Raw genomic sequence first — 62,718 nt, forward strand, 5'->3', positions numbered from 1 at the left:
CTCCTTCGCCTGCGCCCCAGAGAAGGCACATGAAAGGGTAAACCCAGAAACAGCCACCTTTATTTCCACTGAGCGGGAAAATCCCGCACACGGAGGCGGAAGGGAACGGGGTTTAAACCCCTAGGGCTCTCTTACAGAAAGGAAAAAGCAAGAGCTGTTCTCAAAGGGACCTGCCGGGCCCAGTCCACGGTGGTCTCTCATCGCTTAGCCAAGGACCACCCGCCCTGCTACACGGCCGCGCATCCGGCGCCCACCACCACCACGCGTGTGCGCGGTCGTGTATTCCCCGCGAAGATTTCGGCTCAGGCCCGAATGCGGGACGGCTGCCGGGGAGCGGTTCTGGTAGCCCGACTGCTTCTGCATATATAGTTGGGCAGTACTTCTAATATCGTTATCCGTGATTTTCACGGTCACGCAACAAAATCCTCTGTGTTTGAAGGATTGAACAGAAACTGCGGCTGATCTCGGCCTGGCCCCACGCACGAGGGAAGCTTCACGCCCTATGAAGCCCGCCGACATTTTGTCTTCTAATTGTTCGCCTCGATTCCCGTGGCAGTGGTCCCGAGATTAGTTACTGGGTCTCTTCCTAAAAAAGTCTTCTCCTGGAAAAGAGGGAGGCTGCGCCTATTCTGCCGAGCCTGGCTTGGCTTCCAAAACTTGCCCGAAAAAGAGGAGGCCAGTGAGCTCATGTGAATAACCTGCTCTTTTCTCCAGCGCCCCAGACAAAACCAACCTAACCAAGCGATCAGAGCTGGGCGGTTTTGGTTTTGTTGGGGGGTTTTTTTGTTGGATTTTTTTTTTTTTTTTCGTTTCCAATTTGACGGTGCCAACTTCAACCGGTGGCCAGCTGGGTCTCTGTGTAGCGGCAAATTGACTGGAAAGCCTCGGTCGGGCTGCAGTCAGCTGGAAAAGGGGACAGCGTGCGTCGGGGCTAGCGGTGCTCATGGCGGCCCGGGGGCACACGGGAGGGTCGGTCCCACCGTGTATTTATTTATTTCTCATGGCCCCGCCAAACCCGCGGGGAAATCGTAACGGCGAGAGACGGCAGATACGTGTGGGAGCCCTGGAAAGCGCCCGCCCTTTTCCTGCCTGCTTTTGCAACTCGCCGGGAAAGATACGGGGAGGGGCGGGGGTCGGTGGGCAGCGATGAGCAGCCCGGTCCGGGAGAGCCCGGGCAGCTGCGCCGGGACTCGCTCCCTCCTCCCGGACCCAGCTATTTTCTAAACCGAAAGCGGAATAAAATCCTGCTCTGCTTTTTTGTTTTTGCTTTTCTTCTTCCTTTTTTTTTTTTCCAATGGAGAAAATTATTCACAAATTGGTGGACGAATACTTTTTATTTATTTGTTTATTTTACCCCAGATTTGATGGCCCCTTTCTCTCTCACGTCGGCACTTGTGTTTGCTCTGCCGCACCCGGGGAAAAAAAACGATTGTTTCTGGTCTGTTTAGATATGGAAATGATCGCGTCCAGATGATGAGTTTCAATTTAACCTAGCTGTTTCGGTATTGGGTCTAACTACCACTCTAGACCCTTAGCCGGGATTTTATTTTATTCGCCGTTTGCTTCTCGGAAAGCAGTTGGTTTTCCATAATAACGGTAACACACTGTCCTCGATAACAGCTTCTGTTGCTCACCGCTTAAAAAGTTAATATAGCCTAATCTAGGCTGAGGCGAACCGCTCCGAGGCCCGAGTGGAAAAGCTGCCTGCCCACTCACAGAGGGACCGCCAAGGGCAGGAGCCTCCAGCCCTGTCTCCAAACAAGCCGCTGCTTATTTTATTTTTATCCTTCTCCAACCCCCACAACAAAGTAAACAACTTCCATATATTTTAAAATAATAATAATAATTTAAAACTATAAACCAAATTAAAAACTCACTATTGAAACTGAACAAGAGATTGAACTTTTTTTTCTTCCTGTTCCGTCGGTTTCATTATTTAATCTCTGATGGGATCGGATTATCTCTACCCTTTAGTGAAGGCAGCAGACGTCTTTAGACTGGTTTAATTGATTTATCGTTTGTTTTGTTTTTGTTTTTAACAGAAAGTGCATTACATTTAACTGGTCTTGCAAAGGACTTTTCTTCTCTTTACAAACCGAATTATTTTAATATAAATTAATAAATGTTAAGATGCTATATCACGATATATCATCGTTATTAGCTTAAAAAAAAAAAGAAAAACATTTACATTCTATAGTAGTCCTTATGATACAAAAGAAAACACACTTTAAATTCAATTACAGCAACTAAATGAATTTTATATTTTGACTGAAAGTGGTTGTGACAATTCTCACCAGCTACTTTTTCAACACGCGGTTGATCGGAAACGGTGTAAGTGAGAGCAAACTCTGTCCCTTCGTCCTCTCCCCCCTCCCTCTGCACGACATCGGAACAGAAAGTGTTTCAAAAATACTAATAAATAGCACGCGGGCCCACTGCAGTTTCGGCCCGAGGGAGGAGCCGGTGGCAGCCACAGCGGCTTTTTTTCTGGGCGGCCCCGTTGCCGCCCGTTTCGGGGCTCCGGGGGTGCCCCCGGTGCCGCCCGGCCGCGGCGGCGAGCGCGGAGCAGGGGGGCGGCGCCCCCAGGCCCCACTGTACAAAAAAAAAGAAGGTATTTTACATTTTAAATATTCACAGTAAGGAACGCCTATGGTCGCGGGTGACTCACGGTTTATTTACAAAGAGCCGGCAACAGGCGGCCGCCGCACTGCCGGGAGCGGGACCCGAGCCGGGGCAGCCCCCGCCGCTCTCCGCCGCCTGCGACCCTACAATGACACGTGGCGCCGGGGGACGAGCGCGCTCGCCGGGGCCCCGCTCCGCCGCAGTCCTCTCTGCTCCCTCTCCGGCTTCTCCTCCTTCTCCCGGGCGCGTAGAGTCTAGAAAAATAGATCTGTACATGTCCGAAAGCGGCGGCGGGCGGAGCGGGCTAGGCGGAGGTCTCCCCTTCGGGGGGGTGCAGCAGCAGCCCGCCGCCCCCCGGCTTGTGTTTCTTCAGTAGCTGCGTGATCTTTTCGTCGTCTGAGTTGGGGTCCAGGGGCTTGTTGTAGTCGTCGTCCTCCTCCTCGTTCTCCGAGGCGCCCTTCAGCCGCTCCGTCTCTGAGTCCTGTTTCTTTTTCGCCGTCGCCATCTCCGCCGCGTGCTTCTTCCGCCACTTGGTCCGTCGGTTCTGGAACCAGACCTGTCCCCACCGGCACCGTCACCATCACCGCCACCCTCACCACCCGCGGCCGCTCGCCTCGGGCCGCCTCCGCCCCGCTGCCCCGTGCGGTAGTGACTCCCGCTTCGACAGCGAGGAGACGATTTCCCCGTCAACGAAAAGCAGACGAAGCCGGTGGCACCACGCTGCCCGCAGCCTGAGTCACCCGTTCCGGCACGGGTGCCCCCCCAGCGCGGGCGAACAGCCGCCCCTACCTTCCCCGAGGTCCGCAGCGAGCCGGGGCGTTCCCTCCCCTCACGCCCGGAGGTGAAAACACACATTTCAGGCTGATCCTTCCCAACCTACCCCTGCCCTACCAGATGGATTTCTTCTCTAGCAGGGGCCTGTGAGGGGAGGGGGTTATTTTCATTGTGGGGACTACAATAATTTATTCTCAGCCGTTGGGACATTTGCAGTGACAAAGGAGAGTCTCTAGATCAGTCTGAAAGCGTGAGGACCACCGAGAGGCCTCTCTGGCCGAAACCGCTATGTATCCCTGCAAATGCCTCTCCGGTTGTCCCCAGAGGGCTCAGCCCGTGTTCCCAGTTCCTCACACCTCCGCTTTGCCCACAGGTCCGAGTTTAACTAAAACGGAGAGTTTGGGGTGAGACAATACGAGCGAGGTGCATGGTCTCGGCCAGGCGGTTTTGTGTGAGATGCGTCCAGAGACGCATCCTGACCCCAAACTTCCCATCGTTTTCCCAGCCCGGCGGCCACCCCCGTGGCGTTCAGGCTGAACGCATCGGGCTTCTCAGTATTTCTTGGGTTTCTAAATAAGATACGCTTTAAAATATCCTTCTCAGTCCCGCCAGTAAGGTAATGAACGGTAAGTTGCCCGTAACTGCCGAGGAAGCCCTCGCCGTGTGCCTGCGGGTCTGCCGCTCCGGCCCTGCAGCAGCTCGGGCCGCCCGAGACGAGCCCAGTTCCCGCGGCCCTTTGGTGGGAGCCGGTCGCGCTCCCCCGGCCCCGCACTGCTCCGTGCGTCATCCGCTCCTCTCACCTTGACTTGGCTCTCCGTCATTCCCAGCGAATAGGCCAGCCGGGCTCGCTCCGGGCCAGCCAGGTATTTCGTCTGCTCGAAAGTCTTTTCCAGGGCGAAAATCTGCTGGCCAGAAAAAGTGGGTCTGGTATGTTTTCTCTTTCCGTCCTTATCCAGCAAAATTGAGCCTTGATCTGGCAGGTGAGGGAGAGAGAGGGAAGGCACGGAATGACACGTTAATTTACGGATTTGGGAAAGCGCTTCGCGCTTAAGCGACCCTGGCAGACGCGGTGGGGGGTTCTCTCCAAGGGAGAGTCTGTAACAAAACTGCTGCCTGGACAAGGCGGCGGCGCCAGCCTCCCGGCTCCCACTGGTTATTTTTTCCTTTAAGAATCGAAAATCTGATATCATTTTGCAGAAAAACTGCAGTCGGCATAAGCCGGCGGTAACGGAAAGTCCCTCTCAGGGAAAGTTTGTGCGCGCCCCTAGAACCAGCCCCGGCCCAGAGGCTCCCCAGCGGGGACGGTGAAAGTAGCTGCAGCGCGACCGCCTTCCTCACAGAGGGCTCTTTCTGCCAGCAATAACCGACATTTTACAGGATTTCGCGCTGACCGAAAGGGAGGGATAAAAGCAAAGCACGTTTAATACATTTTAATTTTTTTTTTTTTAAGTGAAGCCAAGCCAGCGCTCTCGGTGGCTGCCGGACCTGGAGGAGATGGAGGCCGGGAGGGTCTGGCCGCGATGCAGGGGCGCTGAGACTCCCCAGCACCGCGACCGGACTCCCGGCGAGGATCCCCGTGCCTGCTCCCCCGCGATACTGGATACTCACGGGGGGCGCAGGCGAGGCGGGCGTCCCTCCAGGGCGGGCTCTGCATCACCCCTGGCCAGAAGATGGGTGTCCGGCCGGGCAGCTCTGCCAGCGGCTTGGGGTAGCGTCCGGCGGCCACGGCAGCGGCGGCAGCTGCTGCGCCAGGGCTGAAGTAGAGGGCGGGCGGCGGCGGCGGCGGGGGACTGAGGCTGCCGAAGCGGGGCAGACCGGCCAGCAACCCGGCGGGCGCCGCCGAGGAGGCGGAGGGCGAGGCGGAGGCGAGCGCGGCGCCCGGCAGGGGCATGGAGGGCCGGCTGAGGATGTCGTTGATGCCGTGCGGGGTGGCGGCCGACAACTGCGGCGGGGCCGAGCCCAGCGTCGAGAGTCCGCCCGTGGCCGCGGCAGCGGGCGCCTTGAGGCCGGGAGAACCGAGTGGCGGCGAGGGCGAAGCGGAGGCGGGCGAGGCGGAGGCAGAGGAGGAGGAGGCGGGCCCGGCGGGCAGGGGGTACGCGGGGTACAGCGGCGCCTTCATCTCGGCCATGCTGTGCAGGGCGGCCAGCGGCGGGCTGCCCAACAGGAAGGCGCCCTGCCGGGGCGCGCCGTCCATCTGCCCCAGCGCCAGCATCCCCGCACCGCCGCCGCCGGGCCGGGGCGGTGGGCCTGGCCAGCCCCTAGCGCCGGGGGTCCCCGGCGGCCGGCCGGGGGGTGCCGCCTGCACCGGCGCCGCGCATCCAGCCCGAGGGGGGCGCCGCCTCTAGCGGGGTCCTGCGCGCCCGAGTGGCGGCTCCGCCGCCCCGCCGGGCATCGGGGCTATGCCTTGGCGGCCGCTCCCGGGGAAAAAAGCGATGCTGCTGTCGGTGGATCTATATATATGTGTATAAGCGCAGAGTCCGTGCGTATACACGTATATATCTCCTCTCTCTGTATCTGCGAGGAGCTGGGGGCTCACAGCGGGTTGGGGGCCGTGCTCACCACCCCTGTCTCCTCCCCGGCGCCTCGCATCCCTCCCGGCGGGGCTCCCGCTGGCTGCCGGCGCGGCTGTCGGGGCTGAGGGCTCGGGCGAGGCTTGGGGCGCACTGTCGCGCTGCCCCGCTCCCTGCCTCCTTTAGCGGGGGCTCGGCCGGCAGCGGGCGCGGCGGCGGCGGCGGCGGACGGGGGCGGGGCGGCGGCCGGCCCTGCCCACCCGGGCCGCGCCCGCTTTACCGCCAACTTCGGTCTTGTCTTGCACTCCGCTTCTCTTCTTTGCTCTTCTTTTAGTTTCTCCTTTCCTTTCCTTTCCTTTCCTTTCCTTTCCTTTCCTTTCCTTTCCTTTCCTTTCCTTTCCTTTCCTTTCCTTTCCTTTCCTTTCCTTTCCTTTCCTTTCCTTTCCTTTCCTTTCCTTTCCTTTCCTTTCCTTTCCTTTCCTTTCCTTTCCCTTTCCTTTCCTTTCCGTCTTCTTTTTCCTTTGCTTTTTCTTCCCCCTTTCTTCTTCCCTTTCAGGCCTTTTTCTTTTTTCTTTCTTTCTTTCTTTCTCTTTCTTTCTTTCTTTCTTTCTTTCTTTCTTTCTTTCTTTCTTTCTTTCTTTCTTTCTCCCTCTCTTTCTCTCTCTCTCTCTTTCCCTCTTTCCCTCTTTCTTTCTCTCTTTCTCTCTTTCTTTCTCTCTCTCTTTCTCTCTTTATTTCTCTCTCTCTTTCTCTTTCTCTTCCTTTCTTTCTCTCTCTCTCTTTCTCTATTTCCCTTTTATCTTTCTTTTAATTCTCCATTTTTCTCTCTCTTTTCCTTTTTTCTCTATTTCTTTCTCTTTTTGTCCTTCTGTTCTCTTTATATATTTCTTATTCCCTCCCTTCCTTCCTTCCTTCCTTCCTTCCTTCCTTCCTTCCTTCCTTCCTTCCTTCCTTCCTTCCTTCCTTCCTTCCTTCCTTCCTTCCTTCCTTCCTTCCTTCCCTCTTCTCTTTTTTCTCTCTTTCTTCCTCTCTTTCTTCCTCTCTTTCTTCCTCTCCCCCTCCCCTTTCTGCCTCCCTCCCTTATCTTTCTGTCTTTCCCTCCCTCTCTCCCTCCCTCCTTCCTTCTGTCTCTGCCCCGGGAACGACTCGAGTGGAGCTACTCTAGCCTCAGCCGGGCCTGTCCCCGGCGCCGCCTCCCTGCCGCCGCGGTTCCGAAGCCGTCGGGACCCCTCTGCAGCGGTGCCGACCCTGCCCGCCGCTGGGTCTGCGTGGGTGCTCTGTACCCGCTGCAGGTCGGAACCGCATGTTCGTCCCGCCGGGCCCTCTCGCCAGCCCCACAGGGCGCCCGGCCACCTTCCGGTGTCACACACCCGCGATAACGAGGCCCCGGCGATACTCATCCCCAGCGCCTGGGGCTGGAATGGAAAAAATCCCACGTGGCCCCTAAAGAGCGTCCCACGGAGAAAAAAAGCCCTGCAAAAATCACCCTAAACAACTTGTACCCTGTGCCCAAGTTTGGGTCCCTACAGGGAGCTCTGTTTCCTCGAGCGTGAAAAAAGGGGCTGGTGTGGACTTTCGATTTTTTTTAATTACGGATCTGAGATAAAGCGGAAACATGTTAGTCCTCGACCTCCGTCGGTGCTTCCGTGTATTTCTCAATATCTCCTGTTGCTCGGAATTGTTTTAGTTTAATTTACAAAGCCTAAAAAAAAATCATTTGAAGAAACGGTGCGTAGAGCAGGATCTTGCATCGCCGTAACTTTTGTATAGCCACACAAACTGGCATCCGAGAAGCTCACATTTAAGTTTCTGGGTTTGGTGTTTCGGGTTTTTTCTTTTGATTTTGGTTTCTCTGTTTTTGTGGGGGTTTGGTTTTGGTTTTTTTTTCCCTTGGATCTCTTCTTAAATATTGAAAAAAAAAAAAGTATTTTCCTGTGCTCGGCCGCGGCACCCTCGGGCGCGCCGAAGCTCGGCTCGGGCAGCGGACGTGAGGAGGGGGGAGCCTGTCCACCGATTTGCATTTTAATTCAGGGTAGAAAAATTAACCGGGGTTTGGAAGCGTAGAGGCAGGCGCGGGACGGCCCCGCTGTGTGTCCAGCACCCAGGGGAGCTGCAGAGCAGACGGAGCAGGACCGGGGTTTGCACCGGTGTGACTCGGGAGGGGGAGGCCAGGGACTCCTCCCGCCGCCCCAGACCCGCTTTCACCCTCCTCGTAACGCCCCGAGGGAGCTCCGACGGGGGCGGCCAGCGGCAGCGGCGGCAGCTTGAGCCGCGCTCCGCGCTGATAGCGGCGGTAACCGGGGCCTGAGGGACGGATCCAGCCGCCCCGTGCCTTCTTCAGTGCGGTCCTGCCAGCCCCGACGCCTGCTCACTTTCTGCCCGGAGCTCCTGTTCCGCCCGGGTCTGCCGTCCCGCCGGAGCTGCCGCGGGCAGCGGGCGGTGCCGGCGCAGCGCTCAGCCTCCACCGCCCGCCGGCTCCGGGCAGCGGTACCGGCTGTTTTCGCTCGTTCCGCTTTTCTTTACCCGGCCATGGCGGGAGTTCATCGCCCAACACCTCTCTGGACTTGTTTTCTAAGGAAAACAAATCAAACCAATCCCTCCCTCACAAACCGCTTCTCCTTCCTTCTTTCTATACTGAACGAATGGCATCTTGTAAAAGAGTGTTTATTTGCGGGGCACCTCATGCAACTCTTTTCCTAAAAATAACATCACAAGTGACATGGCGCCAATAGGGCTGACCCGTCCTTGAGAAATAGTTCGCATTCAAAAGCAGCCGTCAGCATTAGCTCTCTTGTGCGTCTTTAATAACTGTCACCCAGAAATATTTGAAAACATTTAGTTGCTTTCCCGTACTCAGTTTTTGTTTTCCATGAGCCGAGGGCAGGCAAAGTCACCGAGACGGCAGCCGAGGACTGTGCTGTCCCCCTCGGCAGCTGAGCAGCGGGAGTAAAATGCACCCGAATAACAAACTTCACAAATGGGGTGAACAAACCGCAGCCCCAAAACGCCCCGGCCAATACCGAATGGATTCACTGCAGCCTGTTCGTTCATCCCTGGCCGCATTTCACTCATTTCACTAGATCTGATCTATAAGCACTCCACCGCCTTGTTGCAGATAAAGCAACTACCAAGTTAAATAACAAAAGACAGAGGAGCCGCCGAGGGAGCCAGGGGGTCAGGGCAGCTCCCGCGGAAACCCCGCTGGGCCTCGGGGAGGGGGGCTGAGTTGCGATGGAGACCCCAGTCAGACAGAGCGGGTGAGAAGAAGAAACGTGAATTAAGAAGAAGCGTTGTTGGAAAAAGCTGCTGTTATTTGCTTGCTCGTCCGAGGCGTAGGAAGCAGTGCTGGAGCAGCTGTGCCTCTGAAATTCACGTTGGCTGGAATGGTCACAGCATATCTGAAAGGAAAACAAACTAACTAACTAACAAGCACATTTTAGTGAGCTTTGAATTAAAAGGTCCACAGTGCTCTGGCGGAGTAGAGGCAGATATTCTTCAAGCTGGTGAGACGGGTACCTGAACTGCAGCTCCCTGCGCGCTTCCAGCTGCAGTGTCCGGCCGTACCCGGGGTGGTGGCTCTGAGGAAGGGCTGGCTCTGCCCTGTCCAGAGCCCTCTCAGCCGTCCAGCAATGGGGACAGATGCCGGGGACCCCACCTTGGCCAGCTTTTGCCCTGAGAAGTCATCATGAGCAGGAGAGGGCTCTGGCTGGCTGTGGGCAGGGAAAGGAGGTACAGGAACAAGAGCAGATCTGCTACCCTCTGTTTTTGTTTGTTTGTTTGTTTGGTTGGTTGGTTGGTTTTTGTTGTTGTTGTTGTTCTGTTTTGTTTTTTATGACTGTTCATCACAAGCGAGGAGTGGTTGAGTGTTTGGTGATTTACTGACAGTACAGGACAACACCTTCCCACAGAAGGTCTGGGGCTGAGGAAATAAGGGTGGGACTACTAGAGGAAATACTGGAAAGAACCTAAATCAAGTAATCACTTTATTTAGCAAATAAAATGCCTTGCCATTACCATATGTTCTTTATTGCCAGCAAGCAGTCAGTTACTTTCTTAAAGTGATGGATAGGCATTTAGACACCTTTTTGTTGTAGCAAAACTGTAAAGCCACTGAATAATTTCTTGTCTGCTCTACATGGTGGAAAAGAACTGAGCCAGGAAATCCTAATGCTCTTCTGGGTGCTAATTCCAACTCTAAATCAAGATCTGATTACCAAAAAGGAAGACAAAGCATAAAAATGCTATAAAGATTTTAAAATTTTCACTCTTGTCCATAATTCAGGCACAAATATGTCCATTATGGCATTCAATCTAGCAGGCAAATAGTGATGTTGTTGCAAGATTCCATACAGCAGGGCCCCTGCCAATGGTGATGAATAATCTCGGTCCATATGCTAGCTCTGTATAGCTCTATAGCACTAGCATGCACTCATTCTCTTTCTGCTTCCTCAAAAACACAGAATATCTGCAGAACAGTAAAAGCTAATTAAAAATAGTTAATAGGTTAATCACACTCGGTCTTATATTTATCTAATGCAGAACACTGATTCTTTAGTGATGTAGCTTTGAAGCATTACCACCAGCCAAGAAAATGAATCAGACATTTAATGGAGATGTGGAAACGGAAATTTCTTGTAAGACTACAAAATCGCAAGCCAATAATACACTAAAATATAATAAAGTTATCATTAAAATTCCACGCATGAAATGCCATCCTCTGTGTCCTCTCTTGCTAGGTGATAAACCAAGGCAAAGCTGGCCAGAAAATTTTTTGTGAGCCAGGCCTTTGGATACATCTCACTTGCTCTTTAGCATTCTTGTCCCAGAGTGTCTGCCTGCAGACCTCTGGTGACAGCCAAAGGCAGAGGCATCGCTTTGTGGGCCCCACTGCGGTCACTCTGGGTTGCTCTTCAGAGTGCCAAAGGCCATGAAACACTGTCTGCTCTACCTGAGGGTTTTACCAGGGACATCAGCCTAGGACTGATATCACTTTGTGTTATTTATTTGGTCTGACCACACAGGAATGCTTTCTGTGGGTAACAGCTTTCCCTTTGCAGCCGGTGGCGGATGCTGTAAGCTGGGCCTTCCTGTCACTTCTGAGGACATGCTCATGTCACTTTGCTGCTGTAAGTCTGCAGTCCCCACATCCTGGTCAAATTTCTGTATCTAGAATAACTGGGAACAGAGGCTGAGGCTGTAATAAGTGGAAACAGGACCTGGTCATCATCTCCTTGAAACAGCTGCAAGGAAAAGGAGGGTGTTGCAGGTTGCTGCTTACAGTCACCTCTTTTGCTGTTTCAGTATTTGTTTTTCTTTTCTTAAATAAGATGTTCAAATATTTTCTGTATATGCAGTAAGGTGAAATATTTTTCTCCTTTCTGGAGCATTTGCTGGAGCAGAATAATATTTTTTTTAGTTTTGATTTGTGATTGTTGGTCCAGCCTGACCCCTGCTGGGAGAAAGCCAGGAGGAGAGGATTACAAGAGCAGAGCATCCATCTGGCCGGCATCCACAGGTTCACCAGAGACCATTCCTGACACAGTCTCACTCCCCATTCCTCTCCCACCCCAGGCCTGTGCCCTGCTCAGGCTCTGCCCTCACTGCATGTTTCCCTCTCAGCAGTACAAGTCTCACCTGAAGTCTGCCCAGCTTACATTTTCAAAGGCAGCCCACCATCTCCATTATGCTCCAGTGTTGAAGTGCTATATATTTATTTAATGTGGCCACAGGGGCACACTGCAGGTGCACTCAGCACTCTGCTAGCATCCTGGTTCCTCTCCAATGCCACATAGGTAGCTTGTTAAAACCAATGTTAATTTTTGGGAGACTTCAGATGCTTGGGCCTTGCCCACTCTGTCACCAAAGCCCTGCTAGCAGCAGCTGCATGGCATTACTGATTACTGGGGCTTCATTTATCCTAAGTAATTAGCACATAACATATTTCTCAATGTCATAATGTTAGTTTATTCCTGCATGGTGATACCAAAAGCTGTAGCTAGCACAGATGTGCCCATGATGGAAACAGGACCAGCAGCACTGAGGACTGCAGCTGCCTGTGCCCACCTCAGCCTGCAGCATGGGTACTTTTACGTGGCCTGCTCTATTTCCAGGCGGGCTTGGGGAAGCCCATGAAGACCAGACACGTGTGGCTGAGCAGACACAGATGAGAAAGCTATTTTGAAAACCTGCTATTAACCATTATGCCGAAAGGTACCTGTTGTAGGCCGGATGTGTGACAGCAGGGACAAGGAGCACTGGTGCTCCATCTCCCTTATTTGCCTTTGCCTAAGGGCTGTGAAGGTGCCACCCTTCCAAAGTTACCTTCTTTTTTCCTGCCATTGCAAAGTGCTGCACAGAACTTTCCCACTGTGCAGTGTATGTGCATGTGAGGTATAGATAAATGTCTCAATTTAGACCAAGCAGTCACCCATCATCCCCAGGCTCCCACTGGCCAGTCTGGCCACCCAAGAGTGCGTACAGCAGCGAGTGTCCCCACGGCTGCAGGTGCTGGGTGTGGGTCTGAGTGCTACCCTGGCACTCACATGTATTTTTTCTCAATGTGGACAACCAGGTACACTGTCAGGCTAAAACTAATGTCTGGCTTTACTTAGGGTTCACGTTAACAGCAAAAGTGTATGGAAATTTAACTGGCATGGTTGGAGCTTTTATACAGTTTCTTTCACTCTGTGAGACAAATATATGTATGGTAGGCTATCGCTGGCCATCGATCTTGAAGCAGCCCCCCATGGAAATCAGCAAAGAGAGCTTTGCTTAGAAATTGTTGGCACAGGGTGGTCCAATGTCAGGGAACTGGAAATCGTTAAATTGATGATCTAAATGGGGATGGGAGGGAGAGAGTGGCAGCTCTAGCTATCATGTACATATTTTTATGATTTTTGGAAAATCGTATTTCAGCATTTTCCATCACATCGAAGGCTGACGGGGCTGCATTGATTAGGAGATTGAGACTAAATCACAGAGAAAATTACTGACAGCAGCATACTGCCTAACGTGACTTCGTTAAGAAAAGATCTTGCTTGCTTGAGTTTCCGTGTAGCACGACGCCGAGGGGCAGAAGCGGAGTGCGGGGCTGGGTGTCCCGGGCGGCCTCCGGCGGTTCCCCGGGAGCCAGCGGGTTCCCGGGACTGCGGCCGGTCCCGGCGCGGTGCTCGCTCCGGCAGCTCCACCTAGCGAGGAGCTCTCTCTCGGCGGCGGCTCTGGCTCTTCCCCGCTGGAAACCACGGCCTCACTTGTCTTCCCTCTCCAGTCCCAGTCCTGGTCCCAGCAACCCCGGCCAGGGGTCCGGTGGGGGCAAGTTCTCCTGCAGCCCCGCAGTGGCAAGGACCATCTCAAACACCCGGCCCTCCTGGCCAAGCCTCCCGGGGAGGAAGGCTGGGTGAGAGAAGTTCTTCTCAGGGACAGGAAAGAGAGATGAGGGGGAAGCTTGATGCTTCTTGCACCCATCTTAGCTGGTCTACAGGGGGGTTGTCTCAATAATGAGCTTTACCTGAACTGCCACCTCTAAGGTCTTCACTTGTGAATCACTGTAACACACCCAGGTTACACTGAGCTTCTCTTTCTCCAAGACCCTTGCCTCCCTTCCTCTCTGAGTCTACAGGGGCTCAGCAAGGCTCTGCTGTCTTGGCCGTGCCAATTCTGGCCTGGCAAAACCACTGACAAGAGGCCAAGCAGCTGGTTAGTCTCAGTGACTGGCAAATACCAAGGGGAGTCACTGTGCTGCCAGGGCCAGACCCTTTGCCCCAGCAGAACAGACCCTGTGCTCTCCTTCCCACCACCATAAAACCTGACTGTGTCACATCGTGCACAGAGACTGGCTGCTTGCTTTGTAACTTTGTTAGAATATAAGGGAAGATACAAACCCATTTGTGTAATCCTGTGTAATATGATGCTTCTGCCCGCGCTGTGTCAGCAGGGGCTGCTGTGCCATAAGGGAAGGGACAAGAGCATCTGCTCCGGGATGGAGCCATGGCTGTCAGCAGCACCATCACTTTAGGTGTGCATCCTTGGGATTTGCTGAAGCAAAATCAGTGGTTGAAGAGCAGGAAGGAGTTATTTCTCTTCCACCCATTGATGTGTGACACCATCCAGCCCTGCAAATCGCAGATCACCTTACTGGCCCTGACAACTGTGTGGGTTTTTGTTACAGGGGCTGCAAGAGCTGTGGCATCGAGGGCAGAGCAGCACCTTCAGAAGCCTCAGGGGCCATGGTGACTTCTGCCAGGCTCATCCCCATTCTCCAGGGAAGAGGATGAAGTGCCTCATGCAACAGAGGCAGCAGTGGAAAGTGGGCAGAATACTGTGGAGCCTGCGAACTGCCATGGGAAGCAGGAAGACTGATGGTCTGATTTTTCTGTAATAAGCTGAATACTTAGGAGCGAAGGGTTGTTCAGGGCTTTGTTGTGTTTTGTTGTTGGATTTTTTGTTTGTTTGTTTGTTTGTTTCTTGTGCTTTCCCCTCTTTAGAGAAGGATAGGAGATGAAGACTGCTAAAAAGCCTGCACCCAGAAGGGCCAATTTCCTACTGTGAGAGTTTGAATCCAACTTCCCGCCTCAGTTTGCAGTGGCATTGCCAAACAATCCTGGGGTAAAGCATGCCGGCATTTCTTGCCCCACAGAGAAAACTCTCGTTTTTCTACAGGTTTCTCAGTTATCTCTTCCAGCTCCTGCCCCTGGTCACATTCATGCTTTCCTTCTCATCTGTCGTAACCAGTAATGTCAATAGGAGTCATGTTCTGCCACTTGCATGAGCTTCTAGTGGTACTTGAGACAGGGCAGCAGAGAATGCTGGACTGCTGTAAGGTACCCAGCTTTTTTGTCTCTTCTGCTTCCAGATGTTTTACTGATGATTTGCTATTTTGAAATAACTTCTGCCAGTACCGGCTTTGGTTAGCTGTCATGGTGGCATGAAGGGTGCTGTTCAGAAAGTACCTTCCGAGCATGTGGATAGAGCAGCTGGCTGATGGTCCATCTTCTTGCATTGGCAAGTGGAGAAATTCTGTAGTTTGCAATTGCATGAAGAAAACCTGGATCGGAGAGAGAGTGAGCCTAAAGATACAGTTCAGGACTTCTTTCTCTTGTTTTGGCTTTGCACTGCAGGCTTCAGATAAGCAGGCAGCCACCTGGTTCAACAGAAGTAGTGGTGGAAAGCCACTTGCTGTGGTTGCTCTCCATTCCCATTTTGGCTCTTGCTTTTCCAGTTGTACATGGCTGAGGGCCAACCAGTTTGGTCAGAGCCCCAGAGGGAGCTAAAAAGGCTGAAAGGTAGAACTGACACCTCTTTTGGGCAGCCGGTACCCAATCCTTCTGCTATTGTGGATCCCTCCTTCATCATGATCTCAGCATGAGACAAGCAGCCAGCTGAGGGCTTTGTGGGACAGGTAACAGGCTGATTGACCCCAGCTTCCCCAGCCTATTTGGCACACAGAGTATGTCTCTAGAAGAAGCTGTCTGTTGAGGATGAAGTGCTTTTCCCACAAATCTGGCACCTCCAGGTAAGAAAAAGAGGCAAAAGAACCACTTGCCGACAGCTACCCACGTGTGCTGGCAACTAGGAATGAGACCAGGCACAGGAGTGCTGTGGCCTACATCCAAAAGTCACTAGCCAAGATTTGCTGAGGAGCTTTCAACTACATTCCTAAAAACTTAAAAAAAAAAAAAAAAAAAGAGAGAGAGAGAGAGAAGAAGCCTTGAGTCTCTGTCTTTTCTAGCTTGCATTTTCTTGGCTCTTTTTAGGGGAAGACACCTCGACCCGTATGCGTCTTACTAGTAAAGACCTCAGGGTCTGTTGTAACACAGTTCCAGCTCACAGGTTTGGAGAAAGATGGCAAAGACACCGAAGGTATAACTGGTTGATAATTTCTAATGTATTTTTATGATTGCATCACTAGAAGACAACTCCCAGAGAATTCACCAAAGTGAATATGTAGAAGCACGTTTGTAAAGCACAAGATGTACTTCAGTCTGAAGACAACCACAACAGAATGGCAGCAAACCAGGACTCTACAGGACAAAATTTCCAGATCGTGACTGTAATACTTGGCCTAATTGCATCCTGCTGACTGCTTGCCACTTAAAAAATATACTCTGAGCCTGCCATAATGCTCTGCCTGTCTCTTAAGATAAGATAGTAAGATGGTATTGCTGGCAAAACACAGTAATATTTCATAAACTTCTAAAAATCAATGGTGATATGCCTACTCATACCTTAGATGCACTTTTCTTATGAACTGGAGAGTAATAGGGTGGGTAACACTAGAGTTTGATTAAATTAAATGACATAAGACTCCTTGAAAGCAGTATAAAAAAGAGGGGGGCAAATTCAGTGACAGAAAGCAGAGAGAAGTGCAAGCCGTGCTCCGTGGATCACAAATCAAGTAAATAGTAAATACGTCACTTAGAAGCATTATTCTGACTTGAGGATGGGAAAAGATGTTGCTGAAACTGCAGAATGGCTTTTGCCTTGGAGGGAGAAGATGGCAAAATGCCCACTGATGGAACAGGGGCTTGTCTTCACATCTGGCATGTGGAGGAGCACATGTCTGTTGCAATGGGATGTAATAGGGAATTGCTGGTTGTGCAGTAGCATGGCCCTTCCCTGAGACTGCAGCAGACAGGGAGCTTTGTGGTCTGCCCAGTTACTTAGAAAGAACCAGAATGGCCTGAGACTGAGAAAATAAAGCTTGAGTACTAGCACGGTCCCCTTGAGATCATGCAGAAGGGATTATCTCTTGCAGATGAAGATAGCTGGCAGCTAGAGGCAAGTGCTTGTGGTATTAAAGCTGGTGCCACTCATGTTTAACATGGACGGTCTCTGCGTCCAGTGAAATTGCTGAGAAGTGCTCTGGGTGCAAGAAGTTTACTTGGCCAAGTTTCTCCTGTCAAGGTGGTTTCGCCAAACAGAGTGTTGGGGCTGTGTAGGAGGCAACAGGTCTTCTCTTCCTCCCTTCTGCCCTGCCTGCTGCAGGCGGGGGTTTTGGGTTCCCCACCTTGTCTTGTGAGGACCAGGTGTACCTGCACCCCGAGTGTTTGCCAGGCTTGTAGCACTCTGAAGGTGCTTGTGAACTGCCATGTGGAAGCCTCAACTGGCGGGTTGCCTGAAAGAGCTGTTCTGTATTTAGTGAGGCCTTTTTCAAAGTATCTTATGAAACTTGATGGAGAGTGGTTTGCTCTTCAGTCCTGTCCAAAACCAGGCTTCTTGCCGCTTTTTTCCATGCCCACAAGCTCCTTGCAAAAAGTAGCCCTGCCAGCAGTGAAGAGTTGCAAACTGATAAATTGTGGTATTCTAAACAGAGATTTGCATTAAAAGAAAGGATTTGCATGGATAATCTAACATAGAGTGTGTGTGAAATAGCACAAGAAGGGTGTGTTCCAGATTCATGGCATGTTCAGACAGCTGCAACAAGCAAGTTCAAGAACTAATTTCACATCTCACATGAAAACAGTGGCCAAACACCCACCACGTATGAACCATTTTTTGGGGAAAAAGCAAGAGCATGCCAGGGATTATGGTAGGGAGGAAGGATCAAGAATAACTCAGTAGGTGTGCAATACTAAGCCACCTGGACCAAACAGAAGGTGACAGCTGCCTGGGGCAAAGATTTCTGCAGCCAGACCTTTCGGAATGGTCACTAGATTATGTTCCTCAGACTTTGGTACTTAATTTGGAAATAATGAGGCCAGTTTGTTTTGTTGTTTTGAGGGTTTTTTCTGGCATATGAGTGGCCTACTTTATAAAGTTCAAGCGTGCAAGTACTAAGCAAATAATTCTCGACTACAAATACCAGGGACTATGATGTTTTTATGCCAGAGCAGCACATGTAAACAGATTACTTGACATGTTAACTACACACAGAATAACAATTCAGCACTGTCAGTGAACTTAAATTAATAAAATATAGATATTTATGCTTTATTCAGGATGTCTTGACAAAGCATCATTAGCTTTTGACTCAGGTTAAACCCTGCAAGACAGTGTTAGAGCTAATGCTGCATCCATTTAGAGGGGGAAAAGCAGCCTCTCAGTTGACTTTACCCTCCTTATATTCCAGTAGGGCTTTCATTTTTTTTTTTTTTTTTTTTTTTGCACCTGGGTCTACTGCTCAGAGCTGGAGGAGAATTCATCACAGAGTGCACTGACTGTTTAATAACAAGCTTCTGACCTGGAATTTCAGCTTCAAGCATATCCTGAGCACCTGGGTTCCCGCACCCCGCTCCCATGCGCAGTCTCAAGGCAGTGAGTGCCAGACAGTGCTTTGCAGCTCTCAGTTTTGTCAGGGGAGTGCAGGGTATTAATAATTTGCCTTGTGCTTTGGAAAAAAAACACTCAACATGATCTGAGGCTGATGTATTGCTGTTCTTTCTACTTCTTTCTGGCTCGGGGTTATCCTCTTTATAATAATCTAGGGATGCAAAAAATTTATAAATAGATTAAATGCAGCACATTAAAATATTTTTCATAATTAATATTATCTGAGGGGATACTGAGCCATTGTTGACATCGTTGGACATTGTTGTCTGTGCTGACCAGTAGGTATCGACATTTTCCACTTGTCTCACTTGTTATGTGCATAAGTAGGAATCAATTTAAAAAACCCCTAAGCTGCAAACAACTTCTGTTTCCAAGACGGCCAACAAATAGGGCTCCTCAGTGCTGTGTCTGCAGACATGCTGTTCTTTCCAGGACGTGTTTTGAGTTGGGTACCCTCTGTTCCTCAACTTCAGAGTGAACAAGGGACCATTCCTTCCATTTGCTCTTGCTGCCGCAGCAATGAAGCAGCCCCGCTCTGTTTCTCTCCTGCAAAAGGGGCTTTTTGTTGCTCAGCAGAGAGAGCAGCAGCCCCCAGCCGGCTGGCCGTCTGTCAGGAGGCTGTATGCAGCTTGTGTAAGTGCTTTAACACAGGGCTTATATAACGTCAGGGCTTTAATTTTGCATCTGCCAGCAGAGAACTCCCACTTCTGTAGGTAGGTCGAGGCAGACGGAGGGCAGGCAGCTTCTGGCTAACCAGGCAATGCAGATCTGCCTGCTGCGGGTACCTGCAGTGCGCCTTAGCTCTGAGCACTGGGACGAAGGGCAGGGATGTGCTTCTTAGGAGCTTCTCCATGCTGCAGAAAACATTGAGCCTGGTCACCAAGGTCTGGTTTGTTTGCTGGCAGCTTTGGGCTATTAAATACATGTGGGAATACAAGGAGAAGGCAAACGGTAAGCCAGAGCAACAAAAGCCTCTGAGGCCTTACAGATCAGGATACTGCACCTGTATACAAGAGAGGTGATAATACTAATACTTGCATGTCAGAAAAGTCGGTGGCTGACATGCTAATACCTTTGTGTGCAGAGAACATGGAGGTTTCCGTAACACATTGTGAAACCACGCAGGGTCACGGAGTTGGGAAAAGTGATGTTACGTTCCAGCCAGCATAGTTACTTACCCCAAAGGAACCTGAGTAACAGGGTGTCGACTCGGAAAATTCCCATCCGACCAGTCTAACCAGCTGCGACTCAGGAGACACGCTGGGCTCCAATGACTGCAAGGGGCTGCAACGAAGAAGTAGGACAGCCTGCTCTCATGCTCTGCCTGTTCTCTAAGCCCCCTGCCACTTAGATCTTCTGGGCTGGAGAGGCCTGAAACACTTTGCTGTGCTACAGCTGTTTCTCCGGCCCTTCTCACATTCCTGTGGGTGAAAAAGTGTGTGGCAGCAGCAAGAGCACCCAGCTGGGAGAGAGAAGGCGAGCAAGGCCAGGGCTGGGTTCCCACCTGATCCTGTCAAAGCCTGGTCCTTGTTTTTCATTCTCTCTCTCCTGGTGGCCCTGCCCAGAAGATTTCTCATTCTGTCACCCCACTGTCACCAGTCATCCACTGCTTGCTTTCTTATTCCCAAAATGCAGTGACTCGTTTTCTTGTGCTTCTCTCTGCTTATTAATACGTTTCAAGTAACTTCACCTTTTCCTCCTTTGCCATTATTGTTAATTTCTCCCATCACACCATTTGCTGAACAAATATTTTTTCCTCCAAGTTTTTCTAAGTGAATTCTTTTCCCCTTCACTATTTAGGTTAAGGAGTGAAGATGTAGGAGAAATGGCAGGTCTTTCTCCTCTGCCAGACAGGACATAAAGATCTGCTTAATGATCTTTATGCAGGTATTGAAGCATTGTCTCTGTCTTGTCGACGACAGAAGGGCTTTTTCTGTGGCAGAAGGGCAGCATCTAGTCCTTCTCAGACCTGCATTTGTTATGTCTGGTTTACCAGGAAGGACTATATACTTCTTTAGCTAGATCCAGCTGCTTTGTGGCGGCTGTAGAGTAGTTGGTGTCCACCCTGCCTGGGGCTGCTGACTCCCATGTGGTATCTGCATGCCAGGGGAAACAGCCTGGATATCTGCTCCATGGGTGGCAAAGCAGAGGAGACCAGGCAATCTACTTTTTAGTTTCTCTGTGCAGAGAAAAGAAATTACTATTCTTTCCTCTAGACAGCCAATCCCATTGCAGAGCCAACAGAATAAATGCACATCTTGTGCTTGAAGTAGGGGACACCGTGGCTGCTTCTGAAAGCTTTGCTGGAGAAATGCTTGCAAGGGAAAACTCAATAGCAGAAACCTACTGAAAGAGGAGATAGCGGAAAGGATGCCTTGTTACCCATTGGGATCTGCTCTGTGCCCAACTTACCCCATATGATTTAGGTTTCTGCTGCAAAAGGAGACACGAGTTTTGACTCCATTTCCACTCGTAATATTTCACTTATGGAGAAATACTTTTAAAATTACACTTAGTAAGAGTGAAGTGTTGGAGGATGCCGGCCATATGACCATATTGCTGGTCAGTGGTGGGCTGCCACTGTCACCTTTGTCCGTAAAGGACCCGGTGGCAGGAGCTGTGCCTCTGTGGCCTGTCTGGTCTGGTGTTGGGTCTCTGGTTTGCCTTCTGCTGAAGCCGCCCTTCTCCTAGCACACCAGGTTTTTGCATGTGCTTGGGAACACTGCAGGAACACTGCCTCCTGGCACTGTCAGCAGCCCTCAGGTAAAGCATTTCACAGAAATGGATGGTCTTTCTGAACACCGGAGGGTCTATGCTTCTTGGTGGCAAGGTCATGGTTGGGTTGTCCACACCATAATCCATGTCCACTCACAGCAGGTCGCTCCAACTTCCTGAGCTGTGGAGCCGCCATTGAAAACATGCCGAGCATATCTTCAGAGGTGCATAATAAATAGTGTTGTTAACGTAATGAGCCTATATCATGAAATAAGCTTGGTGAAACCAGTCACCAGAGGGATAACATAAATGACAGCAGACATGGCTAGACGCTGTGTTGCAAGAAGCGTTGGCCCATGTTTGCAGACACAGCAAGCCAGCATGTGGACACGGAGGTGACATCTAGACTGTCTTCATAGGAACATTCTGGCGCAGCCAGCTGTTGCTGTGACCAGGCTGTCAGTAGCCACACAAATGCATGGGAGCAGGCCAGGGACTGTGATGGGACAGCCAGAGGAATTTAGCAGGCTTTGGGATGCAAAGCTGGCATTTGCTCTCTGGATCAGCTGACAGCAGCTTGCCAGAGCTGAGAGGTACTGTGTCTCAGTCACCTGAACGGGATCAGAGGGCTGGGGTGACACCAGGTCTCAGCAGACAGGTGTGGTTTCCACATCAGGTCAGGGTGTTTAGCAGGACTTGGTTGTCTCTGGGCAGGGAGGCTTTGCTCCAGCTTGACCCCTTTGTATCCCACACGGCTGCAGCTTGGGTGAAGAGGGCTCTGTGTGCCTTTCACACCCACCCTCTGCACAGCTCCTGAGATAGCAGTGAGTGGTGGCTATTTTGAGAGGAAGATAGAGCTGATGGTGTAACATCAGTTATGAGGTGTGCATGACTGCCCTTGCAGAGCATTCTTCTTGACTGTGGAGCCTTAGGGAGGTGCCGTGGCACGATGGGGCCAGTGCATGGCACGGTGGGGCAGGAACCAGGTGAGCACCCAATCTGCCTTTTTAAATGGACACATGGTGGGTGGGTGTAAGCATCCCAGAGGAAAGCAAAGTGCTGCACAGACCACCGGGGATGCCCGTGGGGGCTCCACAGACAACCAGCAGTGCCCGTGGGGGCTGCAGCACCACTGTTCGCAGGTGTCCACACAGAGTGAACACCAGGGCTGTGTAGAAATGCCCGCCCCCCGTCTCCTGGGGATCTCACCGCCGGACCGCAGGCACGCAGCACCCCGGCGCCATTCGAACACCCAGGAAATAGAACAACCCTGAGGTCCATGCCCGCGGCAGAGGGGTTGGCGGGGAGGCACCGGCGGAGGCACGCCAGCGGGTGGCGGCCCGGGCGTGCGCTGCGGTTGCAGGTACCCCCCACGCCGGCCACCGAGCCCCTGCCCGACAGGAAGACCCGCTCGGGTCCCCCCTCATCGAGGGCGGGAACCGCGCACCGGGCCGGGCGCTCCCGCCCCCGCCGGACCGAGCGGCGCAGGGGGCGGGGCCAGCGCGGGGGGCGGAGCTCCGGGCGCACCTGGGCGACACCGCCCCGCCCCCTTCGGCCCAGCCGCCGCCGCGAGGACGCGGTCGCTTCTCAGCTGCCGGGGCGGTGGGTTCGGCCGCTCCCCCGAGCCGTGGCGGCGGCGTCCGCGGCGAGAGCGCCCTCCTCCGCGGGGGGGTATAACGCCAGGCTCCCCAGCGGAGGAGGAGGTGGCCGTTGGGCTCCGCGGCGCGGCCTCCGCACCCTCCCTGTCCCAATCGGCCCGGCGCCGCCTGCGCCCGCCCGCTACCAGGCGGACGTTGGGCTCCCGCGGCGCGATGTCGGCGCGGCGACGGCGGCGGGCGGCCGCCCAAGAGGAGGAGGAAGAGGAGGCGGCGGCGGAGGAGGGCAGCGAGAAGGTGAGCGCCCGCGCCCGGGGCCGTTGGGGCAGGTGCGCGGGGGGAGTCGGGGCGGAGCCCGGGAAGCGGCACTGGCCCGCCCTCCGCACCCGGGGTGGTCGGGCCGTGACTGCGGCCCCACGCCGTGTCCCCTGCCCGGGGAAGAAACCCTCCCCGACCCCTCCCCGCGCTGCCGAATCGCCGTGGATGCTGCGGGGCGGCGTGCCAAGCGGTGCGCGGGGGCCAGGGGCCCATGCGTGTCCTGCCCCACTGTCCCGGCCTCTACGGCCCTTGGCGAGGCCGAAACGGGAGCGGCGAATCTCCGGCCGGGCCCGCAGCACAAGCCGAGCGGCGCTGGGCTGTCAGGCTGAGGGGTTTTGGAGTTCATCCCCAGGCCGATGCGGCCGGGACAGGCGAAGAGCGCGGCTGGGCCGGGGTGGCAGCGGGGAGACAAGCACGGAGCGGCGATATGCGCCGGGCAAAGGCTGTGTCAGCACTTCGCCGGCGACTGTTTCTGCTTTATGGCCTTTTAAGCGATAGGCATTCACCTCTGGCCCGGAAAGGACTTACAGTATGGCATCTCTGCTAAGGCAAGAGGTTTTTGAAATGCTAAGTCTACGCATCAGGCTCTTTATAGCGGCAAAACAGCCACAGAGCTGGTCTTTTGTTAGCTCTGGAGTTAGGGCTTAACTCTACAAAAGCTGAGCACACCAGCGTTGCTAATTCTCTGAGTAAAACAAAAGAGATGTTTTCATTTTGGTAACCAGAATTAAAAAAAAAAAGAAAAAAGCTTTCTGATTGCTAAACTGAGTTTGCAATATGTGGTGGAGGACTCTCAAATCAGTGGCTGTTTAAACCTGCATGATGTCGAAGCTGCGCAGCGTGCACTCTGCCTTAGGCGTTGTGGCAAGGAACTGGAAAGTGAAACTCGATAGATTTTATTCTGTGCTTTGGTTGCATGAGCTCAAAGCAAATTAACTTGAAAATTTGCCACATTGAGGGCTGTGATGGAATGAGGTAATATTTAGACGGTAGCTGTGCAGAGAGTATTTCTCTGTAGAGGAGAATTAACTTTTAAACATGATTTCTTGTAAAAATGTACACAAAAAGCTGTTTTTCTATGGAGCTATTCTGGTTTGCTTTATTTTGTAGGCTAGGTTCATTTCTGAGGTGCATAGCAAGCTGCCTTCAAATAATTCTTCCTGTTCAGAACCTCTGCTCTCTGGACCTCAAAAGGGTGCACCTAGAACTTGCTTCTATTTTTTTGGTTTGCCTATGTGACTTGCAGAGAGGAAAAGGCTGCTTTTGCTGGTAGGCCTGCTGTGCTTTTACTTTAGCTGCTCTACAGTCTTGGCAAAAAGGAGCATTTCATCTAATTTCAGGTAGTGTTGAACAGAAAGGACTCTGCTTCTGTGTATGTGACTAGGATGTTGGTTCCAGGAGATTAATTTCAATATGCCTATGTTTGTGATGGTTGCTTGAATTGTTAGGTGCTGAAAGCCTTTTCCACACCTCAGAAGACTTTTTGATGGATTTTTTTGAGACTCTCCTGGTTCCCATTAGAGTTGTTAAACCTGTCTGCAACGTGCACAGCATAAGTGACCCTTGTCATGGCTCGCAAGTGATATTAAGGATTAATTTTACATATTAAGCTGTTTTGAGTGTGGTTGGTAACTGTAAGCCAGCATTTTGTGCTAAGCTTTTTCTTAGGGGAATGCAGTTTGGTTATGGGTTGTGAATGTGAGTACACAGGAGATGTCTGCTGTCGGTGATTTGATGGGAAGCATCTGGTCATTTGGATTCACAGATGCCATGTTATACGCCTTCTCAGATGGTTATCTTTCTGCTCTATCTCTTGCCTGACCTCTGCAAGAAGTTAATAGCTTCTTGTCCTTTGGCTATTTTGGGATGACCTATTTGGTGTGGTAATTGCATATTTGGACCCCAAATTTGTTCATAACTACTCAGGATAGCCATTATGCAATGGATTTCCATTGCTTCCTAGTGTGCAGCTCAGAAACATCACCCTCTTTCTTATTTATAAAGAAGGAGAAAACTTGGTTGTCTCCTTTCATATGGAAACTGCTTTGTTCTGCTTCGACTCTTGTTGACCCAATTAATTCAGAGTTCCAGGTACATAAAGGGGACATGCTTTAAAGCACCTTGTTTGCCAAAGTAGGGAAGCACTCTGTTTGCTGAAGAACTCCACAAACGCTAGATATGTCTGGAGGGTTTTATCTTTTGTACTTTTAGCCCTGTTTTCAGTATGTGATCTGATACTTTTCATGTCACACTTACTATGTCATAGATGCAAATTGCATACTGAATTTAAGTGAAGCTTTTTTCCCCCTCTTATTTGCATGGTTCTTTACCAGTAACTAAAAATTACTGGTAGCCATTCCTGTGTCCCTAGAATTTCAAATAAAAGTTAACTTCCTTGGTGTTGTATGGAGAAACATGGTATGCCCTGAAGTTCACAAGCTCTGCAAGTTCGAGTTCCTTCAGTTACTCACTAGCTTGTCGAGCTGATGAGTTTTTGCAAAATTCCTGTGAACATACCTTTTCTCCGTAGGTCTTCACAATTTCACAAGTTTGTTGTTTCTTTGCATTGTCCTGTGGCATGCAGAAGTGATCTTTCAGTTGTCCCTTTCTTATTTGCTGCTGTTTGCCCTAGATGCTCTTGTCTTAAGAATGTTGTGTCAAAATGCCTTCATAAATACTCTGCTGGCCTTGGGAGTAAGAGGAACCATTTGGCATTAAAATACTTAATAAGTATAAGTCAGTTAAAGTTTTACAGGCTGATCTTCTTCATGTGTTCATGCTGCTTTTGAAATACCAGTTGTTTGTATTCTTTACTATAATAAAATGCAAGTTACACTGCTTACAAATGCTTCAAGGAAATGATCATATCCTGAAAGTAATCACACAGTTGTTCCTCTTTGTACTGTGCAGAGTTGTCAGAGCAGGACATGGAGGGGGTAGTGGAATTGTGTTTTATTGCTAGCTGTGCTGTGGGAACAAGTGCCTGCATTTGTTAATTATTTGTAACTAAACCAAGCCTGGAATCACTGACCACTGTTTCTCCTATAGCATTGAAAAAAACGTTTCTGTTCCGTGAGGCAGCCCTTCCAGGGAATCAGTAAGTTACTCAGACCTGTGAAGCTGGGTTTGAGATGTGGGTCTTTGATGCCCAAAACCTCCCAAACCTGCTTGGAGATAAAGAAAAGTCCTGATGGCTGTATGGGTTGTGGTGGAACATTAGAGTCTGTCATGGCTCATGTAGTTACATCCATTTTCTGGATATTCCAAAAGTAGTAAGTAAAATGAAGTATTTAATTTTCACAGAGAAGCCTGACCTCTGTGCTGTCTGCTCTAAGTGTGGTAATAGCCGAAGGGCTGACAATTTCCAAATCTATTTTCTTGGAAGTGGTGGTGAATTAGTGCTAATGCTGGTGGTAAAGGATCTGTAGGTTTCTATCTTTGATTCAGAATGTGCAGTTCTCTTGCTTGTGTTTCTGCATATGTCAGGCCTCAACAGTTTGGAAAAAAGTGCTTCATTATGCAGGATCTTCTGATACTTTGATATCTAGACTTACAAGGAAGATATCAAGGTACATCTAATTAAATATGCTACTAATGTCACCTAACTGGACTATTGACTTGTGTGTAAAACTTGTGAAAGACACTACAGAAAGGATAGAGCTAGAGGAGAACTTAATTCAAGTAGCACGTATACCAGTAAAATGACAATAATGAAATAGTTTTCCTTGCTGTTGAGGTTTAACCTGAGCTAGCAATCTAAACTACAATAGCTGCTCACTCACTTCTTTACCCCCGCTTACCTTCCCATAGGAGAGAGAAACAAAAGGAAAGGGAGAAACTCGTGGACTGAGATAAGTACAGTCTAATAAAATAATACTAATACACCACTACTGTTGCTAATATATATAAAAATGGAAAACAGAATATAAAGTAAAAGATACTGAATGCAATTACTCACGAACTTGGTCTGCACCGAGCAGCCAGTCCCAGTAAGAGGGCACCCTGGTCCCAAGCAGCTGATCCTGGGGAAAGAGAGAGGAAAAGTCAAAAAGGCAGAAAGGCCCAGAGACCTCTGCAAAAGGGCAGGGTGGCAAAAGGCTGAACTAAGAGAACTCCTGAACATAACTCAACCCAAACAGAGCAGAAACAGAATGGATCTCTATCTCCCTAGCTGGAAAATCCCAACTCTCCTTACATATTATGCCTGTGGCATGGAATATTCTCCATGGTCAGTCTGGATCAAGCTCTGCCCCATCTCTGCCCCGCCTCCCAGCTGCCTCACACCTGCGGGCAGAGAGCTCGGAAAGGCCTTGGCTCCCAGACATCAACTTAGATAACAGCAAGCTCTTACATTCTCTGTGTTTCAACTCAAAAAAACACTGGACAATTACTTGAAGAAAAACATTAACTCTATCCCAGGGCGTTATCTTCTTGTTCTCAAACTAAATCGAAACAATGATCATGCTAGCTACGAAAAAGCAAAGTTTCTAAGTGCATGAAGAAAATTAACTCATTTTCAGCCAAACCAGCATGCTTCTCCCCCCCCCCCTTTTTTTATTTTTTACGTTAGCTGTTGGAAAACATCTTCATTTTCTCAGTTGCTATTTGTGTAGATGAGGCTGCGTTCTCTAAGAAAAACATATTCGTGGTCTACTTGGGAGTTCCTTATTGTGTCCTGAAGAAATGCAGTGCAAGCAGAACACTGCAAGTGCCTTTGTAACTAGAGTGATTCTTGTGCATGGCTCACTCGGCACGTGTTAATTGTAGTGGAGAGCATGCGGTACAAAACAGCAGTTCAGATGTTTATGGCCTTTTAGATGATGAAAGGTTGACACGTCTAGTTTTCCTGCATGACACAGCTGTATTCTGGTAACTGTTGCGAAGTAGGCACCAAGCAGAAATCCACACGGAAGCTCCATTTGTGGCAAGATGTCACATGTTTTGAACTCTTGTTAGGGAGACTCAGGCTCCTGACCGTTTTAGTTCCTCCTTGTATGCCCAAGTGTACCTAGTCTTGTAAAGAAGATTTAGCTTAAGAATGGAAGTCTTTTAGAAGACCAAAATTAAAAAAAAAAAACCAAACCCCTACAACTAAATAAACCTTTGTCTCAACGTACTTTGGAAATGAAAAAAAAAACCTGTGAGTGTTGTAGAGTGTCAGATAAGTATGTTTGTTGTGTACTGAGCTGTTTGTAATGTGTGAATAACTGTTATGTTTTGCCTTCTTCCCTGTACTTGTTAGTCCTGCACCATCTCAGTTTGTATTCTATGAACTGATCAGACAGGTTCCCTTGAAGGAACTTGTGTCTTCAGATGAAGAGAAGCAAGGCAGCGACCTCAGTGCATCGTCTACCTGCTACAGACACTTGAGATGTCAACCGGGGGGGGCACGTGTCATGCATGTAAGAGGTTCTGACACCTGCAGTTTGAGAACTCCAGAAAAAAATGAAAGCACCTCGGATCAAACATTTCATTTGGAGTCGGAGTTGAGAGGTGTCTTAGTCATTCCTGCTTTCAATTTCTGTTTCTGTTTTCAATTAATCTTTGAAAACCTTCTAAATATGTGCTCATGATATGAAACCCAGGGCATTTCAATTAATACCCCTCACAGGTCCTTGTTGGTACTGTGTGTTCAGCTTGGCCAAATCCCAAGCCTGAAGAGCAGGAGAAGGAAGAGCTGGTTGGTTTTATGCTGAACTCCAAAACTGCATCTACAAGTTCAAGCTGAAGTAGCAAAGTAGCAACGCTCTTGGGTTTTGTTTGTTTGGGTTTTTGAGGGCTTTTGTAATGGTTAACTTAGTGTTTCCTTCCATAAAGATTATTGTTGTTTGTAGCTATAACCTGGAATGTTTACAATCAGTCATGTAAAATAATTAAGAAAATGATTAACAAGAAAGTCTTGTCCCCCAGTGGTGGGGTTCTCTAAGCACTTGATGCTGCAGAAGACAATCTGCCAGCTTTTAGTGAACAACTTCCTCCTTGACTTCTGACTTTGCAAATTAAATGCCTTGTCCAGGAAATGGTTGTGGCTATTATAGCAATTAAGTGGAAAATTAAATACTAAAGGTCATTTTTAAGGTATGTTACAGAAGGAAGTTGAAGTTGAAGTTGAAGGAAGTGTTCTGGTGGACAGCAGGATGACCATGAGCCAGCACTGTGCCCTTGTGGCCAAGAAGGCAAATGGCATCCTGGGGTGTATTAGAAGGGGGGTGGTTAGTAGGTCGAGAGAGATTCTCCTTCTGCTCTACTCTCTCTTGGTGAGACCACATCTGGAATATTGTGTCCAGTTCTGGGCCCCTCAGTTCAAGAAGGACAGGGAACTACTGGAAAGAGTCCAGCACAGAGCCACAAAGATGATTAAGGAAGTGAAACATCTCCCTTATGAGGAAAGGCTGAGGGAGCTGGGTCTCTTTAGCTTGGAGGAGACTGAGGGGAGACCTCATTAATGTTTATAAATATGTAAAGGGTGAGCGTCATGAGGATGGAGCCAGGCTCTTCTCGGTGACAACCAATGATAGGACAAGGGGCAATGGATACAAACTGGAACACAGGAGGTTCCACTTAAATATGAGAAAAAAATTCTTCACAGTAGGGGTGACAGAGCACTGGAACAGGCTGCCCAGGGAAGTTGTGGAGTCTCCTACTCTGGAGACATTCAAGACCCGCCTGGACACCTTCCTGTGTAACCTCATCTAGGTGTTCCTGCTCTGGCAGGGGGATTGGACTGGATGATCCTTAGAGGTCCTTTCCAATCCCTAACATTCTGTGGTTCTGTGATATTATAGTTGGTGGTTGGTCTCCAACAGGTTAGTGTAACTAAAAAATGACCAAAGGCACCAAGTACTATACAACTTTGAGGTTGCACCAACCAGGCTCCCAGTTGCAGCAGTATCAAGCATAAACTACAGAAAAACACATTGGATAATCACAGATGTCTTCAAGGTGTTCAGATACTCTGAAAAATGCCATGCACCTGTGAAATCATATGTTGGAAACAGAAAATCTAAGACATTGTTTCTAATGAGGTGCATGACAGTTGTGTGTTAGATGTCAGAGGGATAAAATTAAGTATGATTAATTTTTTTTTTGTAAATGTTTAAACACTGATTTTTCTGTAATATCAAAAGCCTGAAAATGGCACCAGAAATGTTTGTGGGTATTCCTAGTTCTGAGTGCTTACAAGAGAGAACATTTCTGCCATGTGCAAACAGGGATTAATATTAAAGACAGTAAGTCCTGGTTTTATGGCCAGGATTACTACTCATCATCTGCACAGGGAATGGCATCTTCTGGAGCTGTGCAGATAGCTTGCTGTGCTCCAGTGCAGGTCACAGAGCAGGACATGGCTTTGAGGAAGACCTGTTGTCCTCCCACTGTCACATCTAGAGTTAATTTCCTAAGATGTGGTGCAAACTATGAGAAAGAATAACAAGGTTGGAAGCACAGTAACTTTTGTTTATTTATGTGCTTTTTCAGGTGTTTGACAGACTTTCTGAAGTTTGGACTGCTATCAGAGTATTAGATTTTTTTACTTCTGTTAATTGTAGACGATGTTTAATAACTATTCAACTGTGTGGTTTCAAGGAATAGGAGAAGCATTAATCATGAGTTTCAAAGAAGTAAATGATGTGAAATCCATTCAAGAATTTCCTCTTGGGCATGTGTGTGGGACCTAAAGTGATTGAGAAAAACAAAGGCCTGCTATATTAAAAACGAAAATTACTGTTGTCCCCCGTTTCCCTTGCGCTTGTGTATCGTGCCAGCTCACAGTCCCGCTCTCTAAAAAGATAAAAATGCAGAAGCCGGTGCGTTCCCTGGGCGTAAAGCCGTGGCCGGTGGGGGAGCGAGGTGAGGTGAGCGGGCGGGCTGCGGGAGCGGCGGCTGCAGCACCCTGGTCAGCTCCGGGGCGGGGGCGGGCGCGGCGGGGTCTGCCGAGCCCTGTGTTCTCCGCCGGTGCTGCTCACAGGGTCAGGCAGGGCAGCGGGGCTCGCACACGAGTGCAACTTCCTGCGAGAGGCCAGCAGCCGAGAGGAAAGGCGGTGGGCTGTAGGCAGAGCAACCAGCCGATGGCTGGGCGTTGTAGGCCTGCTGAATTCCGTGATGCCTTGTGGAGGGAGTGAGAGGGAAGATACACCTCTGCTGTCTTCCAAAAATACTCAGAACAAAGGAAGACAATAAAATTATTACGGAAAGTAGGAAAGAAAAGCAGTCTCATGGAAATTGATCAAGGAGAAACAACCAAGATCTGTGATGGGGAAATTCGAAAGAGGAGGAGACAGGGACATGGCAGTATAGCGGTGGTGAAAAATGCTTTGGAGCACAGTTGCCTCACAGTCCCCAGAATCATTAAGCACTGATGAACTTGAGGTGTCAGGGCAGGCTGGGAGCCATCTGAGGTTGTAAGGAGGTGAGACAAGTCAAGGAGGTCAGGAGGAATGTCAGAGAGCAGGACACTGAGCTAGAGGCACCTCACAGCCTTCTGACTCCCCAGAGGTGTGGGGTTTGTAACATTAGAATGAGTGAAGTAACTTATCAGCACCTTTAGCGTTAGCCTTAACTGAAGGAAAAATAGTCTTGATGGTTCAGCTGTTGGTGACAATTCGTGTGTTGTCACCAAAGTGTGTACTGCCTGTTTTGCATTTGGGTTAGACACACAGTCTGTGTAGATGGTGTCTTCCTGAGTGGTTGTTAGTGAATGCTGAAGGAACATCTGCAGTGTTGGAGTCATACAGGAAATTATTCTGAATAATACAGTGTCCACAGGACATGTGGTCAATTCTAGGTTTGTTCTTGGATTGTTCTTTTCAAGCTGGAGGGTTCATGTCCTGGTATACACATGTATGAGCCTGTGCCAATGACCTTTTCACTGTACAAAAAGACTGTGTTTTCATGCAGTCTATTTATTATTTTTTCCTTAATGTGACAGTAAACCACCAGAAGACCCTTCTAATTTCATTAAAAGTTAGTGTATGTGGGTCAAAAAAGTGCCTAGAATGTGAAGTTTCTTGAACACAACAGGTAATACCACAACATGTGAGTACTGGTCTTATACACATTTATTGTGGTACATATGCTTCCTACAAAAGCTACAGTTTCACTGGTACACCATTGTTCTCTTATTTTTTTGAAAGGTAATGCAGATATTATCAGTTCCTAAATTAATGTTTGTGACTCTGAATACTGTTTGCTGACATAACTAATATTCATAATGACTAATATTCTAATATATTATTTTGGTCTTAGGAAGTGGATTTGGAAGAAAGACTTGTGGATTTGGATCTTAGAAATGATTCAGATGTTTCTGATGTTCCTCCACCAACAGACAGCACTCCAGTAATCCTCAAAAGGGCTTTGTCTGGCTTGTCTGCCAGGTATAGTGAAACAAACAGTTAAATACAACATAGTTTTGTTTTTTTTCCCTTACCTTTTATAGTAATGTTTATTGTTTTTCCTCTTGTCTCTGTTCAAACCTTTGTTTCTGCTTCCACGCCCTGTTCACAGGAGCTTTAGGGCTTGCAAGTGCAAGGGTGTGCGCGTTTGTACAGTTAGACAGATAAACATGGGGACCTGCATGTTCATGGAGGCTAACAAATAAATTCCTGATATATATATATATTTTTATACAGTTCCTTTACAACACTTGATCAGTCCAGTTGCTTTGGAGATGGGGATTTACATTACATGTTTTTCACTAGTGCAATCAAAGAGCATTTAGGTGCATGATAAATCACATACCAAAAAAACTACCTACTAAAATGAGTGTATCATATATACCTTATGCTCAGCATAACAAATGGAGCAATATACAGTGTATGTTTTAGTCACAACTTAGGTCTTGCAAGAGACAGGAAAAGGACCTCTGATCCAGACCGTGATTAAAAACTACCAAATCCTTGAAAAAAAAAAAAAAAGAATCTCCAGTGACAATGTGAAACTCCATATTTTTGACTTGCTCCTTTTCTTCTGTTGTCTGTTTCTGTTGTGATGTCTGGTAGCTATAAACAAACGTATTGTTCCCAGGTTTCAAAAAGCATGTTTCGAAACTGCATAATTGGTGAGCAGAATGTGATGTTCTCTCCTGCCATCACACTGCAAGGAGTAACTAATTACTGTCTCTTTCTGAGTTCTCTTATCACGTTAAATGTTGTGGAAGACTTAGGTCTCCAAATCAGGCTTGTTTCAAAGGGCACTTGCATGGTGATACCTACAAGCCTGCAACTAAGAGGTGCAGGCGAAGCCTTTCCTGTTTCACATGCTTGAAATTTTTTATTGGAGTGTTTGCACAAATGTGCTTTGAGTGCAAAAGTAAATTCTTACTGCTGTATGAATGCTGGCTTCAAGATGACCCACTGGCAGCCCTATCAGAGCTGTTGTCATAATGTGCAACACGAGTGAGTTGCACAGCTGCACTGTAACTACCAAAAATATTGTTTCCCTTTGTATTTGGCCTTTGGAGGAAACAGTATCTGTAACTTTTCAGCAGAGTTAGGATACAATAAACTTGTCAGGTGCCCTTCCTAGATGCTAGACCTTGTTGTCTGTCTGACCCAAGCTGTTTTTCCAGGGCTGTTCTTGTCAACACCCTCAAGATACTGCATTGTTTGTTAACCTTATTCTTAAGGGAAGTTGAATTCTTGCTAAAGGAGCCTTGCTTACAATAGATATGCCCATAGGAGTAAGCTGCTACTCTACAGCACACACAACAGAGGAACTTAAAGCATCTGTTGCGATAAAGTCTGTTGTGCCTTTGTTCTGATGCTTAAGGCAAATCCAATTAGCAGCTTTAGCTGCCATTAACCTCCCAATGAATAACATCCTTGGAAATGAAAGTTACATTGAAGTTTAATTAATGTTTACATTAAAACTGGAGTATGAAGCAAAACTAATAGTGTCCCCTGAATGAGGTGTATCTCCTGATGCAGCAATGAAACACAGGACTGACATATAAGCAAAACATTAGAAATAATTTCTTTAAGCCATACTAGGGTGTTTTTGTGTTTAACTGTAACTCGTGGTTAGTTGATTCAGTGTACTTCTAGATGCAAAATTCTTGAAGTGAAAGACACGGGCAAAAGAGAAAAACTTACTGAAAAGTAATATGAATAATAAAATAAAGACAACTGATAGCAAAAAAAGGTTTCATGGGAAAGTGATGATGAGGAAAGTGGGTGTGATGAGGGTTTTTTTAAATTTTTAATTATTTTTTTAAATTAATTTGGCTCTTGATTTTTTTTTTCGTGATACTGGCCTCTGGGGGTGCAGGGGTGGGAAATAATATTTTTTATTACTGTACAAATTAGAGAAAGGGAGATACAAAAAAAGACTTTCCTGTTGTGAGAGTTTCTTGTTTGTTTTGGTTTGGAGTTTCCCCACCACCACCTTTTTGTTTGGTTGGTTTGGTTTGGGGTTTTCTTGTTGGGTTATTGTTGTTTTGTTTTAAAGACATTTTTTGAAAGACATTTGAAGACATTCCTAGTAACAGGAGTTTCTATTCTGCTTTCCTTAGGTAGCCACAAGCAGCTGCAAAGCTATAGGAGGGCAAATGAGTACAACTAGTTTGGCCCATCACCCCTCATTGTCACTTCTTTCCCTGTCCTGGCTCTAGGGCTCACAAGAGCACAGGACACTTGCAATAGGTCACCCTCTGCCCGACAAATACAGTCGGTGATCACCCATTTCGTGGCTGTTAGTCCTCAAAGAATTGTGTGCTTTTTCTCTGGCAACCTTTCTTTCATGCACAAACCTGCACCTGGCTGGGCCCCCATCGGTCGTGCATATCCTGCAATGCTTTTTGAGGGTCCTGATGAGTTTTCATAGCAGCTTCAATATGGAGTTGATCCATTTAGTTGCAAATGATGTTTGGTGGGGAGGAGCATGGGAGAAGGAAGGTGGTAACTTTAATTTCTTTTACTGTGTATCCTGTTTAGTTGGATATTTGGTTGATTCTATGTTTCTTGTTATGTGTTTTATTAAGCATGAAAATTTCTGGAACTCTCACTGTTTCTAATACACTTTAATCTATAGTTAGTAAAGGAAGTGGCATTGATTTGCATTTATAACTGGTTGCTTTTTATTCTCTTTTTTTAATAGATGGAAAAATTGGTGGATTCGTGGAATTCTCACTCTAGCTATGATTTCTGGGTTTTTTCTGATCATATACCTGGGATCATTTATGCTGATGCTTCTGGTAAGTTTGTTTAAAAGAATTCTGGTGTGGAAGATTTACTTGATCTCTTCATCATGCATAAGGCAGCTGGGAGCAAACTGCACAGACAATTCAGAGCAATTTGTCTCGCATTTGTGTGAATGTAAATGCTTTTGAAGAACACTGGATAGGTTCACAATTGGGCCGTGTGGATTATGGACTCCTTATATACTGTAATTAAAATATTTTTAAAGTAGGAACTAAAGTAACTGTAAGTTGAAAAATCGTTACCTTGAAGTTTATGAAACTACCGTCATCCATTTGCTTGTCCAGTTCTCATCACACCACCCACTGCTAAATTCTTTGTGGTTTGTGCTGCGTCTTTCTTTTTTCTTTTCTTTTTTCTTTATTTTTTTTTTAACAACAACAAAAACACACAAACAAACAGCAACAAAAATACACAAGAATTTACTTTTTGAGGCTGAGGCAACTGTGCAGCTCTTGTCTGCTGTCTGTGAGTGTCACTTTGCTCAGGCCTACTCCGTTAATTCACTGCAGGGCTGCCTTGTGGCCTTGGGTTTATCTGTAGAATGGAGCGAGATCTCTTCCGAGGTACAGAGATTAAGTGCATTTTTAGGTCATGAGGTGAACAGCCATCTTAATAATAATGTTTATATATCCTGCATACTCAGTCAGCCTTTACTGCTTCTTTCCATCATTTGTATTGCTCATATTTTTACTGAATAATGTTTTAACTGTCTTTCCTAGTCGTGGCAAATAACAGGCAGGGTTATGGCTGAATTTAGTACTTTTGGGTAAATGCTTTGATTTTTGACTCTGTCTGTCAAAACATGATTTTAATTTTTTTAAAATTTCATTTTTCATGGCCTCCTTTTGGATTATATTGTCTCAACAGACCGGAATGTTGTTTCACCAGTATTATGGTCTGCATTACATTCTCTGCATCTGAATTAGTCTGCTTTATATTTTCTGTTTTCAGGTGAATGACACAGCAAACTAGTAACTCATTGTTTCACTAGTGGAGGATTTTTGTGTGGGGGGGAAAAAAAAAAACAAAACAAACAAAAACACAAAAAAACCCACAAAAACCAAAACAAAACAACTTTAAAGTGCAGATCATCATGGAGAGAGGTGTTGTTTTTTTTTTTTTTCATAGTCTTTCATAGTCTGTTACACTTGACAATGATGATGACTGGAACAAAAATAAACCAATCAACTTGCAGTGTGATTCAGTATATTCATGACATACTTGGAGATTGCAGTCACAGGCAAAGCTATCAAGAGATGAACCAAAAAGTAATTGAAGTTAGTATAGAATTGGAATAGAATTCTTCCTTTGTTGTGCCATAAGGCAAAAACTCAATCTTCTAATGTAATAAACTGTATATGAAGTTGACGTGGGACTATATAAAAAATAACAATGAAAGGAAGAAACAGTTTTGTTAATAAATTATTTCATTTCACTGGAATAAAATATCTTGCATTTAGACAAGAATTTTCATACCAAAACCAAATCTTAATACTGAGACTGTAAATGCCCAGAAACTTGTAGGAAGGGTAATCCAGTGAAGTTTGGAGGATGAGCCCTGAGACTGCTCTAAAATATTGGGAGTCGCATTTTATGGTTGCCTGCTACTAAGGTAACAGGCACGAGCTTCGGTGCATTTGGACCCCAGTGTCCTTTTCCACTCTAAGGTGCAATCCCTTAATGTTACTCTTGCATGCAGCGTTAAAGTTTTATAATGCATGTCAAGCAGAAGAAAGAGCAGGATGTAGGGTGACTTCAAAATGAAACCATTGAGGTGGTGTAGTATTGCTTAACCTGTGTTTTTATGTTGAGGAAGATGGAACATAGTTATGAATGCAAGCAGTCAGAGAATACGGCAAAGCCCAGCGTGCTGACACGCACAGTCAGCACAGCCTTACTCCTGCCTCTGTGCAGGATTAGCAGTGGCCTTAGCAGTGGTTGGCAACGCTTGATATTGGGGCAGGGCGAGCTGCCTGCTGACTGTGTTGGGCAAAACTGGCAGAGAGTCCTTGGGAGCCCTAAGACTGATGGGACGTACTCCTGGGCTTGCACGGGCAAGCACTGAAGTGGTGAGATCAGCAAAACAAAACAAAGGCTGTGGAGGGCGTGACATTCAGACCTGGGTTAGACAAGCTTTGCTTCTAATCATCAATGCTAATTAGCAGTGTAGACTTACCCTCAATGAGACACCTGCAAATGGAAGACCTGAGTGTCCAAGCTGTGTTGCACAGCTGATTTCTTCCATTGGATCTAGACAGTATTTCTTAAACTAAATTTAAAGATCAAAATTAGCCGGAAGAGACGGAAGAGCTTTCTTTCCAGGAAGTACTTTTGACCTGCTGCTGGCAAACTGTTTTAATGAAGGAAAGTCAAGAGCTTTTCTTTGTTTCATGAGTGTATTCTTGCAGTCAGCCCAATGTGCTTTTTTCTCAGCATGCTGAGTGGTTTTGAGTTTTTTGGGGGGTTTAAACAGAGCTTTAGTTTTCCTTGGACTTGCTTTAAAGCTGCCTGTTTTTTGTGTGGAATTTGAATCCAGAATAACTTCTCCCTTTAATGCAGGTTGTAGTAGCACTTAGCTGCCTTTAAGAAACAATTGCAGCATGTTTACATAGTGTTTTATTTCTCTTAATTTTAGGTCTTAAGCATCCAAGTAAAGTGTTACCACGAAATCATTACTATAGGTTACAGAGTCTACCACTCATATGATTTACCGTGGTTTAGATCCCTCAGCTGGTGAGTAGCAATCAAGAATATCAATAAGTAGAGACATGAAACTTCAATCTTCATGTTCTTCAGATCCTGTCATGGTGGGGTGATAGCTTTGTAGGTCGTGTGCAGCCATAAAACTTGACATCTGTCTCTAATACAAGATCCTGTAGTTGTCTTCCACCTGTGAACTTGGACAAAACGATTTCAATTTTTATCTTGTTATAAATATTTATATATGTACACATATATGTATGCATGCATATATGCTTGAAGTCAGAACTGAGCACGTGTAAGCTATCTAAAAATGTGCATAACCAAGCAATCGCCTAAGCTGTGTTACCTGAACTGCTTTGTTGTTTAGTTTGGGCTTTTTTTTGGCTGTTAACCTTGCACAAGAAATAAATAGAACAGGTACCTTAAAGTCTCCTCTTCACACACAGATTGAAAATAATCACATACAAGTTTTAAATCCTTCCCAATCGTGCACTTAATCATGCGACTATGTAAATATAGTGTTGGGGAATCTTCTGAAAGCCAAAGATAAGATTAATTTTTCCGGCAAATCACGTATACTTGTGATGATGTCCAGCTTACATAGGGCTGGATAGAACAGGGGAAATGGTTTCTTCTGTTTTCTGTGAAGAAAAATAAAGGCTTTTTGATTAGAGTCAGTGTTATAGAAAAGTATTGGGCACATGTAGTCTCTAAGTGCTTAAGGAGATAGTTCTTCAGACATGACCTATGTTATTTTGTTTTGGGATTGTTTTTTTTAAGGAATCGAAATGCCTCTTGTCACATTGCTTATTCACTTCTAGAAGAAACTTTACTGTGTAATGTGGTGGATTCCTGCTGTTGGCTCTCTGTAAATGCTGATCAGTTCACCCCTGCTCACTCCTGGATTATCCAGGGAACTGATCTGTTCTCTGCTTTATCCCATGGCTTCTGGATATATGGTTAGAGCAGACTCATATGTGAATGATTCTACAGTCTTGCCAAAATGCTGAGAGGAGGAGATGTGCAATCTACCGCTTAGGCTACTTGGGCAGTTGACCACCGCCAATTTCATATGTGGAGCTCAAAATCAACTCTATTGCATTGCCACACTAGTTCACATCAAAGCTCCTTTCAGTGCAGCCTATTGCATTAAGACATTTCGATGAGATGAGAGAATCCTGTTGGTAGTCTGAACATCACCTGTTCGGTTTATTTAGAGATCTGAAGCCTCGCAAGGTGAACGTTAACATCTGTTAGAGGAGAATGAGTCCTGATTGCTCTGAGAATATCTGGGGAGCCAGTCTTGAATTACAAGTTTTTATCTTTTGTGGCTGACTGGGAATAAGCTAAAGAGCATGTTGCCTAGAGAGGTGCATCTCTTAGTGCTATTTATTGGGTTTTTTTGAGTGCTGCCTTGGAATTTGAGGATCTTTTTGTGACTTAACTCAAGAAAGCTGAGTAACTGAACTTGTATGAAAACCTGTCACAGAATTACTTGCCTACTGACTGTTTTGACTGAAAGGAATTTCTTTGAAGATCCTTCAAAAAGAGATGGCTGAAGGTGACATTTCACCTCAGTTGAATGTTGGGTGTGGACATACTCCCACAAAATCATTTTGAAGAAGTTGTAGTAATAGCTGTATTTACTAATTAGCTGATGGATTTAATCCTGTAAGATTATTTGGTCAAGACAGCTAAAAGGCGAAGTGCGTGGTGAGCAGATGTAGCAGTAACTCTTCCAGACGAGAATCTTCAGGCCAGATGACAAAAGTACAGTTATGTTCAAATGCTCAAGCCCTGTGTCAGATTCACTCTCCTATAACCTCAGAGGATTCATTATGCAAGTACCTGTTTTTTCCTGTTTGTAATGCAGAAATCACAAACGACTCCTGTTAGGATATAGGAAAAGAATATGCAGAACTACTCATGTCATTGATGACAGCAGTTACTTGTTCTGTATTTCTAGAATATCTGAAAGGGACTCACATAGGTGTGGAGGATTTGGTACTGTAGTTAAGGATGAAATGGATTTTCCAACTGTATCATCATGCAAAATGGGTTTGTTTTTTCTAGTGAGGTTGTTTTAGAAAAAATAAATTACAAAAAATGACTTGTCAGAGAAGACTCTGACCCAGAAGTTTAGGACTGAATTTTTATAGTTGAATCATGTCACACATCTTTTCTACTTTTCTGGTTTTCCTTTTGTGTGGTGTTTTTGATGTGTTTTGTTTGCTTGTTTTGCTTTTAAGAATTACAAATATATGTTGTTAAAATAACTGCTAACTGTTGTGTGTTGTAGGTACTTTTTGCTGTGTGTGAACTACTTCTTTTATGGAGAGACTGTAGCTGATTACTTCGCTACATTTGTTCAAAGAAGAGAACAGCTTCAGTTCCTAATTCGTTACCACAGGTTTATATCTTTTGCACTCTATTTAGCAGGTAAGTTTAGGAAATTGCAAAAATGAAAGAACTTTGTGCTTTGTTGGTTTCTGTGCTTATTTGTTTTTAGAAAATTGTTCCCCAGCTGTATGCACTTTCAGTTACTTTTTCCTCTTAATATTTGAAGAAATGTGGTGTTTGCAATTCTTTTTTTCTTGTGAAAAGATGAATATAAATTTTGCGTTCACCGAGAAGAAGCCTAAACAAGTAGATAATCTGGAGGAAACTGAGCTAATAGTGCTCAAGAGAAGTTGTTATGAATTAATTTTGATGGCTGAAGAACTGGAGCTCAGTACTTGAATATAGGAATGTTATTTTGGCTGTCTGTGGAGATGATTTGTAAGTGTAATTGCTGTGCTTGGTTGGTGCTTTATTGTGCAAGTGTTCTGCTATGTCTACAGCAATAAGGTTTACCAATATATTTTAAAATTATTATTCAAAATGCACGTGGCTTTATTTTGTCTGCAAGATATTCAGATGCTTGCATCATGGATAGATTTTCCTCCCTATCCAGAGAAAAAGGGTTTTTAAAAGCCTCTTCTCTAGGAAAAAGAAACATATGCTGGCAGTCTGGTGGGGTACTGCTTTGTGAACATGTAAATATAGTCTGCAGTGGTTTCAGGAACACGGTTAATATTACTGTAGCCTAAAATTAAATCAATAGAAAACTCAGGCTTGTCTAAGGGACATAAGACTGCTTACAAATACTTGTAAAATATATTAAGAAACGTGATCTTAATGAAGAACTGTCAGTCTGTCTACTGTTATTTCTTTTTTTTTTTTAACCAGATAAAAATTCTCCTCAGTGTTTAGATCACAAAGTAGAAACCGGCTTTGGAAAACTTGACCTTTTTCAGCTGGCTTTGCCCTGAGAAAACCAACTTAACTAATGCCTCATGACTGCGGAGGGCAGAGAGGGGAGAGATGAGACAAGCCAGTTGTGAGCAAAAGCGGGCACGGAGCGCAGCAGAGCCCCTTGGCGGCTGTCGTGCTGGGATTGTGGGGACACTGAGGGACTGTCCCCAGGATTAAGGGTCTTTCAAGGGTCTCTGACCCCTCCTGGTGCAGAAGGTTGCCCTAGGGCAGAAAAGGTGGTCTGATAGTCCCCCAGAACTGAGGGGCATCAAGTTTCTTTCAGGCGGTTGAATTCTCCAGCGTCTGCTCTTCACCTCTGCATTGCATGCAGCCATATGTCTGTCTGGAGGAGGGGGCCAGGCTGGTGTTTTCCTTTTAATTATTTCTGATAATTATTCAAAACAACCTTGTCGACCTGATTTTTGAGATGTTTTTTAAAGGCGATGGTCTCCTCCCCTAAAAATTGATGCCCGTGATGGGATCTTGTAAGTAATGAAATGGATGCTCTTTACTGATGTTAACTAAATCTCATGCTCTAATGAGAATTATTCTATATATACACTGACTGAATACAAGCAAACGCTCCTAGCAGCAGAGGGATTAAAAACTGCTTCGACAGAATTACATCACAGTTCAGTTGTAAGTACATATAAGATGGTACAAACTACACTTGCTTTGTTTTACAGGCTTCTGCATGTTTGTTTTGAGTTTAGTGAAGAAACATTATCGTCTGCAGTTTTACATGGTGTGTATTACCCACTTTGCTGTGGTCACTCACGTTATGAATGTCACTAGAAACAGTCATCTCCCTGTGTTCATGAAATAGCTTGGAAGAGGGGTGTAGAAAATGTGCTTAAACCAACATTAATATGAAAGTGGTGCTTGACTGCTCAGTATCTGTTCAGCTTGTAGCTTATTATTATTTATCACAGGATGTGGTCTTTCAGTCAATTCATGCTGTCATTGGTGAGGCCCTGTGCATATACAATGTCCTCTGTTTCCTTTAGTGACAGACTGTTAGATTCCTGGTGAAAGGGGTGTGCATCTACCTCCCAGGGCTGAAGCCAAACACCTTCAGCACAGCTGGGAAGTGGCTCTTGTGACTCAAGTGTTACTTTGCAGAGGCCCCACTCAAGTGCTGTGAAGGGAAGTTGGTCTTAACCCTTACATGGAAGTTTTATTCTGTGACACTTAACAGCAGTTCTGGTCTTGTACTCTGCTGTGCCTCAATAGATCATCAATCTATTAGAAGAAACCAGTGCTTCCATCTCTCATATTTATCAACCTAATAAACAACATGGTGGCTAACCAAGAGCATGAAACTTTTATGTACCTTGAAGGTTGAAAACTATTTTTTTTTTTTTACCATCACAGGTAAAAACAAAAACCAAACAAACACCAAAAAAAACTCAATCCAAAACAACCCCACCCCCCCCCCCCCACCTCCATCTACATAGGAATGATTAGAAGCAAGGGTAATACAGTAAAGCAGCAATGCAGCGCAGCTCCTGTCTTTGAAGAACTTGAGCAGCCCAGGCATTGCACAACCTTAAAGGTTTCCTAAAGCTTCAGAGCTGCGGTTAACCCCTCTGTTTCTACAGTGCTTTAGGTAGCACTTTACCATTGAGGATCCCTAATTCTGGACTAGGACCAAGCTGAGCCCTGTATGTGCATGAAAAAAAATCTTCTACTCAAAAAAATTTAGTCTGTTTGTGGGATAACTTGCCTGACTGGGAGATGTAGCTTTTTTGGAGAGGTGGTCTTTATCCTCTAATCCACAAAGTACTCATCTTCAGATTGGCACAAGGTAAATATATTTATTTTACATGGTTTTTGTTTTGTTTTGTTTTTTCCCTTGTGGAAAGAAGGCAGAAAAGAATATGTCAGACATCTGACTTGGAGCCCACCCAGAAAACATTAAGGTGTGACTACCTAAGAATTGCAGTAAAACAGGAAAGTCATGTATCCGCTGTGTGGCAACAGAGGATTTGGACAGACAAGGAGAGTAGCTATTTGGTTTCAGCTGCTGTTCCACTGTACAAATACTAAAAATGTTAGAGATGCTTTAATTAACCAGCAGGTAATAATTTCAGAAACCTTGAGTCAGTTCTTGTACCCCCACTTTCAGCCTTCTTGAGTTGTCTTGACTGGAAGTAGATGCTGGCTGCCATAGGAAAACACATATGATAATAGTATTAAAGGCGTAGGACATTCTGAGTGTTAAATTGCCCAGATATTTGAAGTGCTTAAATTTGGTGTTTCATAGAGAAACTACCAGTTCTTGATTTGAATGTTTTTGGAAAATACAATCTATTGTAGAATTTTTACTGGTAAACTGTTTGGAAACCACTTTATTGTATACTGGTGCTACAGAATAATCACAAAGTGATATTGAGGAAAATGACTGTTTAAATGACCATGCACATAAAAATTAACACTTTGTTTTCACTAATCCTGAGAATTTTCATTTCCATAAGAGGACTGGTATTCTGTTATGAGACATCCACATCTGTGTAACGTGACTCTTTCATGAGTTGTTCACTGCCATTTTATTGTTACAGCTCTAACATGTCTGTTATATATGTATATACAGAATATCACATTGCTTACATTTTTTTGCTGCTTTCATGCTGAAGGTGTATGTCTTATCAAATCAGATGTTAAACTGCATGTTAAAAAATTCTTGGGTGGAGGTAAGTGATGGGGACACCTGTTAAAAGTCTCAATACTTGCTTCAGAAAGTGAGCTAATGTGTGATATACTGTATGCACACATCTCTTGCATTATCACTAGAACTGGTCTTTCCTGCGAGCTCCTAAGTAGCTCCTCTAGCTGACATGCCGGTATTTATCAAGGTGTACGGATCGGTGTTTTCACTAACTGTTGTGTTGTTGCATTGTTAACAGTTCGCATGGACTCATGTCACTTTGCTGATCACTGTAACTCAATCTCATCTTGTCATCCAAAATCTCTTTGAAGGCATGATCTGGTAAGGGGACAGTAATAAACTGATTTGTAACTCTATTACACTGGAAGGTTAGTTCTTTTACACAGCAGATCTGGTTAGGGAATAATCGTGAGAACAGTGAAAGCAGCACAAATTAAAGCAGCAGTAAAGTCCAGCTGGAAGGGGAGTCGGAGGACTTGGGAGCAATGAGGTAAAGGATACAGGAGAGGGAGCAGAAACTTCTTTAACTAGATTGGCAGCCAGAATTATGATAATTTTGAACAACCACTGCATTTACTTGCATGGAATAGGATTACTTGCGTGCTTGGTGAAATAGTTTCCACAGTGTTTTACTGAATAGATGAACATTCAGCAATTCTTTTTCAATTATATGGGATCTTCAGGTTGCTCAGAGCTATTGAAATTGGACCATTTAATTTGAAATCCCCAATCTGGCCACTTTTCCTGATGACTTCCCTGTTTAGATAAATTCAGATTGCTTAAAATACATTAAGAGTTGAAATCTTGGATGTTGTTGGGTCATCTTAATGCTCTATTTCCAATTATGTATTAAATTCTAATGATGCAGTTAAACTTCATTAATTAAAACTGCTCCTCAAAGAGAGACTGTGTTTTCTCACCCTGTATTTCTTTAGGGAGAAGGTAGATAACAAGTTGGGAAAGGAGGAAGAAGCACATGGAAGATGATTTGTGTTCTTGCAAGGACATAAAACTGCATGCTCTCCTTTTTCTTTTCCTGATATCTGTGCAGCTGGGGAGATGATTGCAGAAAAGATGTGCTTGTAGTTGTAAGAAAACCTGAAGCCCCTGACAGAGTTTATATAAACAAACCTCTTTCATAGTGGTCATGTTCACCTGCCAAAAACTGAACCTAGTTGCCTTGCTAGCCTACTATTTCTTAGTTCCACTGGTGCTAATTGCACTGGGCAATGTGGCAGATGGTCACAATGTAGGACTTTTAACTCATTGATACATCACTTCTTTGAAAAGGGGGAAAAAAAAAGAGGTGAACGGTTTTGGATAACAAATTCAGAAGGTGTCTGCATGCAAAGAACACTTTGCTATTATAACACAGGCTGCTCCAAACTGACAAGAGGAAGAAAAGGAAAACTTTTTTTTTTAATTCAGGTATCATTAAACTTTATAAGGAATTTGCTTGCTTTGATGTTACTAATAACATTAACATGTTTATATCTGTTGATTTATTCTTAACTGTAGTACCAGTCTTCAAGCCTGATGTGAACAGGCTGGCTTTTTCCTGTTTCAGGCTCATGTGCCAAAAATCCTTTTAACTTGAACAGATACAAATCTGTAATGGTCTTGATTGGCTGAAGACTAAAATCAGTATAGCTAAATATGCTGCTCATGGGGGAACTAGGTGAACATGTTAGGAAAGATAATTCCTTCTAAATAGTTTAGAAAAGCTTTCTAGAAAGAAATGCTGCTGTTTTAATTTCTGTCCTGTGTTTAGGTTCAGGCTGATTTTCTCCATGGAACTTTTTATGTCTTTCTCTAGGTTTCTGGTTCCAATTTCAAGTGTCATCTGCAATGATATTACTGCTTACATTTTTGGGTTCTTCTTTGGCAGAACTCCATTAATTAAGGTACGTACTTAGGCATTTCCTTACTAACAAGCTGTTACAGTTCATAGCGTTTTCAATACTTGTTCAAAAATATGTTTATGGAAAACGTACTTTCTGCTAAAAAAAAGAAATTGACTATACTGTTTCTGAAGATGTATAAGTGGAAACTGAGATTAACGTGAATGTAATATTGATATCACAGTGTAATATAGTTTGAGCCTATTACATCGTTGTTTATAATTGCATCCTGTTTGGATTTCATATGCAGACTTAACTGTATGCTTACTGTACAGAAACTATTATCTGAAATAAGCTGCTATGTCATATATACCTTTTCCTCATTTGGTCTTGTTGACGTAGCACTGAGAAGGGCTCAAGTAGTAATCTTCCAGTTCCAAAAGAATGTGCAAGATCCTACAGAAAGCCATGAATTGTAATTTTCATAATGTTGCCACGTTAACTTTTGGGTATTTAGTTGGTTTTGGTATTCAACTGCTCCTGAATTAGAAATGTGGTAGAATTTGATGAAGAAAATAGTTTCCTACGCTGGTCTCTCTCGGCCTGCAGTTACTTGCTGTGTTAGTTTGCCAGCCTGTAGGTAGGAAGCTCATGTCTCCCAAGGAGCATCCCCTACAGCTGCTGACATTCAGTATTTCACACATAAGTTTGAAAACCCAAGTAGGAGCTTAATTTTCACAAATGAGGTCCAGAAATATAGTAAAAAAGGGCTCACTGATGCAATTGATGAAGCTAATGCTCTCTTTTTTGTGCCTAGCTGTCTCCCAAAAAGACCTGGGAAGGGTTCATTGGAGGCTTCTTTTCCACAGTTATATTTGGATTTATTGTAAGTAACCACAGGACTTTCCTTGTGCTCATTCAGTGTTCAACTTCCTGTTTTAATTTGAAGTAAAATTACTGACAAATTGGGTCATGTCAAACTGCTGAAAGCCTGAGAGTTAAGGTTTTTTTGGCTAGAGAATTCAGCTGATTCATAATTAGCTGGAAAAGCCAGGCAAGGCTTGTACTTCTGAACAGGTCATAACAACCATTTTTGCCATTACTGTTACTACATCGGAAATTGTTTTATCTGTTAATTGCATCCCTATTTTGAAATGGAAGTTTATTGATAGCGTTATTTATGCTTTGTAAAGTAGTACTTTTGCATTGTGTACTTCATAATGACATTTCTCCTGAGAGAATGCCCACAGGTAGGTTACACTGACAATATGCATAGAACATAGTAACAGCATACAGTAACTGTTCTGACAAGTAATTAATCACCAAGGTCAGCAGAACTTGGTAAAAGCGATAGTTCAAGTTTTAATGGGAAGTGAACTGCAAAGAAATTATGAGTGGCTAACATTCTGGGATTTTATAAAGTGGAAACATGAGTAGATATGAATCTGAGATATGAAAAGGAAAGCAAGTTGGGAAATCATCAGTAAGCACAATGAATGTCCACATTTGTCTGCCCTCATTGAGGCATCCTCCAACTTAACAGGCCAATTTTACTCAATTCTGGGTCTCTGTTATTAGAATCATTTTCATTATCCTCAGCTTGCAATGACAAAGCCATCTATTATGGTATGCTTTTTGACTGTAACAACAAATGCCTATTTCAGGAGCCTTTGTTTTGCTTTTCAGTTTTCCTATTTTTTGGCTCAACATCAGTACTTTGTCTGCCCTGTTGAATATAACAGCGAAACTAACAGATTTGTGACAGAGTGTGAACCTTCAGAGCTCTTTCAGATGAAGAAGTACTCTGTGCCACCATTGCTTCAAGCTGTGTTGGGATGGGTAAGGAAAACAACAAGGCTTTGGTTAAAACTGAATTTGTACTTCCCAGCTTGAATGGCTTTCTGAACCTCTTTTAGAAAGGTCCATGAACATTTGAAGAGTGAGAACTGAATTGATACCCTGAGCCTCCCTGTTGCTCAGATGGGGGAGCTGGTCACCTGAGCAGAATTGAAAGTGTTGCTGGAGTCACCCGAGGAAACCTGCCTGTGTTCTCTTTGTCCTGGGAATGGGTGTCACTTAAGCATTTTGCAGACAAACCTGCATCTACATTTTTTGTGGAAAGCAGGCAAAGGCTTGTTTTGGCCCAAATTAGCAGTAAGCTCGAGTAATCTTGTTCGTAGAACTTCACACCATTTTCACCTAGTGTGTAACTGCTGTTAGGATGGGACTTGTGCTTTCTTCATGGCCATGAGTCAACAATGTGCCCTTGTGGCCAAGAAGGCCAATGGTAGCCGGGGTGCATGAAGAAGAGTGTGACCAGCAGCTTGAGGGAAGTTCTCCTCCCCCTCTACTTTGCCCTGGTGAGGCTGCATCTGGAGCGCTGTGTCCAGTTCTGGGCTCCCCAGTTTAACAAGGACAAGGAATTACTGGAGGGAGTCCAGCAGCAGGCTATGAAGATTATTAGGGGCCTAGAGCACCTATCACAGAACCACAGAATGTTAGGGATTGGAAGGGACCTCAAAAGATCACCCAGTCCAATCCCCCTGCCAGAGCAGGAACACCTAGATGAGGTTACACAGGAATGTGTCCAGGCAGGTTTTGAATGTCTCCAGAGTAGGAGACTCCACACCCTCCCTGGGCAGCCTGTTCCAGTGCTCTGTCACCCTCACTGAGAAGAACTTTCTTCTCACATTTAAGTGGAGCTTCCTGTGTTCCAGTTTGCACCCATTACTCCTTTTCTTGTTGGGGGTTTCGTTTGGGGGTGTGTGGTTTGTTTGTTTGTTTGTTTGTTTTCTCCCCAATTTAACTAAAGGCAGTAATGGTTTCTAGAAAAAGGAAAGCTGTTGCTGCTGTTAATACAAAGAGTGTGTCTACACAGACACTACCCTCCAAGAAGGATGCAGCCACCCAGGTTTCTGGCTGTCCAGAGTGTCTGTGCCTGGCATTGCTACCAGAGAATGGTATGGGAGACATCTGTGTACGATGTGACCAGGTCAATGACTTACTGTGCCTAGTGGCAGAGCTTAAGGAAGAGGTGGAGAAACTAAGGTGCATTAGGGAGAGTGAAGAGGAAATTGACTGGTGGAGTCAAACCCTTTTGACTCCTAAGGGTGTGCAACAGGAGATGGCGAAGCCCTATCCCTCCTGCCATAAAGCAGATAGAGCAGACCTAATTGATGGGGGGGAATGGAAACATGTCCCTGATTGGAGAGGTAAAAGAACCCTCTCTCAAACCCCATCACCACCCTTGGTGCCCTTAACAAATAGATATGAGACCCTGGACCCAGAAAATCGGGTAGAGAACAGCCAAGAAGATCTGCCTGGAGAGCTTCCTGGATGGACCTCATTTACAAAACAGATTACAACAGCAGCTATAAGAAAAAAAAAACACAGAAGGGTGGTTGTAGTTGGTGACTCCCTTCTGAGGGGAACAGAGGGCCCTATATGTCACCCAGACCCATCCCACAGGGAGGTCTGCTGCCTTCCTGGGGCCAGGGTGAGGGACATTAATAGAAGACTTCCTGAGCTAATTCAGCTCTCAGACTATTATCCCCTGTTAGTAGTCCAAACTGGCAGCGAGGACATTAATAGAAGAAGTGCCAAGATAATTTAAAAAGACTTAAAAGCACTGGGTCGGTCAATTCATGGGACAGGAGCACAGGTGATATTTGCCTCAGTTCCTGTGCTGTCTGGGATGGATGAGGACCTAAATAAAGAGAGGATTAGAAAAGAAAGAAAGGAGTAGAAAAACCCATCTCATTAACAGGTGGCTAAAGGATTGGTGTCACCATCAAAATTTTGGTTTTTTGACCATGGGCAAACTCCATGGTACCTGGTCTCCTCAAATCAGATGGGCTTCATCCTTCTAGGAAGAGCAAGAGGACTATAGCCCATAAGTTGGCAGGGCTGATCAGGAGGGCTCTAAACTAGGTTTGAAGGGGGAAGGGATTGAAACTTGGCTCTCCAAAGATCAGCCTAAGGATGGAAAGCCTGAATTAAGAGTGAAATCAGCAGCCCACTTGAAGTGCATGAACACTAATGCACGCAGTATGGGCAACAAACAAGAGGAGCTGGAAGCCATTGTGCATCAAGAAAGCTATGACACAGTTACCATCACAGAAACATGGTGGGATGACTCATATGACTGGAGTGCTGCTATGTGTGGCTACAAGCTCTTCAGAAAAGACAGGCAGGTTAGGAGAGGTGGAGGGGTGACTTTATATGGTAGAGAGTCTCTTGACTCTGTTAAACTTGAGGTCAGCAGTGACAAGGTTGAGTGCCTGTGGACCAGATTCAGGGGGAAGTCCAACAAGGCTGACATCCTCGTGGGCGTTTGTTATAGACCGCCCAACCAGGATGATGGAGATGAATTATTCTACAAGCGGCTGGCAGATGTCTCAAAATTGACAGCCCTTGTTCTTGTGGGTGACTTTAGCCTGCCATATATCTGCTGGGAGCTCAATACTGTATAGAAGAGGCAGTCTAGGAATTTCTTAGAGTGTATAGAGCACAATTTCCTTCATCAGCTGGTAAATGAGCCTACCAGGGGCAAGGGCCCGCTAGACCTACTGTTTACAAACAGAGAATGGCTGGTGGGAGAGGTAGTGGTTGGGGCTGCCTGGGGCATAACGACCATGAAATATTAGCATTTTCAATACTCAGAGATGCAAGGAGAGCCATTAATAAAACCTCTACACTGGACGTCCGGAGGGCAGATTTTTGCCTATTCAGAAGTCTAGTTCAGAGCATACCCTGGGAAACAATGCTTAAAAACAAGGGGGCCCAGGAGGGTTGGACATGCTTCAAGCAGGAGGTTTTGAGTGCACAGGAACAGGCTATACCAGTGTGCCGAAAGGCTAGCCGGCGGGGAAGACAACCAGCTTGGCTAAACAGGGAGATTCTGAAGGAAATCAGAAATAAAAAGAGACTTTACTGACTGTGGAAAAAAGGGCTGGCTACTTATGAAGAATTTATGGAAATAGCTAGATCATGCAGAAAAAAAATCAGGGAAGCAAAAGTGCAATTTGAAGTTAATTTGGCCAGTTCTGTTAGGGATAATAAAAAGTCCTTCTTCAAATATGTTAATAACAAAAGGAGGGGCAAGGAAAACCTCCATTCTCTGTTGGACTTTGAGGGAAATACAGTTAACAAAGATGAGGAGAAAGCTGAGGTACTTAATACCTACTTTGCCTCAGTTTTTACCGGTAAGACAGGTGGCCCTCCGGACAACTGATCTCTGGAGGTGGTTGACAGAGATAGGAAGCCAAATAGACCCCTTGTATTCCAGGAGGAAATAGTTGGTGACTTACTGAGCCATCTGGATCCTCACAAGTCTATGGGACCAGGTGGGATCCATCCTAGGGTGATGAGGGAGCTAGCAGAAGAGCTCGCCAAGCCGCTCTCCATCATCTTCCAACAGTCCTGGCTCACTGGGGAGGGCCCATATCGTTGGAAATTGGCCGATGTTACCCCAATCCACAAAAAGGGCTGCAAAGCTGACCCTGGTAACTACAGGCCTGTCAGCCTGACCTCGGTGCCTGGCAGAGTTATGGAGCAGATCATCCTGAATGGAATCACACAGCACCTTCAGGATGGACAAGGGATCAGACCCAGCCAGCATGGGTTTAGGAGGGGCAGGTCCTGTCTGACCAACCTGATAATGGGGATGAGGGGAAAGCTGTAGATGTGGTCTATCTGGACTTCAGAAAAGCCTTTGACACTGTCTCCCATAATATACTTCTGCAAAAGCTGGTAGCCCATGGCTTGAACAAGTGCACTCTCTGCTGGGTTAAGAACTGGCTGGAGGGCTGGGTCCAGAGAGTGCTGGTGAATGGGGCTGCATCCAGCTGGCGGCCAGTCACTAGTGGTGTTCCCCAGGGGTCAGTGTTGGATCCAGTCCTGTTTAACATCTTTATTGATGATTTAGATGAGGGGATTGAGACCATCATCATCAAATTTGCTGATGACACCAAGTTGGGAGGGAGTGTTGACCTGCGGGAAGGCAGGAGGGCTCTGCAGAGGGGTCTGGATAGACTGGAAAAATGGGCTGATTCCAATGGGAAGAAGTTCAACAAGGCCAAGTGCCGGGTCCTGCAGTTAGGCCACAACAACCCCCTGCAGCGCTCCAGGCTGGGCACAGAGTGGCTGGAGAGCAGCCAGGCAGAAAGGGACCTGGGGGTACTGATTGACAGGAAGCTCAACATGAGCCAACAGTGTGCCCAGGTGGCCAAGAAGGCCAATGGTATCCCGTCCTGTATCAAAAATAGCGTGGTCAGCAGGACAAGGGAAGTGATCCTTCCCCTGTACTCTGCATTGGTGAGGCCACACTGGGAGCATTGTGTTCAGTTCTGGGCCCCTCAGTCCAGGAAAGATATTGAAGTGCTGGAGTGGGTCCAGAGAAGAACAAGAAGACTGGTGAAGGGACTTGAACACAAGACCTATGGGGAGAGGCTGAGGGAGCTGGGGTTGTTTAGTCTGGAGAAGAGGAGGCTTTAGAGGTGACCTCATCATTCTCTATAACTACCTGAAGGGAAGTGATAGCCAGGTGGGGATTGGTCTCTTCTCCCAGGCAGTTAGCAATAGGACAAGGGGGCATGGGCTTAAGCTCTGCCAGGGGAAATTTAGGCTGGATATTAGAACTGGAGTTCACTCCCTTAATCATCTTTGCCCTGCTCTGGACTCTCTCCAGCAGTTCCCTGTCCTTCTTGAACTGAGAGGCCCAGAACTGGGCGCAATATTCCAAGTGTGGTCTCACCAGGGCAGAGCAGAGGGGCAGGAGAACCTCTCTGGACCTACTAACCACCCCTCTTGTAATACACCCCAGGATGCCATTGGCCTTCCTGGCCACAAGGGCACAGTGCTGGCTCATGGTCATCCTGCTGTCCACCAGGACCCCCAGGTCCCTTTCCCCTACACTGCTCTCTAACAGGTCATTCCCCAACTTATACTGAAACCTGAGGTTTTTCCTGTCTAGATGCAAGACTCTACACTTGGCCTTGTTATATTTCATTAAATTTTTCCCCACCCAACTCTCCAGCCTGTCCAGGTCTCGCTGGACAGCAGCACAGCCTTCTGACGTGTCAGCCACTCCTCCCAGCTTGGTGTCATCAGCAAACTTGCTGATAGTACACTCAATTCATTTCTTATGAGGAGAGACTGAGAGAGCTGGGTCTTTTCAGCCTGGAGAAAGCTGACAGGGGATCTGTCATTGGCTTTCCTTTAGGGCAAAGAGGAGGTGACCAGGATAAACACAGAACAAGTGTATTCTGCACTGGTCCTCTTGCCTGCATAGTGGCCCACCACAGAAATTGGGTGCACAGTACTAAGGCAGTGGGCTTTACCTGAGGTTATGTGGGTATAACACCGAAGGGGCAAGTTGATAGAGTTACAAGAAGACGACACAAAGTGGCAACTGTAGCAACGAAACCGAAGACTAAAAGCAATTAATGACTACAGTTGGTATGTTGAAAAGCAAGATTATATCTAGGAGGAGCTCTGGTATTTTCATACCAAATGCACATACTGTTGCTTTAGGGACTGTGGAGTTGATTGCAAATTTAATAAGTACTTTTCTGCACAAAAACAATGTGGACTGAGCAGAGAGAAATCTTACATTATGTGTTTTGGTAAAGGGCAAGGAGAAGGCCAGTCTAATAGAGAGCTATCGGTTAACCCTAGAAAGAGATGGTAGTTCCACGTGCACTTCTGGAGTGGCTCCGACAAGCCTTTTAGGAGACAATTAGTTTTAAAACACTTTAAAGAAAGTCAAATTGAATCTGCTTGTTTGGGCAACAGCCTGTTTTGGGGTTTGTTTTCCCCCTCTGTTACTTGATTCCTGATGTTCTCTCTCAGAAATATGACCAGATGTTACGTTCACAAGACATTTGGCTTAGTGTCAAAAGACGTCAAGCCTTGTATTCTCCCAACAAAATTGACTTAACAGTTCCAACTCAACAACTTCCCTGTTTGACCAACTGTATAGTTTAGCCTAAATGAAAGGTGTCTTAAAATAACTGCACAAAGCAATTAAGAAGTTAATTGGTGTTGGCCAGCTGTGATGCAAATCAGAAATGCAATGTACAGGATTTTTCAGCTACAGTGTTTATCAAGACTTGCCGGGAGAGGTGTATTCTGCTCTCAGGGACGCAGCCAGCATTGCATTCCCTCAATGGCTGGAGTTTGTGCCATTGACTTGAAAGTGCTCAAAGCTGAGTCACAAGAAATGTATCCCCCAAAAAAACACAAGTGCCAAATAAACCAAAAAACCCCACTGAAAAACACACACAACCAAACAAAACCAAACCAAACACGAAAAAACTACATGTGCACACCTCCCTTCCCCCAAACAAACACAAAAAATCCACAAAAAACCCAAAACACCCCAACCAAAAAAAACACCTTTATTTCTAATCTCAGTTGGAAAAGAAAACAGGCACCTGTTGCCAGTGAAATGTCTCTTATCTGTAAGAATTTGAAGGGTTCAAAACAAATTACAAGTTTGTGAACATGCTGAGGGGAACAATATATATTTAGATGCAAAATAGCAAGTATTCATGGAGGTAAACCTTTTATCTCCCGTTATTGCTATATGTACACAAAGGTGACAGTATGGTGGACTAGGGCAAAATTAATATCTATCTCATGAGAGCACTTGAAAGAAGTGACAGTGAATTAATTGTGTGAAGGTGACACGTTTGTGGCGAGCATTGGACCACTGACTAGAGCAGTACTGGGAATTTGTGGAAAGCTCCTTTGTTTACAGAAGATGAAGCTGGAAAAGCAGAGCCAGGAAAGACTGGAGAGTCCTGTTGTACATTATGGGATTAGTAGTTGTATACCTTATGATCAACTAGGGGATTGGCTGAAAACCACATCATTTGTTGAAGTTAACTGCTCTAGCAACCCCAAATACTTGCTCCTGTTCATGTGAGTAGACCTTTCAGCAGCTTTCTACAGTATATCTACTTTTCCTTTCTTTATAGTGTTACTTTATTCTGGGAGAACTGGAGCCTTGTAGAAATTTGCTGTGTAGCAGCCCAATTGTAAAATATTTAAGTTTAAAATGCTTACAATCAAACATATTGAATACAGTGCTGATTACTTTCCTTGTAGGAGACAGTGAATATGTACCCATTTCAGATGCACAGCATTGCACTGTCAACATTTGCCTCATTAATTGGGCCATTTGGAGGATTCTTCGCCAGTGGATTTAAAAGAGCTTTCAAAATCAAGGTGGGTGATCACTCCTGTGAGCTGGTTTTGGTGTAGTTTTGTCTTTGATTTAGGTAAATTGGTGGGTTAGGTGTGTGTTCTGGATTTTTTGTTTGTTTTTAATTGTTGATTGTAGTACCTAGTGTTTCTAATAACGTACAATAATGTTTGAGCTGTTTATTAGTATCAGCAGCAGTACTTGGTTTTATGAGATATATGTATGTCTTATTCTTAAAACTTTGTGTAATCAGCATGTGCCTTTAGTGTTGGAAATCTAAGAATAATTTGTTTTCATATTTTGGTGGATAATTACTCTTCCAAGTCCTGTTGCCGAGGTGGTTTAGACAAGCAAGGTGTCAGATGCTACGCTTGCCACGAAAGGCAATCTCTACATGCCTAGGAAGCACTGACAGCGCTTTACCCTTCAAATTGTGGGTGGCTGCATTTTACCGAGAGTATTCATGTCATACACAGCTGCTGATGTGTCAGGTTCTCCATGGCATGAGACATTTGTCTGCCTTTGCCAACACAGTGCCACCTTGTAAGCAGAGTGTGCCCTGGCGAATGACGTGACGTGCTGCCTTCTGTTTATTGCAAGGTGTGCACTGTTGCTGGTGCCAGTGTTGTCCCTGGCTGGCATTAAGTGGCAGCAGGAGTATGGGAAGAGGACAACCTCAAATTTTCTCCCAGCCTCCTGTATGTCTTGGTAGGACTGCTGTTATTCTTATCCTGTTGCTTGTTGTTGGTCTTGCTCCCTCTATCCACTGGTTTGGGCATGTGCTTTTCACAGAAGGATACAAACTGCTCTGTTTGTGCTGAACTCCCATACACGTGCCTGTACTTTTCTGTCTTATGCCGGTCTGAGCAGCTTGTCTGGCACTTTGCTAGATACAGCCCCATGCATTGTCAAACCTGTATGTCTAGGTAGCAAAAGACTGTGTAAAGAAGGGCTTCTGAGGGGAAGAAAAAAAAAGCTTCTGAAAAGTAGGACTTAAAGTAGAACATAAAGAAGTAGACTTTTTTTATAATACTCTGGGCCTCAAGGTGGTGACCTAAGGACAGTTGGGAGGACGGGGATATTGTGGAATTGTTACTGAGGGCAGCGTGTAGGTGAGGTTAGACCCACCACTGGAGGGCTGGAGCAGCATCGGCACAGGACTGATTTAACTCGTGTGACTAAGGTCAGAGTTTTCACCCAGCAAGTACACAAGTGAGTAGGGGTGACAAAAAGGATAGATGAGGGTGCTTTGACTGATAAAGCTGTACTACAGACAAGATTGGGTAACACAAAGGTAGCGTATTGAGCCTTGTTCGCATCAGAAATATTTTAAGTAGCGATAATAATTTTTTTCACCTCAGGGCTTTTTGATTCTGTTAAATATATTTACATGGTATGCACACATTATGGCTTTTTAACTATGGTTACCAAGAAGCCAGCAAAAAAGAATGGTGAATGGGCAGTACAACTTGCAAAGCCAGTGTTAGACAGTGGAAAGAGTCTGCAGGTTACTGCATCTCTTGTAGCAAATATATATTCCCTGCTAACAAGTGCTTCAACAGCAGCTGCTACCAGTAGAGGATAAAGCAATAAAGTGTTAAAGAGGAGAGCTGGATCCTGCAGAGGCAGAAAATGGCAGCCATTAGCTCAAGAAGCTTGCTGAAAAATGGAACGAATGCACACAAGTGTACTCAGTACTGGCGAACCTGCACCTGATCTGCCGCTGTCCTCTGGTGTGTGACTGTGGACACATAGTTTCAGCTCTTCTTTTTCTCCTTACCGCTTGACTCACCTTTGCAGTTCAAAAACTCCTTTAACAAAGGAGGGTCTTAATAACTTTTGGCTCAGTGCATCACTGTAGATTAATTGCGGCCTTAATGTGCTGCTGTCCAGTGATACATCATTAGTGTGTTTCATCTGAATTACTGACCATGATTTTTTTAATGTGTGTTTTTGTTTGTTTGTTTGTTTTTGCTCCTGTCCTTCACACCCAAAAGGATTTTGCAGACACAATCCCTGGGCATGGTGGGATAATGGATCGCTTTGATTGTCAATACTTGATGGCTACTTTTGTTCATGTCTATATCACCAGTTTCATAAGGTATGGGCTTTTAAAAATATTGACTACTTAAGCTTCCATGGGAGCTGTACCATACTTACTTCCTACTAGTTATGTTCTGCACCATTAGCATGGCAGAGATTGCAGGTTTCTAAATCTGATTTACACAATTATTTCAAATACAGAAATATCAAGGAAACATGTGTCACCACCTAGGATTTGTGTAAGGTTCAAGCAACACCTTAATGTTTCTGTGACTGCTGTTAAAGGTAACCTGTGTAACCTAAATACCAGGAAGTTTTGTGCAGCAGCCTCTTAGGAGTTTTGCTGGAATTTACTGATTACAGGGGAATTTCTGCAGCATTTGCTTACCTTCCTGAAGAGCATGTAGGTTGCGAGACTGCAGTTCCTCCCGTAAGTTTCAGTATTTCTCAGTCGCTTGACTTGGGATTTTTTGCTTAGGATAAAACACTGTGGTTAGAGAGAAGAGGCAACTTCTTAAAAATACTGCCCATTTTTCCTGAACCACACCAGCTTTCAAGAAGAAACAATGGGAATGACAATTCTCTTAACAGTCAGTCATTTCAGTTCCTGGGGCAGGGGGGGATCAAGGTAAGGGACCGTAGCTGCCCAAACTGATGCATGCCCTTAGTTTTGTAAATGCATATGGCTAAATAATTATTAGGTGCCTAATCAGCAACGGATTCTTTGCCTCATATTTGGTCCATCTTAAAAGTAGACTGTAAATAACTGACTAGCTAAAAATGAGACTCTTCTTAGAAAAGCTTGGTTTAATTTGTGGTTTTGTTTTCCAACTTGGCCAACTTTCTATTTAGTTCAATGGTACACAGCTTATCTGGCAACAGATAATTAAATGAAAGAGAACTGTTGTTGAAGAATGTGATTACAGTGATTAAGGCTAATCAATTAATCCTATTTGTCATAAGCCTTCTTATTATAATATCCACATTTGATAGCAAATACAAAAAATGCTTTTTAGTTTCCGTTCAGACTGAGCTAAGGAGAATACTTTGCCAGTAATACTCGTCCACACATCCTGAGGGGATAGACTTGGAGAAATTCAGAGCTTTGTGTCCCCCAAAAAAGGGAAGGCATTGCTTGTGCAGCAAGAGGAAAACAGAAAGCTGTCAAAAGTTTCTTTTGAGCTGTCGCTCACAAAAAAAATATTTTTTCATTGACAGGGGTCCGAATCCCAGCAAATTACTGAAACAACTGTTGATACTTCAGCCAGAGCAACAACTAAGTGTGTATAAAATACTGAAATCTCACCTTGTCGAAAAAGGGATCCTGCAGCCATCTCTGAGGGTGTAGTTTGTCAGAACAGAGGACGAGAAAAAACCTCTATTTACAAGAAGCCTGTGGAAAAGCATTGCAAGTGTGCATAGAGGAAGAGTAGTTCATGGTCTGGAAGAGGTGAATGTTTGCTGAAATGAACGTGAATGCTGTGATTTCCTATTGGGACACAGAAAATCTCTTACTCCTAACATAATTAAAATGCTTGCAAAATAACAGTACCCATGCTGTATATTTTAGTTCCTGAAGTGGGTGGCAGCCGTCTTCCTTCAGCACCCAGCCTGACAGGTTTTGTATTAAAAAAAAAAAAAATCACTGATAGTTTTTAGTGAGTTATTTAATATTTTATGTCTTAGCAATACTATTTAGGTCTCCAGTGGTTACTGAAGCATAAAAAGATGAGGCAGGTAGTCGGTCTTTTATGTAGCCCAGTGCAGAAATTACAATTGGCCAGGAAATACTTCTTAGCCTAGTCAAAGAGGTACTTAGAGCCTGCTGTATCAGACTACCTGTATTTACTAAATCACTATTAAGGTGAAACTTAGCTCTGTTTTTAATTAAACAGCTTTCTTACAAAATTATTTCATGCTTTCAAGAGAGAAGTACCTTTACTGAAATACAGCTGGGCTGTGCGGCTGCTACTTGTTTTTTAATTCATGTTACATATTATAAACAAGGATCTCCATCCAAGAGTAGAGATTACCTGAGAAAATGGGATTCTCCAATCCAGTAAACAGATTGGGGAAAATCTGGAGTTTAAGCCCTTGGTTTCCACAGCACGGTCAGTGTCTGAAGACACTCAAGCCTTATTCCTTGTGCCTCTTAACTACAGTGTAGAATTGGGGGTATTTCCTTCTTTTTAAAAGCACTTTGAGGTCCTAAGTAAAAAGTGAAGTTTAAGTGCTGCGTTATTAACATGTTAATCAGTGAAGGCAGAAATTTTAATCTCATGAATGTGCACAGTGCAAGACAGGACGCGTGGTTCTTCTGCCTGTTATTTATTAAGAGGATCCTCAAGCAAGCTTGGGCAACCACATAGGCATTTGAATGGAGAATTTTTATAGGAAGCAGCTATTCTGTAGTCTTAGTGGGGCATATGAGGAAAGCTGATGTTCTGTAATTCTCAGTTCTAGATGTTTTCTAATTTTTTCATCATGGGACATGTCTTGATGCAAATAAAAATAAAATCTTTTTTTTGAAATTATGAAAATGATTCCTGTACAAATGGAAAGCACAAAAGCCAATTTTGTTTTTATATACTGTAACTTGATACAATTTGATTTTTCCAATCAATTGTAAATAAGTTTCTCCTGCGGTGAAGGTACTAATGCCACATATGTGTGTATATATAGATATAAATATTAAAAGGTGTATGTATAGATATATTAAAGGTGAAAATTTTGAATGGGTGTTGCTACTTGAGGATAAAACCATGGAGAAAATCACTAGGGTGGGTGACAGGCCGGATCTGGAAAATTCAGACTGCTTTTGTGGCATATCATGCAGCTGAGAGCCCCATGCACTGTTTTGCACTTAGGCCACAGTAGCAAGTGTACAGCTTGTGAATGAAAAAGCATCTCTGTACAGGAAACAAAAACCAGGTCTAAAGTAATTCTTGTTCATGTCAGGTATTTGATAGAATTAAATTACCTGTAGCACTTCCTACAGCTGACCTGGAGACTGCGGTAATGTATTGAAGGAACACTCGAAGAGGAGAAAAATGTCCCCAGCTGTGTGTCCAATGGTAGCCGTATGACTTGTGCTGTCAACTGGAGGGAACCAATTTTCAGCCATTCCAGAGGTTGAAAGGTAGCCCTGCCAGGAAGTGTGACATAGGGGAAGGGAAAATGAGAGGGTGACCAAAGTAGCATACCTGGAAAACTAACTTGGAAATGAGGCTGTGGTTATGTACAGGACTTCGGTAGATCCTTATGAAAAAACACAGCTGTATTGGAGCTGATATATCCTTATCCTGGGTATTAAAAAAATATATTTCTAGAAAGGTAATTGTTACTTTGGAAACTTGAACTTTTTAGTGTAATTTTATAGCATGTATAATAAGGAAGTTAAAATATATTTTAGCATTTAATACAACAGAGCATTTGAAGTTAATGACTATTTGCACAATAGAAGGTACAATGCTGCAATTCTACTGTTTAATGTTAAAATGAAGAAGGGATCACTTGTGAACTCACTTATCAATTTTTCTGGACAGAGTAATAGCTTCCTGCTGGCTTAGGCTTTAGTGTAAATAAAGCTCAGCAGGACAAGTCACTGTGAAGTGACAACTACACTTGCTTAATATGAAGTGCATTTACCCCACTTGTTACTTCCATTAGTTAAGCATTGCAACATGATCAACAGGAAAGTTCAACTTCTACACCAGTGATTCTTTTCACTTGCACTTTTGTTCCAAGTTGCTATAATTACCCATTAAGCAAAAAAAAATGTATATTATGTAAATGTTGTAAATGGTATACGCATATAATGTCTGTTTTAGCTTGACTGTTTCAATCTTTCATTGAAGCAGGTGTTGTAAAAAAAATAATAAAACTGGGACAGAAATTCTCCTGTCTTGTATTTCCTACAGCAGGCACAGTGGGTGGAGATTTCTTAACAAGAATTTATATTCTCATATTACTCCTTGAAGTTGCATTCCTAATAGCAAAGGCTGCTATTAATTTCCTCCCTTCAAGATGTCAGGCTGTCCTCTGCTGTTGCTGCAATTTGTATGACATGTCATCTTCAAAGACGTGCAGACTTGTCGTCTTTTCCAAAAGGTGCTCACTTCAGCATCGTGTGCTTCCCCCTCCGCACAGCCTGTGACACTGTCTGGCCACTGTGGTCACCTTTAGCTCTCAGAGTGGAAAAACGACACTTTTGTCGCCTTCTGCAATGACTTTCCTCCATGTAGAAAACACTGCTGCCTGTGACCGCTACAGTACTCCACTGAGATGCTGCAAGAGGCTGCCACAGGCACCAAGGCCTGATCTTGGCTCTCTTGTTCTCCTGTGGCTCACAACCACTAAGAGAGGTCACTTACCTGGGCCAAACAGCCAGAGATGCTGCGGTTGAGCGCAGTGCTTGCTCAGTGGCCGAGCTCTGGCTGTAGGGCCATTCCTGGGGACAGGACATCCTCCAGTGTCTGGGCCTCTGCTCTGTCACAAGGATGGCACCACTGCTCCCACCCACCACCTGTCCCTCCCGCTTCCGCTGTGGGTATCTGCAAAGAAATGGCAGAGTGTGGAGGGTGAGCAAGGCCGAGACCAAAGCTCTTGCTCAGGGAGGACTCAGTGACAGCTCTTCCCATCCTGCCAAGTTCTGCCTCCGGAAACACAAGTGATCTTTCAATTTTCTTGGTGTCAGGGCATTGTGAAATTTTCTCATTTTGGAACCCCATTTCCCGTTCATTGTTCCCCACACTGCTGGCCCAGGCCTGTCAGTATTCACTGTGCATGGGGACAGTGGGGCGGTAGCTGGCAGCTGTCTCTCTACCCTATTTTCCTGTTCCTTCCCTTGTAAATCTTGCATCTGAGGCTCTTCATCCCCTGTAGCCTCATACAAACCAGGTAACAAATGCATCTTTTTTCTGAATTAGAAAAAAGACTGTAACATCTGTAAAGCACTCACCATCAGCAGATCGTGTCTGTGCCGCACACCTCCTTGGACCTTAGGAAACTAAAGCAGCAGCACAGAGGGAGCTTTCCCATAGCCTGCATCTGCTTCCTGATTGTCTGCTGGAGAAAGGAACAGGAAAGTCAGTGGTGAGTTTTCTCCTGCTAGACAGATAATGGTTTGGACTCCTACTTGCACAGAAACAGGAAACTTTTACTTCCAACAGACAAAACCTTCTCAAGTAATGCTTGCCGAGGCAGTTGGAGGGAGCTGCTTTCAGGGATACTAGTGGGGTGGTGAACTGGCCTGACAGCCAGTTCACCTTGGTTGTGCAGTTGTGGCAGAGAGAATAGTGGTTTGGTTGTTTGGTTTTTTTAAAAACATCATTGACCTCAATTGTCCTACATAACATTTGAGCCACACTATGCAGAGTCCCTTTGTCCAGCTTGTACTACCCTTATTTTCCCCCAAAGCAAGACCTACCCTGAAAATAAGCCCTAGCATGACTTTTCAGGATTTTGAGGATGCTCAAAATATAAGCCCTACTCCAAAAATAAGCCCTAGTTATAGTTCATTTAAAAAGTCAGTTTAAATAGTCTCCAAGCAGCTGTACCCGTAAAAAAGTAAAATTAATTGGCAATAGAATGCAGCAAGACAGATGTGACATGACAGAATGTGATGACATGACTGTATTTGAATAAATGTTGATTTTTTGTTCAAGAATTAATATAGATTTTTATTCATGGAAAAATAAGCCATCCCCTGAAAAGAAGTCCTAACACATCTTTTGGAGCAAAAATTAATATAAGACTCTGTGTTATTTTCAGGAAAACAGGGTAGAACCTACACATAACTAAGGTCCAATTTGCTCTGTATCTTGCAAATAGTTTCTCAGTTATCAAACAGAAATTGAATTCCATGGTTTAGCAATTTCAAAGTGCATAAACTCAGACGCAAGTCATGTATCTGATAGGATTCCAGGAACAGGCGGCAATGTGTCACCCGTAAGCGTGTACCGCCA

The 62,718-nt window shown here is 45.5% G+C and overlaps 2 protein-coding genes across 2 annotated transcripts; one reads left to right on the forward strand and one right to left on the reverse strand.

The window, feature by feature from the left end:
* Nucleotides 1–1,991: 1,991 nt before the first annotated feature.
* On the reverse strand, nucleotides 1,992–6,068 carry NKX6-1 (NK6 homeobox 1). The gene is made up of 3 exons (XM_065837386.2): nucleotides 5,005–6,068; nucleotides 4,197–4,369; nucleotides 1,992–3,178 (listed from the first exon to the last, which is right to left on the reverse strand). The coding sequence occupies exons 1-3, from the start codon at nucleotides 5,606–5,608 to the stop codon at nucleotides 2,927–2,929; spliced, it is 1,029 nt and encodes a 342-aa protein (XP_065693458.1). The 5' UTR covers nucleotides 5,609–6,068; the 3' UTR covers nucleotides 1,992–2,926.
* A 16,381-nt stretch (nucleotides 6,069–22,449) lies between these two features.
* On the forward strand, nucleotides 22,450–60,651 carry CDS1 (CDP-diacylglycerol synthase 1). Its single transcript, XM_065836780.2, has 13 exons — nucleotides 22,450–22,780; nucleotides 32,045–32,172; nucleotides 34,892–34,988; nucleotides 37,631–37,728; nucleotides 39,998–40,137; nucleotides 41,679–41,737; nucleotides 43,899–43,981; nucleotides 45,477–45,564; nucleotides 46,319–46,387; nucleotides 47,188–47,340; nucleotides 54,613–54,732; nucleotides 56,707–56,810; nucleotides 57,971–60,651. The coding sequence occupies exons 1-13, from the start codon at nucleotides 22,700–22,702 to the stop codon at nucleotides 58,098–58,100; spliced, it is 1,350 nt and encodes a 449-aa protein (XP_065692852.1). The 5' UTR covers nucleotides 22,450–22,699; the 3' UTR covers nucleotides 58,101–60,651.
* The last annotated feature ends 2,067 nt before the right edge of the window (nucleotides 60,652–62,718 follow it).

This window comes from Patagioenas fasciata, chromosome 4 (genome assembly GCF_037038585.1).
Source record: "Patagioenas fasciata isolate bPatFas1 chromosome 4, bPatFas1.hap1, whole genome shotgun sequence".
In the NCBI taxonomy this organism is placed as follows: domain Eukaryota; kingdom Metazoa; phylum Chordata; class Aves; order Columbiformes; family Columbidae; genus Patagioenas; species Patagioenas fasciata.

Excerpts from the sequence above, each read along its gene's own strand:
- NKX6-1 (XM_065837386.2), bottom strand. The coding sequence starts at position 5,608 with ATGCTGGCGCTGGGGCAGATGGACGGCGCGCCCCGGCAGGGCGCCTTC. Across the intron at positions 4,370-5,004 it reads CCGCCTCGCCTGCGCCCCCC|ATCAAGGCTCAATTTTGCTG; the intron begins GTGAGTATCCAG and ends CTCACCTGCCAG. Across the intron at positions 3,179-4,196 it reads TGACGGAGAGCCAAGTCAAG|GTCTGGTTCCAGAACCGACG; the intron begins GTGAGAGGAGCG and ends CGGTGGGGACAG.
- CDS1 (XM_065836780.2), top strand. The coding sequence starts at position 22,700 with ATGTCGGCGCGGCGACGGCGGCGGGCGGCCGCCCAAGAGGAGGAGGAA. Across the intron at positions 34,989-37,630 it reads CATTTATGCTGATGCTTCTG|GTCTTAAGCATCCAAGTAAA; the intron begins GTAAGTTTGTTT and ends TCTTAATTTTAG. Across the intron at positions 40,138-41,678 it reads TTTTGCACTCTATTTAGCAG|GCTTCTGCATGTTTGTTTTG; the intron begins GTAAGTTTAGGA and ends TTTGTTTTACAG.